Source organism: Epargyreus clarus, unplaced genomic scaffold (assembly GCF_041222505.1).
Source record: "Epargyreus clarus isolate Ecla_fem2 unplaced genomic scaffold, WU_Ecla_fem_2.2 ptg000023l, whole genome shotgun sequence".
Classification (NCBI taxonomy): Eukaryota; Metazoa; Arthropoda; class Insecta; order Lepidoptera; family Hesperiidae; genus Epargyreus; species Epargyreus clarus.
This window is the reverse complement of record NW_027332230.1, coordinates 8,320,213-8,392,301: the sequence shown is the minus strand read 5'-3', so window position 1 is coordinate 8,392,301 and position 72,089 is coordinate 8,320,213.

Below are 72,089 nucleotides of genomic sequence, written 5' to 3'. Positions count from 1 at the left end.
TAATATTATTTACAAGGACTTTCAAAATATTTTAAAACATCTCTGTTAATAAAAATTAAATATAATCCGTACTATAAAATGTATTTACTTTGAACCATAATAATAAATCATGAAAATATACATGCCAAATATATAGAAAATGTTGAGGCATAAATAAAATATGTACACGTTAATAATAAAATTCTATTGTAAGTACAACTAGCAACTTTAACAGTTCATAACCGTCCTTCGTATGGAAATAAACATTCGGACGATGGAATAAAATCGACCAATAATTCTCGCTACATTTGTGCACGCTATAAAAGTGGAGCCATTCGAACGGAGCAGTTACAGAATTACGATAAAATAAAATGTAAAGGCGGTTCATCGTTCGGCGAAGACACCTGATCTCGCAATCACTGCTGCTCTAATATTTATCGAGGGTGAACTTTCTCTACTTTCGATTATAACGTTCAAATGTACAGAGGTAGGTACGTATTACAGAAAGGGAGTGGAATTTTTTTGAGTTACGATAATATTAGTTTGTCTGTTCGCATGCGAATTTGGACTTTCAAAACATATTTGACTGAAATAAATTAAATGAATTTGTCTGTCTGTTGGTAAAAGGAATATATGGTTGTTTTATTTGCACGATACTAAGTAATACATTACAAGAGATTTTGTGTGTTTTATTTGTTTGTCTGCCCAGGCTAATCTATACTTATAATAAATCTGTAGAAAGGTCAATTCTGTACATGAAATATATTTCCAAAATAACTATCAGGGGGTGATTAGGGATCGATACTGATGCCAAAAATGCAATCAGTAAAATTTTTGTCTGTCTGTCTGTCTGTATGTATAACAGCTATAGAAAAAAAAACTACTCGACGGATTTTAACGAAACTTGTTACAATTATTTTTCATACTCCTGAGCTGGTTATAGTATACTTTTAATCACGCTACAATCAGTAGGAGCAGAGCAGTGAAGGGAAATGTTGGGAAAACCGGAGAAGTTACTCCATTTTTAAGCTTCCGTCGCGTGTGCAACCTAAATGGTTAAAGCTACACAGAAATCATGTATGACGGAAATGTTCTCCTTAAAATTATATAAAATTTATCCCACGACAGCATATGTCTATCTTTTATGGTTGACTCACAATAACACGTGTAACTCCTGATAGCTTAGCAGTTCAAAGCTTTCTGATTATATTTGTCTACTCCTACGTTTATAACACTCTCAGTCATCCCTAATTAAAAAAAGTTAACAGTATTAACTATTCCATACAAAATAATCATAGAAATCATACCCCTGAGTGATAAGGGTTGTTCACCCTTAACATTTTTTTATTTATATGGCAACACAACGTTTGCCGGGTCAGCTAGCCTTTAATATTATTGAACCGCACTCTACGTTTTTATTTAATAATTCTAGGTACTACATTTTTCTTGTATATCTTTGTAAAAAGTTCGAAAACCAGTTCGCAAGGGTGTACGCATAAACCACGCAAGCGATGAGCCGCGGCAAAAGCCGTTTTTTAAAACTAGCATAAGTCAAAAATAACTGTGGGCGCTGTGGCAATAGTCCCACTGTAGATAACCACAAATATTTCTCCTAACTTTACTTGAAATAAGTTTCAAACTTATGGTAAGTCTATAAAGTTAGGAAATATGGAATGGAATATATTGATATGTAGTTTCAATTCAATAAGTAGGTAAGTACAAACATTAAAATTACGGTGTAATAAAATTTAGCCAATAATAATTCGTACCACATTTGTGCACGCTATAAAAAGGGGCTTTTCATGCAACTTGGAGATATTTCTGAATAACGGCGAAATAAAACGTAAATGTCGTCTTACATTTCCACCAGACACCTGCTCTCGCAATCACTGCACCTGTTCTAATATTTATTGCGTGTGAATATCATATGCTGCTTATTTTTCGCACTTGATTGTTACTTGGGACTTATTAATAGATTTATCCAATTTTCTATGCACCCCACGACATCGAACTATTAAAAATCGAAAGTTATTTTATGTTAAAAGTAAATATTTTAAGCTAAAAATGTGTATTATAAAAACATGCATACTTGAAAAACATAAACATTAGTCAGGTAAAAAACTAATAACACGGTGAGTTGAGAAGTCTCAATATCAATAGTACCAATTTTAATTTATGTACGAGTACGAGTGTCTCCTACTAGGAATGTAATATCAACCTTCTGCTAATAATACCGATGACACTTTGTAATAAAAACCATATTACACACATAATTATCTCGATTTTTCTTTAATGTTGGTTAGTTATTTTCTCTATCAATACTATATTTCAACGGTAATATTTTTATAATCGGGCCAGTTATCAAACACAATGAAGTGACCACTTATGGGGCCGGTTATCTCCCAGTGTGAGCGCAACGGTGGGGCTTCAAGAACAAAAGCCTCACGTAATTAGACCGGCCACAGCAATACATAAATAATTTGCCTCACGTGCGCTTTGTTCGTACGGTTTTTATTTAACGCTCTTATATCAGTACCCTTACCATGAGTTTTCAAAACATCCCACAATTTTACGTTACGCTCACTCAATCCATTATTCTGTTCCGTTTGCTTCAGTAGACTGGGTAAACGTAACAATAAGTAAGTGCTCGAGTCTTTGTCTACGTCACATGTACGCAAAAAAGAGAGACAAAACATAAAGCGCAATTTTGTCAATTTAGACATTTAATGTTACGTTACTAACACTATAGTTCTGATACAATCCGCTAGGGGCGCTGATTGGAAATTGTATGGGCAATACGTAAACAAATACAAAAACAGTCATATTTGTCAAAACGTAAAAACTCATGGTAAGGGTACAGAAACACCACTCGGATCCCGGTTGATAGCGCCATCCGCTCGCATTCACCTTTTATCTTGCTATTCCCTATATTAGGTATGTTTTTGCTTGTATATATTGTTGTTTGAATTATGACTGTGCGTAATTAATGTCGCTACTGTTTGATTTCATGTCATGAAAATGAATGTTCATTTTACTTAAAGATTTTTATAATTTAAATTAACATAAAAGGATTGTAGGTTCCACCTATAATATAACATTTTATGTATCTTCTTACAAAAAGATAAGACACAATCTAATGGTTGTCTTTTTACACAACAGATCAACTTATAGATGCAAAAATCGAATAACAGGCATTTTTATGCCAACTTACTAAAATTGGCTCTGATTAAATTCCCTTGTACAAATTAGAAAGTTTAGACTCTATTTTTCTATCGTACTGTGCGTTATCCGTGCCAAGATTGGTTTTTGGCTTAATGCTCTATATTCCTTGTGATCTTAAACATTGTCAGTGTTAAGTTTCTGTACTGAGCATTCAACTATTTTAGTGAAAGCTGTCTGTTTATATCATATTAGACTAATATTGTCGCGAAATTTATGTAACTCAATCGCCTATAATATAATAAAACATTTAAACCCGTTTCTTAGCAAATGTTTAAAAAATCTCATTAAAAAATGAACGAAATTGAAACTCCGATTATCACATTCCTGCATAACAAAGATATAAAGATATCAGCAAATAATATATTCTCAGCTATTCTCTAATAGTCTATTATATACTTGTTACATCTATTCAATTCAATAAATTAAGCTTAAGGATATTTTTTATTGCTAAGCTGAAGGATATTTTTTATAATAACAGTAAATATCAATAAGTATCTATTATATCTCCAAAAACAGTCGCTTTTTTATCGCTGTGGCCTACCAACGTTTGAACAGGTACACTGTGCAGGAATTTAGCTTTTTGTGTAAAAGGAAAAGAAAATTTGGGTTGTTGCGCTTAATGAAACAAACTGCGCGCGGCGACATGTAAACCCTTGAGCCCTTTGTACCTTTGAGCCGCAACGGCTGACCCGCGCCTTTGTACCGAATATTGCTCATTACGATTAAAACAACCTTTAGTCGAATGACAAAGTACAGTTTTCAGAGAATTGCTGATTGCTCTTTTATAATATCGTTTTATGACTTATCAAAATGTTTCGTAATGAAGGTGGACTGAGACATCATGGAACATTTTTTTCTATTATAAAATAAAAATAATTTCACAGGCTTTTTATTTGATGTATGTATGTATAAGGTGATATCTTTTAAGTGAATTTCAAACCAATTGGACTGAAATTTTGCATAACTGTGTGATTTGGCTGTTTCCCCCAATCTAATACCTATAGTGGACCCCAAGATAGCGGTCCTATTATTTTTTATGCACCCCCATCATAGGTATCTAAAAGGTAGGTATGAAATGATTCGGTTTTCTGAGAAAAACTCAGTTGTTGCGTTTTTGAGCCCACGCATTCATTTAAATTATTTATTCAAAATAGATCATTCATAGATTTAGAATAATATAGAATTATTTTAATTCAACGTCAATGATTTACCACAATTTCGCAAAGTGTTTCGTTATGGAATAAAAAGGCGAAAAAAATCACTTTGCGACACACTTATTTTCATAATTTTCAAACAACATCATATAAAATGAATTGGAGCATTTAAGCCTTTAAAGGCTTTAGCCCTTTGTAGTGCTTCCGTATTGTGCCGAGCGCAAATATTGCTAATTACGATGAAACAACTTCCGATTTGGACGGCCTGAATATTTATAACCAATCTCAATATCTACAGAAATGATAACTTGTTACCCATACCCATTCTTAATTATTCTTTACAATGAAAAAATATATTGTAATAATTTAAAAACTTTATTCCGGATTTTACAAAAACATTTCAATTCAGTATGCCACTCATAAGTAACAGACTTGAATAATATTTTACGTTTGAATGCTAGTACCATTTTCTATTTTGTCTTAGATTTTTTAATAAATATGCATGATAAATCATGAAAGGTTTAAGAATATGGGGAAAATACGCGTAAAGTTTAGGCTAGATGTAAAAAATGCAAATCAGGTGACACTTTACTGTGCTCACTAGAGGTCATCAGTGTTAAAAGAGACGCTCAGTTTTATTTAGTCTTAGGTCGATGCGTATTACGCTCCAAATAACTTTAGACGTGACCTACAGTGTATAGCTTAACGGTATTAGGGGAAAAATCGCAAAATATGGGAAATATACGTTTAAAGATCTATTATGCTAGATCTCTGTGTCACCGTGTAAGAAAAAAATACAAATCAGAATTAACTTTACTGTGGTCCCAGGAAGTTATCAGTTTTAAAGAGACGCTCAGTTTTATTTAGTCTTAGGTCGATGCGTATTACGCTCCAAATAACTTTAGACGTGACCTACAGTGTATAGCTTAACGGTATTAGGGAAAAAATCGCAAAATATGAGAAATATACGTTTAAAGATCTATTATGCTAGATCTCTGTGTCACCGTATAAGAAAAAAATGCAAATCAGAATTAACTTTACTGTGGTCCCAGGAAGTTATCATTTTAAAGAGACGCTCAGTTTTATTTAGTCTTAGGTCGATGCGTATTACGCTCCAAATAACTTTAGACGTGACCTACAGTGTATAGCTTAACGGTATTAGGGAAAAAATCGCTACAAAATTTTATGTCGTCGTGCGACACCCCCCTAATAATGTCTGCTTAAGGGCGGCGGTAACATGGAGTACACATTTACGCTCCGTTAAATGGGGAAAGCTTTTTTCGTGTTTAGTGTCACAAAAATTGTTATTAGCTTGAATTGTGTTAGGTAAAGTCATATTCTGCTTCCGTTATGTTATATACCAACCTTTGCGATGTCTCAATGTGGTCTCGTCTCCTTAAAAGGAGATTAAGTTTTTATTATAAAGTATATAACTTTCTACGTTTGTTTTTATACAAATGATTTTTTTTAATTACTCTTTATTGACCATGTTAAAAACAGTGTGGTGCAAAAGGCGGACTTAATGCTAAATAGCATTTTCTCCCAGTCAACCTTAGGGATGTGTAGAAAAATTGAAGGCGGTACGACTATACTAAAAAATTAATAATGTTAGTATAGTAATAGATATTATTAGATATGAGAATTAATAAATGTACTGAAGATGAAAAAATACGTCGGAACGGTGGTAAATATAAAGGTGTGTGTAGCGCAATTTGCGCCTGGCGACCATGATAGATCATAGCCTAAACTACCCTTACTCTTAGAAGATACCCGTAGCTAGTAATGGGATGGTAATGGATTAATGACAACGACAACATCAGCAATCAAAATACTTGAATTAAAATATATTTAAAAATTGATAATTAAACAAATTGCATGTTTTATTTCGGGCCAACTAATAGCTTACAGTCGAACATATGACAAAAAATGAAAGAAATTATCGTAGTACAGTCCGCGTCAAACTGCTAGTCCGCTCTGAAGTTGTTTCGAGCAGGTGTAGTCATACAATTTACTATGGCGACGCGATTCGTTTCTATATTCAGATCGGACTACCAGTTTTACGCGGACTATAACTTTCTATTAAGTCCAAAAATAACTGTGATTTATGCAACGACACCTGACACTTAATGGATGTGTTCTACTGACTTGAAGAGCCATTATTTTTCCACTCGTACACGTTTGTTTCGATTGTCCTTTCCCTGTCAATAGCGGTTTCTTGACTGACACTCTTAATGTAAGGTTTGCGTGGCCGGAAACGGACATTTTGTACTCACGCCGTGAACGACTACAGTTAAAGTGTCCGATCGTCATTAATAAGTAACTGAATTATTAACGGATACGAAAATACAGGTCTGTGGATACGAACCTCCTATTTTCCATTTATAAATATAGATATCTTTGATAATGACGAAAATTCTTTATGAATAACCCATAGTTTTATTAATCACTGTCTCACCTCGTTGTTTTTTTAAGACTAATTAGTAATGTTATAAGAGCACACAAATCGTTTGACAGTGCCGTCCATGGAAATGTATAATCAATCCCAGATATAATTAATGTTCTGCCTAAGGTCGTTAAAAACACCTTATTAATTAATTTATTATTGCAACTGTCTGAACTTAAATCAAAACTTTATATTAACACATTAACCCTTACATAACACGAACAATATATTTAGGTAACCAAATTACCAAGATCTCGCAATTACCAATATGTCGTGTGACTATTGTGTTTAGATTAATTAGCGTCATTACTACATAGTGGCGAAACTTAATTACATTTGTCTCCGATTCAGTGATTCGCATTAATTAGCATTAGCACATAATTGATTTTACCACAGCCGTGCTTGCGGCCGCGCCCGCCTCGGCCGCGCCCTGCCACAAGTCAGGATGAAAATGCATGCATACGACACGACGTCGTGGCGTCGTTGAGACGTCGTATAAGATTTGTTTTTATAGTATAGGAAGAGCAGACGAGCATGCACTCCACTTGATAGTAAGCGGCTACCGCTTGGACATCTGTAATTAACCCAGATAGGATTAGATATTTCTACCAGAGGTCGGCCACAGATGCGCCGCTACTCGTGGGGACTAAGCTGGAACGCCTCACAAAAGTATGTCTCTCGTATCACTTCAAACTAGAACACAGCGGCGCTTAACGCTGCTGTTATGAGGCCACAAAGGGTTTCTACCACCATCACTCAATACCTTTTCAACTCCTTCACGTCGTGTACGGTTCGTTTACACCTATGGGCATTGAGCGCCTCAGACACATACCGTGTCTCTCTGTCGTGATACGATTGATATAAATACGTAATACACATTATACCGCTATTCATTACTCGTTTTTTGTAGGCCACGCCACGGCTTAATCATGAAAAATACCACGTGCATCGTAAAAACTAACGATGTCGTAAAAATTGGTGATGCATACCTGCGTCATATCCGCATTAATGATTTCCATCACTCAAGATGGACAAAAATGGATAGATTCAATTTATCCACGACGCGAAATCACATCGTTATACGATGTCGCAACGTCGTACGGTCGTATCGTGTGTTATCCCCGTCACTCAAACCCTAGTTGTCATTTCATGCTTGGAACTGACACGTGTATCGTATACGTTTGCATTATCTACGGGTTATCTACGTAATCTATATGTATAATTGAAAAAACAGTTAGATTAGGTTAGGATGTATTTTGATTAGGTCCGTTAACTATCTAATCAATGAAGTAAAGATAATCCTGACATGCAATACACATGATATATGATCACTATAACTTCGGTAGAATATATGCAGATATACAAAATATAGATAGATCTCAGTTATATGTAATCAATCGCAGTATATTATGCCATAATGCCATATGGTATACGTACTATATCTAGGCTATAAATATTTGATTTCTACTTCCACTTCCTAAAAATAGAAACAGGCCCATTAATGGAACACATTACAGCGGCACTACTTTTAAAACAGCAATTTATTTATACCAAAATAGAACTATAACTTTTCAGGGATCAAAGATTAATAAAACTTAGTTGAACATGTTAATGTTATCAAAGTAGATAGACCGCTAATGTGTACTCAGAAGTAGTCGTACAAGAATCAGCCGCTTAAGTACCTGCAACTGAAACTTGCCACCCATTACTGAGTTCCGTGAACACATTATAGTTCAACTTTAGTTCCTGTAGAAATAAATAACGTTCCTGCAGGTGATATCAGAATAGTTTCCTCGATTACTTAGTTACTTATTACTAAGTTAGCGATTGCATTAAATTATTAAAGATTGTCGTATTACCCGTATTAACCCTATATTTGACAGAGTGCACTTAAATGCACATTCTCATCAGATTTTTTTTTTCTGAAAAACGATACATCGAATCTTTTTAATAATAACTCAAAGCGACTTAGTAAACGTTTCTTTACGTCACAAAATGAAATGTATATGAGTCTCGTTCACACATTGTCAGTGGTAAACAAAATAGCGAGCCGTCGGTCAGCGCCTGCGCAACGCTCTCTAAGTATCTAATTTTATCTGAATGAAATTAAGTTATATGTATGAAATTTATATAATTTTACATTCTGCAAGCTTTATGCAATTTTTCCGTGATATTATTTTTGACACATAATGTTTTGAATATATAGTAATTCATGACTTTTGTTATATGTGCATTAAAATGCACACTGCCAACGACATACACTATAACTGTTTGTGAATATTGTGTCTTTAAATGCACATTGCCAACTTTGCTACTATATACTAAGGTTCTGCACCCAAGGCAGGGGTAGGGTGAATAAGGTTCAGACAGAGTTTTTTTTTATAATTCATAACTGCAATTCACATTTCCCCCCTTCCTCTAAATTCCCAGTCCCTAGCTTGCAATTTTTTTCTTTCATATGACTGGAGGTCGAAAAATTGCAGCTTTGGTGTCTAAATTGCGCAATCAAATCTGACGTAGAATCCAGCAAATCTTAGAAGGTGAATTCCAGATGTGTAGTTCTCATCAAGACGTCTCTGAACTCAAGTCCTGTCCAATCAATAGCGTCTTCTGTCAAAAATGTCAACATCTCCAATCATGATGACTCGAGAACATCTGCAATATCAATCCCAGATAAGACCAAATTCCCACTTGAGGTCGGTCATAGATGCGCCACTAGCCCTGAAAACAAAGCTGGAATGCCTCAGAAAAGTATATCTGCTTACCACAACCTTCAAACAAGTGAAATAAGGTCCAGTCATATGCTCAAATTTAATACAGCATTATAACGGAAATATAGATTAAGGTTTAAACAGACAAGTCGCTTTATACCGTACAGATTTGATAGGCCATCGTTAGTATTGTCTTCACAGATTTTGGACATCTTTGTTTGTAATTCCTGGTTGCTGTTTCGCCATGAGAATAGTAGTAAAAAAAATTATTGCCACTCACAAAGTTTCGAGTCGCTTTATTTGGGAAAGTGCGTTTTTTTTAAAGGAGGTCTTCTAATGTCTCAACTCAACTAAAATATCCCAAAACTTGTCGATATGTTATAACTTCCGAGACTTTTATCTTTAGTATTTTCAAAATATATTATATTTTTTTATGTTTTTTAATTATTTCTTAGTTTACTGAGTACTTAGCGGTGTGCATTTAAAGACACATTTTTTTTTCTTGTGAACCTGGCAGTGTGCACTAAAAGGCACATACTATATCCTGAAAACTGAATTTCAGAGATTTTTTGTTTTATTTTTCCTAATATTCTTATAACCCAATTAACGCAGGGAAGTAGCAAAAATACATTTTTTTTAGGGTAGAATTCTCTGCCAAGTATAGGGTTAAGCACTTGTGCTAAATGCTTAAGAAATTGACAAAGATTTCGTAATTTAGTTTTTATATAAGGCTTAAGTAGCGAAGGAAGGAACAATGGACATGTAGAACAGGGATTCTATCTAAAGCTCATCACAAGTGGGTGGCCATTCCTGAGATCTCAGACTGACTTTTATGTAAGTCAGCTGGCATTCACACTCCCACAACGTCTAGTAGATTGGTTCATGCTAAAAGAAGGTAGTGGTACCTCGCAGGTGAAACCATGCTGGATCTTCCAACTTCCATACATCGATTCATCCTTCACTTCCTTACAGTTACTGTCTAAGTCTTAGGAATATCGTTTTCTTTTACCAAAAAAATAAATTTCCATATATTTACTCCACCATTTTCAAAACATTTTCCAATTTCAAACTAATAGCTACTCGGATGCAAATTCAAAATAAATTACCGTTAAAAATTGCGAATATCGTCTTCTACGTTCAGGTGTGTTAGTTGAAGTATTCTTGAAGCCCTCGACAGTTCAAGCCCTGTCAACAACCAAAACGTTTCAGGGAAATAACTTTCGCAGATAGCCGCCAAGAGACCGTGCACTTTACTCGATTGGATTTGAGGTGGACTCTCATTGAGCCACACTCGGACCTGATCACGAATGCAAACGATATTGGTATTGGCAGCTATTTTAAGATTGCACGTCTAACAAATTTCTAAATGTTTGTAGAATTGTGACAAGTTTTAATTGTGTGTGTTTGATAATGATGTATCTATAGGCATGAATGGAGTATGGATACCATACTATTACTATATTCTTCTAAACAAGAGCGTTGTCACAACTGGAAGAGACCTACACTGTACGTAAGTTGGCTGCTCTAATGCGGATATTTTTATAACACAAAGGTTCCAAACAAACATCAGTGATCTAATTCTTAGACAGTAATCAACATTGGATGGTATTACCTGATGATTAATGTGCTGCTCTTGAGGACTAAGTTGGAAGTGTCTCTCCCTTATCACACCCTACAAATAAGAAAGAAGCATTACTTCATTTTAGTGATATAACGTAGAAAAGATGTAGCGTAATGGTCATAATTGTACCACGAAAGGTTCTACCACCTTAATTGGAAATCAAAACACGCTTCAATAGCAATATGGGCTAAAAAGAAAATAATAAAATCTTTGAACATAATCATTTTCTACGGGGAGGAATATTCCACGACTCGTTAAAATATAATGAAGAAGCGAATTCTTTTTACAGTATTAGCCGGATTTTCTTACAAAAAATGATCTCATACATATCTGATTTGATCCACATTCGTGTTTACGTAACATGTCCTTCGTAAGATCTTTATCTACATAATCAGAGTCAGCGAAACGTTGACAAAATGGGACGAACAGTTCGTATTCATGTAAATCAGAACGAATGTACATCAAACCTACTGTAATTGTACGGTATGTGCAGCTAACAGCTCATGTCGCGTGTCATGAAAATTATCGTCAATTTACTCCCTCGTTTATTTATGTTAACCTAACGGTATAGTGATGTTTAATTTTTAATGCGATTTGTATACGAGCATTCCTGTCAATGTGATATCATTACTTCTCTAGAAAGTCTATTTACTTTGTGTTTTACCTCGAGAACCCATGCTTAGTAGTCGTATCGGTTCTTTAAAAGACAAAGATAACATAATAAGGAGTACTTAGTATATGTAGTTATGAAAGATCTGAAAAGATTTCACCGACTGATTCTTCCTGAGCTAGCACAGAGGACTATCACTTACGCAATAGTGATCTTGGAGGAGAGTCAGCAGAAATAAATTATTCGGTGAATTTTCCCATTCGATCAAATTTAACAAGTTGATAAAAATTATAGTAATTAAAGAAACAACAAAATTATAGTTATAACATCAAAACACATAAGCAAAAGATACGTCTGCGAAAGGGATGAAGTTGTCAGAAACTAAATTCAATTTATCTCCCAATATATCAGCAGTTAACCGTGAGACTTAGGCCACAATATATTACAAGGCGAGTATTATTCCGGATGATCAGATCTCTTAATAAGTTGGATCGCACAACAGGTTCAATGTGGCGAGCGCTAATACCCTCTCGCTCCGAATAAAACGGGTGGACTTTCATAAATGTTGCTAGTAACTATACAGATAAGAGTGAAGCTCTTCAATACCCTACTTTAAAGTTACACTCATTTTTTACGAAACTAAAACGATTTTGAAAAAAAATGTTCTGCTTCTTTGAGATACAGGTTCCTTGTCATGTGAAGATTACTTAGATTATTTTTGCTATAAAAATATTCGGCATAAATATAATAATATTTATATTTATTTCACAACACATTCGGGAATCTGTTGTATATTTAATGGCCATTTTCAATTTCCCTGCGAAAGAAGTCTATCCCCAGAGTATTTTTAAAATAATTATCTTTATGGCTTTCCATGGCTTTTGTTATATACATTTAAAGTACCAAAAAATGTTCCCGCACAGATAATTAAGGCATAGTACGAGTATATTGCCAATCTATATACATATCTTTTATCATACATTTTAATTCATTTTATGGAATGTAGACATAATAGCCATATTTTTGTATATGAGATCAATTTTAAAATCAGCTCGCGTTTCCAAATTTCATATATTCGAACCATGAATTTGTTATTCACTGTGTCACGTGCTATCTGAATACATCTGTTAGCACAAAATGATATTTTACTTGATGTAATTATAGGAAGTAGGCCAGCAAATGGACCCCCATTATTGTGAATAACTCGTATTACATTTAAAGTAATATATTGCGGTAATTAGGTAATAATTTGAGATCCGAAGACATTATATTTATCGTATTAATGAAGAAGAATCTAAACCTGAATTTTCATGTAGGTGTGCTTTGTTGTTGTTATCGGCTCTACTTTTCTAAAATTAAGTACTTAATTGATTTCTAATATTCGGTTAGGTTATAACAAATAATTAAATCTACAATTTTATTATTATTTATAATTTTGTTAAACATTCTTAGGGCCGATTTTTCAATCCTCAGTTAGTGGACTTTATCTATCGAATAAAATTTTAGTCAGGTAATGAGGGTGAAGTCTTTTCATAAAATACTATTCATTTCTCGTGAAAAAGAAAAGTCAAACTATAATGTGATCCGGGAACGAACTAATGTGTGGCAAGTTTCAGACAGAAGGTACTTAAGCTGATTCTTGAGACTACTTTCTGAGTACACATTAATGGCACTTTCTTGGCTAAATCTTAACTATCTACTTAAGTCAGTGTCAGGGCGAACTCGCGGCCGAATTGAATAAGCCCCTCGTTCTTCGTTTCCCTTTATCTGCTTTCATTACATGAGCTTCACTCTGAAATTCGGTTCAATTACTCCGTAATTTGGTGAATTGACGTGGCATTTTGTCAGCTTCTTGGAATGTTTTGTATGGGGTGAAGTGGGTAATTTATCTATTGTCCTATATTAAATATATATTTGTAGCTTATACCGTACGTCGCCATATAGCGTTTATTTTTTCTATAAGCTATAAATTTATATTACAACTAAGTAATGGAATGGAATGGAATGGAATGGAATGGAAATGTGGAATATTCGAATTAATTAATCATTTACGAGCTTTTGCCCGCGGCTTCGCTCGCGTTACGAAGTAGTATTTTCATCCCCTATTTTATCCCCTTGGGGGTCGAATCGATCAAAATCCTTTCTTAGCGGATGCTTACGTCATAACATCTACCTGCATGCCAAATTTCAGCCCGATCCGTCCAGTGGTTTGGGCTGTGCGTTGATAGATTACTATGTCAGTCAGTCACCTTTGAGTTATATATATTTAGATACGGTGTGGAAACAAATATCTAGTTAAAGTTATTCGGGCTACTTTAATATAAAATTCCAGTTTATCGACCTAAATTTCTCCGGGTTGGATCTTGGAATGTTCTATTATTAATCTAACTTGAATTAACAATAGTTCAATACTATCTCGCAGATTCAGTTTCCGGAATCAATTCCAGATATTGTCCGAATCTCTACAACTGAACAATGAATCATAGTGAATTTAAGCACGGGTATGAAATTTGGCTTTCCACCTTGATGATCCGGGTTTGAAATCTAGACATGCAGCTCTGGTTTCTAGTCGATTACGTCATATGCTTCTTCATCTACAAATTATTATAAGTTTTAACTTTTCAATGTAAGGGTGAATAGGGAGCTCCTTAAGCAGGGTTATCGCTTTTTAACCCGCTTTTATTAAATCGTACGGGTTGTATGTATGTATGTATGACTGTAACGGAATCTTCGAACTCTATTTTTACCCACCTTGAACGGTCCGATTAATTTAAAATTAGAAAAAAATGAACAATTATCAAGAACCGATGACAATACACGATTTTAATAATTTTATCCCATTTTCCTCATCAGAATCATCAGGAATCAAGATTAACGATTTTCGATGTGCGATTTTAGCATTGGTTTAGTTTTTAAACTATGTATAATTATTATCCATAGAGATACCGATAGTGATCATATTTGCATGTTATTTACAAATAAAATAGTTACGCCAGGCATGTATCTCTAATTCTTCTAATGCTGAGAGGAGACCCATATCCAGTAGTGAGACAGAAATGGGCTGAAGATGCGCCAATTGTTTCAGTGATAGTTTTTGTATTATTCTATACAAACAATGTTTGTAAGCGATAAAACCACCTAACGTTGTGAGAAAGTATAGCAATCTGTACGAACGAAAGTTATGTTAATGGATAAGCAATTTCCGAAGTTGCAAAGAACTTCCCAATAAGGGTGTTTTTCCACCAGAGATGTGCGAGGTAGCGAAACTATGTATTTGTGTCAAACCATCAATAGGATTGCTTTATATTCATTAGTTTAGATTACCGTAACTCTGGTATATAGGCCACGTTTTTGTATGAAAAGATTCCTATACTTAGCTCGCAAGCTAAGGATAGGAAAGCTCCTACCCAAGCGAGTTGTGAGCTACGGGTTACGACCCCAGTAGCTAAGTATTTTTATAGCACGTCTTACTCGCTTAGCTTAGCTTTAGTGGCTTAGCTATATTTTATATATGGAGCGATGCTAGCTAAGGATTGGAGCTACAGATGCAAGCTAAATATTGCGACGTGTAGCTAAGTAAATACTTAACGAGTAATAAATAAAGTAATATTCATATCATATCTTACTCGCTAACCTAGGTAAGTATTTTTATATTTACGTGGTTAAGCTAAACGAAGACTTTGACTAGCTACATAGCACATTTTTGGTGGAAAGGCACCCTAAGTGCCTGTTTTCACCTTTCGCGTAAAACACTGACTCAATTAAGCTCCGCTCCCGCTGAGTTCCCAAGACAACCTAGATTTATAAGTTTTCGTGAAACACTATACTGCAAAACGAAAACGCAGGATAATTTTAATGGATAAGAAGAATCAAATTTCACGGCATCGCAAAATATTTTGAAAATTGTAAATAGAAGCCGATTTTTGTTTCCAGTTCATCAAACAAGCTAGTTTTATCATCTGCGTTTGGCGTTTTAGCGATTGCTTCGTTGCTGCAATGATGCATATTTTGGCGAACTGCTGCATACGGTGTCGGTATCTAAAACATGCGTTTGCTGCATATGCTGCATATCGTTTTTCGCGTTCGGTGGCTGCATCGAGCGTCTAAAAGTAGTTGCGAGCGACATTTAAACGTGTACAGAGTGTAGCGTTTGATCGCTGCATATAGCGTCTGAAATGCAGCGAAATCGTCGATTACCGACACAAATGTAACTTGTTGGCTGAAGCCCTTATTGTTGATACATTATCATGATTCCATTCGAATGCGGGCGTGTGACGTATCGCATATATAGGTATCTTTTATCGCACGCACACATTGTCAACTTGATGAAACCTTGCTTTCCCAAATAACTGACCAATGAAAAGGCATTGTGTTGCTAACTCTCCCCTCAAGTAATAATATACTACACCGCGGTGTCCTCATAAAAATATGTTTAATGACGTCATAAAGATTGGATGTGTTCGCGGCATCGCACTGAAAGTGTGCCCTGAAAGAGTACTTTATATGTATCTATAAATCCATGAGTGTTCCAGTTTATTACCTAGCCTCTATCGATGCTAACATAACAGTCGCATTAAATATTAATATAGCTATTGCGCTTTCTTTGCAATTTTATTGACACTCATAATTGGACCATTTACAATAAATTGATCAAACGCAGATGTTGCAGATTATTTCAGCAGTTAACATTTTATTGCGTAATAAAGTTCTGGAATTGAAAAATAAAATAAAAATAATACTCGATATTGTATAACGATACATTATGTTATTACGACTCGTCAAATTACGTGAAACTTTGTGATGTGATATTCATGAAATGTATCATCGTACAATGAAAGTTTCACAAAGGCCGATTTTCCTATTGAATTGTCTCGAAAATTTACCCAAGCCCAAAGCCGAACCTCCCCTCCCGGCCCTCCTCTCCGATGCTATTAACCGCAAGTTTCGTTATTAGCGACTGTGTTGGAAAGTTATAAGGGAATCACCTTCATTTAAGTTGAGATTAAATCCTTAGACGATTACAATACTCTAGCTCTATCTACGAAACTTGCAAGTGGTATCATAATTATAACTTAGGAGGCTTTGCAAATCCTTCATATTAAAAATGTTGATGTTGTTACTTGTGTCTTTGGTAAACATGCAAATAAAAATCTTTATAGTATCTAGTAATAGACGGTAAAATCATTAATTCTCGCCATCTTGAAGTGGAGAGCAACAGTTATGTAAGCAACTTCATGAAAGATTTTTCTAGAATTTTAATTTAATGGCAATTATACATTGTTAGAAGGGGGTATAACATTTTGTGGTTCGATTCTTGAGGCACCACCGTCACGCATATTTCTGCCTATTAACAGCAGTGCTAAACGTCTCTGTGTTCCGCTTTGATACATGTTATCCGAGGCGTTCTAATTTAGTACTATGGAGTAAAAATGCATCTATGCCTAACTTCAGGTAGGAAACGAACCTTTTCTATCGTTTAAACCGCATGCTAGTTTCATACCTCATTATTATATAAATAATGGTTAAAAATAATACTTTAACCCCACATAAAAAGAACAAAAACAAAAACACAAAAAACATTGACGACCGGCGTGGCGGAGCGGTCACCATACCGGTCTGACGCGCAAAGGGTCCCGGGTTCGATTCCCGGCCAGACAGATATCTAAATGATGAATTTAGCTTTCTGTTTCTGGGTCTGGGAGTTTGTGTATTTGTCTATGTGTGTGTCCATGGCACCCACGGCACAGGGAATCTTAGTGTGGGGCTGTGAGTGTAGAAAGCGTTTATTTATTTATTTACAATAATCATCTACATATCATAAAACAACAATTATTAAGAATCAAAGTGACAGTAATTAGAACATAGTGAAAATATTCCGCACGGTTAATCCCAGAAAAGTAAACGAGCGAGTGACGGTAAACAATAAATTACACACAAACTTTGTGAAAACTTGGTACAATCTTCAAAAGCCCGTAAACGAGATCAAGTAATTTAAGGCGAAATAAGCAAAATTACTCTGGCATTGTCGGCTTCTCGACAGCGTTACGAACAATCTCCCCATCTTCCCATAAGTATTTTCTGGAAAATATCGAGAATTAACTTTGCCACTGTTATATTTATTACGCGCTTTTTATTAACTTGCTATAAAGCTATGTTTGAGTCGAATATTTAAGCAACAATTTTTACTCTCTCCACTTAAAAAAATGAGCTAATATTTAGGAAAGATAACTTTGACGACAATGTGTAAGGCATTGTGAAGGTGATTTACTGACCAGCCAGGATATTGGGTAGCAATTAAATGAGTTATTCGAGTGTTTAGCTTTGTTGACTTAATGTATTTCATCCATTTATTTGTGTTTCAGTTAAATAAAAGCTTCTTAAAAATACATGTCTTATTTTTGTAATAAAACAACAATGTTCATGAACCAGTGTTTATGGGTAGGTACACATGAGGTCATATTCTTAAAGGGTAGAGAGGAATTTTACTTACCTCACGTATAATTAATATCAAATTTTAATAATTTTTCGTTAGTGGAACTAAGTACCTATAATTTTTTCTAATTATTAATCTACAAAACGAACAATTTTAGATATTTAAGCTGAATGGAATGTACTGAATTGGACACATCATACCCAAACCACGACTTCCAGCTTCATTTTTTTAATATTTATCTAGAATAAGGATACAAAAATATAATATGCAATTTAATCAAAATTATTTCAATAAAATGCCATGGTATTACAATGGGTTCTTTCAAATAATTGGTATGGAAATCTCGTTCTTAGGGTGGAGCTGATGTCCGGCCTTTCTTTGGTATTCAGGGCGCAACCCATGGAGGAAAATTAAGGTAGGCCGCTACGGACATGTGGACTTTGATTCCGTGCCGATTTTTATATGTAAAAATGGCGGTCGCCTCATATGGTATTCATAAAAGGCTTCGGTACACGCCACTTTATGTTAGCTGTCACACCGTGTTACTCAGGTGTGTCTATATCGGTATATCCTGTAAATATTAATGTATAATCTGAGTAAATCCATGTTTTAGTCATGGAATAAAAAAATACTGTATCAAAGGTTTTTTTACTGTACCCTTAGTATGAGGTTTTACGTTTTACAAAAATCACTGTTTTTGTATTTGCTTACGTATTTCCCATATATTTGCAATAGGTTCTGATACAATCCGCTAGGGGCGCTGATTAGAAATGTATGGGCAAATACGTAAAGAAAAACAAAAACAGTAATATTTGTCCAAACGTAAAAACTCATACTAAGGGTACAGGAGTGTCTATATCGGTATATACTGTAAATATTAATGTATAATCTGAGTAAATCCATGTTTTAGTCGTGGAATAAAAAAATTACTGTGTCAAAGTTTTTTTACTGTACCCTTAGTATGAGGTTTTACGTTTTTACAAAAAACACTGTTTTTGTATTTGCTTACATATTTCCCGTATATTTCCAATAGGTTCTGATACAATACGCTAGGGGCGCTGATTGGAAATGTATGGGCAAATACGTAGAGAAAAATACAAACAGTCATTTTTGTCAAAACATAAAAACTCATACTAAGGGTACAGGAGTGTCTATATCGGTATAGTTTGTAAATATTAATGTATAATCTGAGTAAATCCATGTTTTAGTCATGGAATAAAAAATTTACTGTGTCACAGTTTTTTTTACTATACCCTTAGTATGAGGTTTTACGTCTTTACAATAATGTCTGTTTTTGTTTCTATTTACGTATTTCCCGTATATTTCCAATAGGTTTTGATACAATCCGCTAGGGGCACTGATTGGAAATGTATGGGCAAATACGTAAAGAAAAACGCAAACAGTCATTTTTGTCAAAACATAAAAAGTCATACTATGGTATAGGTGTGTTTATATCGGTGTAGCCTGTAAATACTAATGTATAATCTGAGTAAATCCATGTTTTAGTCATGGAATAAATATTTTACTGTATCTGTATACTGTAGTTTTTTTACTGGTGAAGAACACGGAAAAATAATAATAAATACGACTCCTTATAACCTAAGTTCTTCACCTATATTATTGTTTGTACTTAATACCTAACTATTTTATCCCTTATTTCCCAATTCACAGATACCAAAGAATAATCAAAATCCTTTGTTAGGACTTACTTACATTAGTATTTTATTCCGTTCTATCTGTATTATTTTTTTGTAAATATTTCAACCTTTTCGCAAAAAGTACATATTTATGACACATATGGTAGATATAGCTTCATTTTTAAATGAACTTTACTAACACCGACATAAAAATGACGGTATCCGTGATGTATCAAGTGATTAATGGGGGTTGTTTGAACAATAATAAGTTAGCGGAGAACTAAATCAGTGAAGAACATTTTTGCTTTAGCCCGTCGCCGGAAGCACTTCCATTCCATCACAACTTTCCAAACTTATCTTAGTTAAGGATGATCAATTTTCATTTTGTCACGAGCAAGGACATTCTTGCAAGTAGAAATTAAAGTGTAGTTTCATATTTAACGGCAATTAAGGCTCTGTTTACATTATGTTTTACATCAGCACTTCGAAAGTTAGGGTTTACGATTATTGTAGTTGAATCATATTTTATGAGCCTTAATACAGAGGGTAAAGTACTATAAATCGATAATTTAGACAAAGAACTATATAGAATAGTGTCTATGATTTTTAAAATTATAGTATTCAAGTTGCCTTTCGTTTGCGTATTCAGTACTTAAAATAAATCATATTTATCAAATACGATAATTTAAAAATAATTATTATAAGTTTAAAACGAGTCCATTTGTACAAACTGGATTATTTCAAACGCCACTACTGGTTAATTAAAAATTATACCACGGTAAAGAATATCCTATCCTTTTGAATTTACACACGATTTTAATCAATACTGATTTGCGACTTATAAATAAACATCACATCGTTTGCAACGAAACTAAGTCCTGGCAGATTTGTTTCCATTCCTTCCTGAAGCATGTATTTACATATTACACAAGCCGGAAATTCTACGTAATACATTTGCAAGATGATAAACAAAACGGGATACGGGAAGTTATATTTTATAAAATTCGACGGGCGGTATATCAAGGGGGCCCCGTCGTCTCTCGTCACTTCCTCTCTTGTAAAACATTTGTCCAAAGTTATGACCCTAAAATAAGCCGATTCAATTTGGCTATGATTTTTTATTGTAAAGATGGTTGAATTAATTTGCAGTGCTCTGTTTTGTTAATTTAATCCACTAGTATTTAGAAACTCGATGTTAGAATGACGTTACGTAAAATTAGTTTATTTAATTATGCAAACAAACATATTTCATAAATACTATCAAATACTCATTATTATGACTTAATTGAGTTACGCTTCCATTGAGTTGATTGTTCTTTGTTTTAACCGTAACAATAATTTATTTTTCACTATTACGCTTAAGGGCAGTTTGGTTGAGGCCGAACTATGCTTGGTATGACCAAACACAAATACATTGACTTTTAACTTTATGTAATACGAGCTTTTGCCCGCGGCTTCGCTCGCGTTACGAAGTAATATTTTCATCCCCTATTTTATCCCCTTGGGGGTAGAATTGATCAAAATCCTTTCTTAGCGGATGCCTACGTCATAACATCTACCTGCATGCCAAATTTCAGCCCGTTCCGACGGTGGTTTGGGCTGTGCGTTGATAGATCTCTGTCAGTCAGTCATCTTTAAGTTATATATATTTAGATTTATACGTACAATAATTCAAACAAGGCAAACGTCGCGCATAGATGTAGACGCAAAATTGTTTTATTTGTGCAAGAAACCGACAGTTTGCCGAATACAGACGACTCTTGTAGCGAATATACCTGAGCAAGTTGTTTACACCAGTTCGCGCCTTTTCTTTTTATGTTTTAATTAAGTATGATCATGCGTTAAAATTGGGTATTGATAAAAGCCTACCCATTAGTAGTACCCAATAGTCTCAAGGTTACATTGGCAGCAAACTTGTCATCATAGTGTACATAGTCCGTCGTCGAGGCGTAGTGCCAGCGAGACGTTCGACCGAGATAAAGCATCCATCATGCTCACAGCCGCACTCCGTAGATTGATCGTAGTCACCGACCGCACGACATCACTATACACTGAGATAGAATTGAATGTCCATCTGTTTACAAGCTAATTTTCATCAGATTTTTTAGATTTAAAAACTATTGATAGTGGTTACAGTTGCCAGTTTGACGTAGGGTTTGAGGTTCGTATTTCAGGCCAAAGTATGTTTGGTGTGGATCGACTTTAATGCATTTACGTTTAACCCTATGTTATATTTGTACTCACGATAATCCGCCGAATAATTTGCCGAACAATGACAAAGTTACAAATGCCGCGCATGATTACATGCATATATTTTGAAGTTGTGTTAAAATTTGTGAAGAAATAACTCTGAAATCTGCGAAGAAATAAACCTACTCATTAATAGTTTCAAGGTTACATCAGCAAACTTGTCATCAAAGTGTACATAGTCCGTCGTCGAGGCGTAGTGCCAGCGAGACGTTCGACCGAGATAAAGCATCCATCATGCTCAGAGCCGCACTCCGTAGATTGATCGTAGTCACCGACCGCACGACATCACTATACACTGAACTGAATGTCCATCTGTTTCGAAGAGGATTTTCATCAGTAATATTTTTAGATCTAGAAAAATAGTGATACAAAATTAGCATGTTAAAAGGAGGGTTCCAGATTCCCATTCCAGAAACCTGTGATTCTTCGAATATATGTGTGTTAGAAGTTAATTATCACTTACTTAAACAGTTAAACAAAACATCGGAAAGAAATCTTCATGCTCAAAAGTGCCCAGCAGTGGGATAATTATGAACTAACTATGATGAATACTTTCAAATTGACTTATAAAAATAATTACAAAAATACTCGTATATATGTCCTTTATTGTAAAAATATTCAATGGATAAATTTAATGCTTAGTAGCACTCTACCATCAACTATTTACCATCAACTTTATTGAAATTAATTCATATTATAAGTAAAGGAACGAAAGGAATGCTTCTAATTGTAAATTAATAATTAAAATAATTCTAAACGTCAGCAGCTAAAGTATCCAAATAAATTTCTCTTAATAGACAAAGTCGTCGCCCATAACTAGTATCAAATTTGGACGAACCAAGGAAACGCTAGACAAAAATGACGAAAGCAAACAAATGTGCTGTCGATAGTGTGACAGAAGGATTGATAGTTAGCGGTCGCTGTCTTCCCTCGCCCCTGCTGCCTGAGTGATAAAAGCCTTTGTTTCCATAATAGAAATAATTGATTGTCTAGTGTATACCCTTAAAGTGTACATAATACTTTAAGATTATATACGAGATACTTATTCATGATGTTAGAGGACAGTGAGAGCTGACGGGGATTTTCTCTGCCTGACTGTTTTATTTAAAAACTTGTGATACCGCAGATTTGTGCGGTTACGCAATCGCCATGGTTACGGAGGCGCCCGCAAACTCGGCAGTACACGTTACAGTGGAAATAAAAGAATCTAGCAGCAGAAATACGAGTAGTAGTAATCACTTAACACCTCTGCAGTGACCACTAGGTAATCAATCTACCTTACCACTAGGTTTACTCATAAATAAAAAAGTAATTTGAAAGAAATTTGAAGTAATTTGAAGGTGGTTCGACTCCGGCAGCACCACCGCCACACCTATTTATACCTAATAACAGCAGTATTACGCGCTGCTGTGTTCCGGTTTGAAGGGTGCGGTAAGGGAGACAGACTTTTCCGAGGCGGTCCAGCTTAGTCCTCAGGGGTAGCGGCACATCTGTGGCCGACCTCAGGTAGGAATATCTAATCCTATCTGGGGTTGATTACACATGTCCATGGGCGGCAGTAGCCACTTGCCATCAGGTGGACTGCATGCTAGTCTGCTACTCTTATTATAAAAAAGTAACTATTATAGTTTTTTGTTTTAACGTGAGGTATCTTTTTCTTTTTAGCAAACATAAATAACTCGGGCTACGGCTCCTAGACGAATACCCAACCGCTTTTTGTACTTAAGTATTTTAAGTTATGTAGCTCAGATTTTGTCTCGCTGATTTATTAGGTTCTTAAACGTACTGCTTATGAATATATTTTGAAGAATCATGCTATTACGAGTATGTTTACTTTGCTTTCATTCTAATGTTAGCATAGATCTAACGATGACTAGAATATTTCACGTGAGACTTAAACTGCCATAACTGATATATTCCAAAACATTTTACGTGAACTCCGTAAAAAGTATGACCTGATTTCACCTTTTAGAAAAGCACATATAGTTATTTTTAAAATTCAACACATATTTCTCACCCGACTGCCAAGGAAGTTATTTGATTCCCTTTTGGTTTTTTTATTATTCATAGGTAAGGGTTAATTTATCAATTAATTTTATTTATTTTCCGACTTTCATATCATTAAACTTACTAAGTGTCGTCAAATTCTATCGCAATATTTTTTTGCATTTTATGGAAGCAAATAGATTTCGTGACTCATTTAAAAAATTGTGTAGTTCAATTTTAGAAAAACGTATCATAGAGCCGTGTTTGTATGTAAAAAAACTAAATTAGTTGTTTATTCCTTGTTACAGAATTCGTGATGTCAGAGGGTGGTCACGCGGGCGGCACGTATCCAGCGCGCTCTCCCATGTCCAGCTCCACCACTGGTCACTCGAGCTCCAGTCATCACAGGTTTTTATATCAGTTATCAACTCTCTTTCCTATTTATTTCAGGTGTTAATTGCGTGGTATTGATATAAAGTATTTCCCTGACACGAAAGATGAGTAAGGGGAAGGTGGTGAGAACTATGGTAAAGAAGTGTGTTTAGTGTAATTCTTAACTTAAATGTTTAAGACGGAAGAAAAATATTAAAACCACAAAATTATATTTTACTAATTTATTTTATTCAATAAGAGTTTTATTACCACAATTATAAAGAAATCTAAAATAATACTTCGGTACAAGAAATTAGAGTATATAACTAATAATGACCCACCCTTCCACTACTACTAATGCAAAATATCCGTGAAACCCTAAAAGAATTTAGGGTGGATGAAAACAAAATATCGGCGCGGCTAAATTTAATTTAACCGGGACTTTGTCCAATAAAATCGTCTAAAATGCACATAAAAGCTCATAAATTTAATAAAGACATTACTGGCGGCGAAAGAGTGCCTATCGGGGTATTGAGGCTTAATGAAAAAATTAATGTACTTATTCTAAAATTTCCTTTGAGCTTTTGAAACCCCCCAAATTAATCTTAACTCTCATCAAAAGGACCCGGAATGTGCCGCATTCCGGTCGGTATTGTATGGAGCTCTGAATGAGCTAAGAGGAGACAAAAATTTGACGTGTCACATTCCAAAAGGTCTCATTCACGTATGGTTTTGCATTTAGTCATTTATTTGGTATTTTCTATATGACTGTACACTGATAAATACACGAATAGGGACGTATTGTCAAAATGCTTTAACTGTTTTAGGACACAAAACAATTAAGGTCATTTCTCTTTTATTCCTCTACTAATATTATTTTATTTTGTTTGGTACCTATTGACAAGCTTTTTATTTTTACCAATATATATATATATATATGTCGGCTGATGGCCACACATCTTCTTTGCTTCCTTCAGATAATAAGATCGTACATAGGGCGATGTAAGAGATCAGCGATCCAAATGACAATCATCACTAAATATTCACCATTACACTTTTATTATACAAACACAAATTCACAAGTCTCATCAAACAATGGAAACTAGAACAGAATAATAAGATTCATCTCGATTTCGGTTTACAACGATCCGTCGGAGCTCTCCGATCATTGCCGCCATGACAAGACCGTCTGTCTTCTTCTCCAACGTTCCGTTACGCCCGGCGCCATCTCTCGCCAAGGCGTTGTAAACTCCAATACGTTCGTAATTTGAATCACTCAAATGACCTGCGCCGACACGGCCTTCCTGACCCTCGCGTGTCCTCACGCGTATAAGATCTCCGCCGACACGCCACTAACACACGCCCTCGTGTCGTAAGCATCTGGAAAACAAGTCAACTATACATACAAGCCATATCCATTGATACGAATCTACAAAAACCCACCCAAATTTTTATTCCATTCCATTAGTCCGAGAACCCATATTCAATTGCACATTTTCTCACTTATAGGTCTCACGGTCCCATTTTTACCCTTTAGTTACAGAACTCTAAAATGCCCCCACAGTTTAATTGGTAATAAAATACTTCATGCGTCGTTGCCAAAGTTTGCATATTCAGCTTTCTAGTAGTCACAGGCCGCCAATCCAGGCAGTTCCCACAGAACCGGACGCCCCCTAGTAAGTCGGACGGGCAGAGGCGTTAACGCCTTTAAATGAGGCCAATATCAGAAAATCACAGTACCAATGTCGTCATATCTTTGCGTCACTAACAGCTAAATAAACCGTGTGCAATCTTAATACCAGGGGCAAACAAGGAATACATCATATATCAACATTTTCATCTACCACGTATCAACATCTCGGTCCACCACGTATCAACATCTCGATCCACCACGTATCAACATCTCGATCCAACACGTATCAACATCTCGATCCCACTTCTGATGTCGGCTGATGGCCACACATCTTCTTTGCTTCCTTCAGATAATAAGATCGTACATAGGGCGATGTAAGAGATCAGCGATCCAAATGACAATCATCACTAAATATTCACCATTACACTTTTATTATACAAACACAAATTCACAAGTCTCATCAAACAATGGAAACTAGAACAGAATAATAAGATTCATCTCGATTTCGGTTTACAACGATCCGTCGGAGCTCTCCGATCATTGCCGCCATGACAAGACCGTCTGTCTTCTTCTCCAACGTTCCGTTACGCCCGGCGCCATCTCTCGCCAAGGCGTTGTAAACTCCAATACGTTCGTAATTTGAATCACTCAAATGACCTGCGCCGACATATATATATATATATTTTTAATTTTATGATGATTATAGACAACTTTCAATCACCACTCGAAAACCTGTACATATCTTACATGTAAAATGTTTATTTTCTTTATTAATATTTTTATATAATTCATAACAGTTTATATTGCTAAGACTAAGGATTTCATAAATTCTAATTCAAAATCTGCTGTATTCGTGAATATCATGCCGTAGTGGAAAACACAAAACTAAGATCGAATTGGTGAAGCATATGCGAATTTTGTATATATTCCTATATTATTAATACAATAGTTTCCGCATATTCGTTAAACAGGATATAATTTAATTTATTAGTCGAATCTCCGTCTATCTCAGTACGTAGAACGGAGCAATGAATTATATGCTAAATAGCAGTAAATTGAGCAACTCGTGCGTACTAAGTTCACTTGTGCGGAGCGAGCGCTCCCCGGTGACGTCACAATTTCATGGAAGTAATTACCATACGTAGCCGTGTCGTAGCACATTACTCTGAAACACGGGAATATGAAACTTGTCTAATAGTTCGTATTAATAATCACTTTATAAATTTGTTATCAGATTTTTGTAATGTTTATCGGACGTCACTACTCCTTTCTTAATGCTACTTTCTTGACATTACGACAAGATGTCTATTGGTCTGACAAGCACATTAAGTAATTTGACTAGGTATTTTTACCTTGAAATTATTTTTATAGACTCTCTAAGTCCCTCAACTAACTAACTCTGTAAGTCAATAACACGTTTTCATAAACCCAGTTTTTTCTGACTCAGGATCTTTATGGCCGAAAAAACAGTTTGTACTTTGCAGCTGTGGTATTGATTTTATTGTTTTCTCAGCTGCCTGCCACGCGGTTGATAAGGGGACATGTTACCGGAAACATCTGTTACACGAAACTTCATCAAATGAGAATACTTGTAAAATTCGATTAACACTTCCGTAATATCATGTAAAAGTAAATTTCCTTTCATTTTCATACTATATTAAATATCTCTTGTACATGTTCGTTATTTCAGAAATGTTATTACCTATGGTATTTTACCTCGTTCGCCTGTACTTCATGGTCTCATGAAATCCCAACACTACCTGTTTACTCCATACGATAGTTAGAACTTAATCTAGCAACTAAGTTGACCTGTGCACGACAAGCGTTCTCCCTTGCGATGTCACAATTTCATGTAATTACCGTACTCCGGCGGTCCCGTCGTCTTATACTGCACACGTTATGCCAATACATAATGTATGGACGTGCTTGGACTTATTACTTGGTCCTCGATGCCCCAACGGCTTAGGAAATGTGGTAGAAATCTCAGTAAAAGAACAGATCCATAGAAACTAAAGATTCTGGTGTAGTACATTCGCCAGAATTTCTGAATACTTTGAAATACACACTTGAGTTGATTAGGAATATGCGCTGCTGTAAGCATTAATCATTTTTAACTCTACATCCCGTAGAACCCTGAACACTTGCATTTCAATCCATTCAAAAAATACTTATGCCTACTGAAATAAAGGAAATTACATCAATATTATTTACAAATGTTTATTTGTAAATAATATTGATGTAATTTCATCATTGTTCAGGCATTGTGTCAGGAAATTACATCAATATTATTTACAAATAAACATTTGTAAATAATATTAATGTAATTTCCTTTATTTCAGTAGGCATAAGTATTTTTTATGCATATTCAGTAGGTCTGAGAATTAGCTACTATGTTTATTTATTTATTGTTTAATGTTAAGAAGAACGGTTATGCACCAATTACACTTATTAACTCACTTATTAAGTAAGGTTATCAAGTCTGAAAATTAGCTTATTAGCTCTTAATCTTGGCTCTGTACTTTGCCGCGGGTATACTCTAAAATTCGACTAAGAGTAGTTACTTGTTTATTGTTAACACTTGTTACCAACAATACAAATAAGTGTACATAATAACATCTACAAAATTGTCTCTTGTAAAACACTTGAGAATAAATTCGTTAGACACTTAAATTGACGCCCGAAAGTCACATTATAATGATGTAACAAATTTTAGGGAAAGCCCAAAAATGTTCGCAGAAAAGCACTTTCGAAGCTTAACAAAGTTATGTTAATGTGGTATTAACGAAATAATTATAATGAGCTTTAACGAATTAGGTTATATTTCAGGCACATAACTTTTTTAATTAGTGTTATATCCAAAAATAATTCTGTTGCGTTTAAAATTTTATACTATAAGGAATTTTGAATTCATTACTAAATATTATGACTATCTCTAAATTAATAATCAAATCATTGGCTTAGAGATTATACTGAATATTAAATTAATGAGTAAGTAAGAAGATTAGAACTTTTTATTTTTCACGTCATATTACTTTTATAATTTAGGACGTTGAGAAGTGTAGAGATTTAGACAGGTTTTATTATAGGATTTTAGGTGTTTTCAGTATCATTAATAAGTAATTCGGAGGGACTGCAGTTGCCTGCCAGGCATGGTCGTGCCGCACACCACGAGACACGGAAATGCTTTACTGAATCTATTTCCCGCGAACCACTTTACTACTTTTTGCGCACTGAAATTCCTATTTTAAAATTAGGCGATTTTTAAATATAAATTAGGAAATATTCCGCAAAATTGTAATTAGGGTTAATTGTTGTCGTCAGTCCATTACAGTCCCATTGCTGGGCACGGCTTTCCTTTCAGAGGTTAGGCTAATACATTGGCCAAGTGCGAATTTATAAACTTCACACAATTAGAAGGCTTTTAGGAACTTCCAGACATGTAGAAATTCTCGCGATTTTTTTAGTCACGGTTGATGACTATGGCAAAAAAATTTTGGACTACACATACCTATATCTTCGAAAAATTATACTCGTAGGTCCATGCCTGAGATTCAAATATCGAACACTCAAATTATAAGACCAAATTTCAACCCTTTATTATCATTATATTTAGAGTAAACACATTAAGAATGTACATTAGATTTATTTTTACCATTTTTTACCAATTCTCTTACACCACATAAGATCTACTCATTTCTCCTCATTTCTCCTCATAAATTAAGTAAAGAATACATTATACTTGTGCATTGGGTATAGATATAGGTATTCTACGTTCATTTTCCGACACGTAAGCGATTCCCGGTGAGAGAAGGAAGTGAAGCCACTGAAAGGAAGTAGTAATTTCGCCTTCCTGTTTCCACCGCGCTCTTCTGTGCTCGGAAACGCATTGACTTACCTACTTATTTACGGTGTTGATACGAATACTTAGTGAAAATGTCTCAATGTCGAAAATGGTAATGGGGAAATTTCATTGGTATGTTCAATTTGTTTGGGTAGATTAACAAAGTTGCGGTGTCTGTCTGTGGTATTAAGTAATGATACTTAACAGCCAGATTTTTAAATTTCATTTCATTTTTTACATATAACTATACAAATATAATATCATACAAAGTAGATATTCATAAATTACCCGCAATAGATATGCGGTAGACTTTATTAACATCAAGGGCAATCCTGAATTCTAATCTTAAATTTATTAAACTAATTTTAAGATTAGTCATCTTAACGATTCCGTATACCTACGTGTGAACCCACAAATAGTAATAAAATTAATAAGGTGTGCTAAAACGAGATTGTAATCGTGAAACAGCCGAAATATTAACGAGTATTTCATATCGCGTCTTGAGTTGCCTGTAGGACATGGAACCGTATGCCATTAATATGTTATAGGGTACCACTAGTGTTACCATGCTTTCGCGGAAACGAGGGATATAAAATAATTTCGTACTAGAGGTGCGCATTATATATCACTGAAGTGAAAAGAGAGATATATATCTTTTCAACTCAGTGATATATATCACTCTTTTAGCTCAGTAACTCACTTTAGCTCAGTAGCTCTGTAAAGATATAAGCGACATTTTATATCAGTATATCAGAGAATCAGATCAAAATGTTTTGACAACATTTTTGATTCCTATAATTAATACAAAACTGGCAAGAAATTATATATATATTTCACAGCCAACACTATTTGTATATCCCTATTTTCATATTCTTAGCAAAGAAAAAAGATTTTAATAAGTGTTTAAGACGTAATGCATTTGACTCGAATCAGACTCTCTCAGTCAGTCGCTCATTTGACTCATAACTCACTCGCGAGCGAGTATAAAACTGTTGAGTTGAAGAAGATCTTATATCCGGAATCGTATGGACCTATGAACTCAACCATGTGACGCGGATATAAAGATATAATTCAAATTCGTCGGAGTTGATGAGTGATTAGCTCTTTGGTGAAGATATATATCTTTTATATCACTCACTCGCGAGCTACTCAAGTCTATTTCGTACGTTTTGGGAGAAAAAATCCTACTACTAAATAACATTTGACTATAAAAATGAAAATTCGATTATAATCAATGGAAATAAAAATTGATAAAATGGAAAAAAAATCTAAACTACTGAGATATTAAGCTTACGGTGATGCAGCAATTAATAATTTTCAGATTTTTGATACCTGTAATTAATTTACAACTAAAATAATTAATAGCCTACTATTTCTACTGCGATATGTAAATAATGTAATGTAAATCAGTAGATAGCAATAAAATATTTCCTATACAATAGTTGTTTCGTCTATAACACAATTTTGCATATTATTATTAATCTTAGTATCGTAGAAATTCAAACAGATAGAAAGTTAATTCGAATAATATATATAAAAATTATTTTATATTTTATTAATTATTTTATATTTGTATTCTATTAAAATCCACATATAAATAGTACGTATGGCCGCCATGCCCGACCCTGTCCTGTCCGCTTATAATTTTGCTTGCTCACGATTCCAAATCGCCCTGGCCGGCGTTTGCGTTTAAATTGAACCTAAATAATACATGATGTGCCCTTAAAATGTTATTTCGTTATAATCTAATATGTACTGGATAAGGCGCTTACTAAAAATATCCTAGTAAGAGGATTACGCTCTGCCAAATGGCATTTTTGAGTTTTATGATTATAGTGTCTTAGGGGAAACATTTTCTTAAGATCAGCTTAGAAATATTTAAGCATAAGTAACTGAATTAAATATAAAGTTATATTACGTTAATTTTATATTTTGTTTACTTTTTATATTCTTGTGAGATTTATTAAGCATAATGGTTTGAAATTAGAACACTCCATCTGGAGTCCGAGGTTGAAACTCTGATTGGTTTTTCGAAGTTATGTACGTATTAAATTATTAAGTAAATTAAATTATTAAGTGAAGGAAAATGTCGTGAGGAAACTTGCACGTCTGAGAGTTTTTATAGGTATGTTAAGTCTAGCAATTCACCCTTGGACAACGCAGTGGACTAGTTTCAAAACCCTCTTAATCTGAAATCAGACCCGTGTCCAGGAATGGGATATTAATGAGTTGGCCATAACGACAATAATAGACTTATTGGTAATTGTAATATCGGGGTATAATTAAAATTTAATTAAACTTACATCAGAATTGAATAACATAAATTGATAGACCTTGATTAATTATTCCTGTAAAACATGATACGTTACAATTGATAAGGTCATGATAAATAATAAAACAACTACTTTAAAATAGATGACTCATGGTATTCATTAGTCAATGACCTCATAGAAACAGGAGTCGAGGGTTAACCCCTTTACATTGTGTTAAGTGGAAACGAATCGTATCCCATCATCAATCATAATTGGTCCCTCTTTATTCTCACCTAAATATAAATGGAGTACCGCCATCCTTGTTTACTTACCACCTTTTATTTCCGGGACATGATTAAATTAATGAATCGATAATGTTTTAGTGGGCAGTTCTATGTAATTGTCTGTCAAGTCATAATTCTGACAGAACATTAATAATGTTTACTTATGTTTGCTTGGTATTTAATTATTGTTGATATTGAGTTCTTAGGATCTAAACTCACTGAGCGTTTTACATCACATATCTGTTTCATCCAAATCCGCATTTAAATTTTCCTATATTTTCTAAATGTTAAAAAAAACAATGCACAACAACGGTGGAAAAAAATCGCACCTGACGTGAGTTTCTTACTCCTAATACGACGACTAAGTGCTGGCTGGTAACTAGAATATTTAATAAATAGTTAGTAGAATATTTAAAGAAATATTATTAAATGAGATCGCGATTGGTAAAAATAATTTGGTTGAATTTATGGATTCAAATGTCTTTTTTAAAAGTATTAGTTAAAAAGTAATATCCAATATCTATCTCTATCTACAAGTAAAACAGCGAACACTCATGCGAAACGTTCATACGTTTGCCGTCCACCCGTCACTTACTGTAAAGCAGAAAAAAGGCTCATGGAGGCTGACCACACCACCGGCCAAGGGCCCGCGCCCCCAAGTGAGTGACGTTTCGGACTCAAAGAAGCTCCATTAACCACCAACTTTAAGGGCTCAACGAAGATGCGAACGCGTCGTAATAAATAAAGCGGTTGAGACAGATAAATTATCTTTGACTCGCGCACAGCTACCCTGACAAATTATCTGTCATAAGAGCTAAAAACAAATTTGTTTAGAACTCGAAAACTTCGTAAATAGGTACGACTCCAACTGCTTTGCAGCCGTAAGTATGAATAATCGATGTTTTTACACGAAATTGTCTTCCTAATGCCACTCTATCGGATTTACAATTTATGAATTTCGGTTTTAGAACACAAATGAACGCAAAAATCAAGGTGGAACATGCCTAAATTGGAACGAACAGGGGGGTTGATGCTGTTAAAGTTTTAATTGCTTTTATCGCGGGCTTTTGCTTTTAACGCTGAAATTTTGTATGACTGTATACTGTTATCGAATTAATCTTTTAACGGAATGTGGTTTTACTCGCCATTAATTCTTGTGGTCAATTTTGCAAGCCCATGTTTACGTACTGCATTAATTTATTAATAAATGATTTTAATATTATGAACACTTTAATCTTTCTTTTAATAACAGATTTTAACCAAAATACAAAACATGTTCATAGTTAATTTATTTAGATATTTAAACTTCTATGTACCCTATTTTATATTCTAGATGAACGAATAAAATGCGGATTTAATGTTTGAACCAATCATCCTTTGGGTTATGTTATTATATATTTTGCAAAATAAAGCATACATATGGGTATATCATTTTTACTACGGTCGAGAATCAAACCTGTTAAATACTTGATGAAACTGCAGGCAGTATTGGCGGTATCACTAGGCTAGCGGTCGGTCAAATTTAGGTGCACCAAATTTTTGTCAAAGATAAAAATCAAAGTTTTATTTTGGTAAAATTCAGCTCACAACAAAACCCTCCCTAGCGTCCGCAGCCGCACATAGCAATCTAGCTTTTATTAAGATTTATTCACCGCGCGAGTTTTAGAGCGTCCGTTCAGACACATACAGTTAAAATCGTTTGTTTCAATCGGGAACAATATGTCATAATAACGGCGGCCGGCCAGGTTGCATCCAGTGTCCATTGTCCCCGTCCAATTAACATGAAACACGTCAAGCACATTGATGCGGAGTGATGTTACGCTGTTTTATTAATTATCCCCCTTTTGTGTTGTAAATATTATTCCGCGCAGTGACCAACGCAAATAGACGACGTAATGAACAATAGTATCGGTGATTGGGGTGTGTAGAATCAGGTATGAATAATCTAGGTATGGATGTGTGCATATTCCTGTATGTGTGCATTTATGTCAGTTTGTTGTATGGTAATATTTGCCTCACTAAGGTTTATTTCTATACCAGAATATATAGGTCAGTTAGAAGGATTTTCAGAAAGCTATTTTCTATGGCCTAATGAAGGTTGAAAAACTTGGCGTAAGAAAAAAGATTTAGACGTATAGTTCGTCTCAGAATTTTCTTTAACGTTCTTAACGATGTGTACAAACTGGAGCTTCGTGTTATAGACGATACCCAAAAACCCTATTATGAGACATGTATCCATCAATACTGTAATAAAGAGGATGTTCGACATGATGTTATGTTGGTTTATGAAACTGAAGCAACAAACGAGCATGCAGTCCATTAGATGTGTAGTGGTGGGCGTAGCGAAGTCTATGGGTGGTGGTAAGTACTCTTGCCACCCATTGATACATATAGTCAACCCTAAATATTATTAAGTCCTATTTGAAGCCTTGACGATTAGTTGGAACGTCTAAGTCGTTACGAGAGATTCTACAGACCTTAAAATAATACGATTTCATAAAATTAATTAAGCCCCAGTTTGTTGTCTGTACAATCTTTTGTATAGTACTTTAATTACATTTTCTCTCTTATATACTCGTAGATTAAAATGATGGAGAGTTAATATTACATACCAATGATGTTATAGATAATACGTATCATAAACGTCAATCAAATAATTAACATTTTTTGGGGACTCGACTGAAACGCCAACTCTTGTCTAGATGAAGAAAATACCTAAATATGTCTTTACAAATATGTACAAATTGAATATGACTATGACGTTATATAACACCAAAAGTACTCCAAACTCCGCTGATACTAATCAGTATTTGTCATAAAATTCAAACGCTGTAACAAAATAGGTATTATAACCAATTTGCGATAAACCCGGATAAAATCTGAATTCGCTCATCAAAAGGAAGTAGCGAATAAAAATCGCTCGTTAACGACCCCCGGCGCAAATCATGCGTGCACAAGCAATCCTCTTACGCTAAGCTCCGCACGTAAGCAATGGAGATATGATAGACGTTATTAATTAGATGTCGTTACGTCTTATGCCGTTTCATTGTGGATACGGAAAAACCGGTCCCTCGCTTGGTAACCCCTGCCGGGAAACGTGGGGCGATCAAAAATCAATAGTAAAGCAGCTCTTTATTGTTCATTTATCATTTTGTTCGACTACTTACCTCTTTGACTAAACTATTTGGAGGGTATAAGCATTGAAGGTGCTGCAATCCATTGTTTAAGAAAATAAAAAATGCAATATTGTAAATCTTGTAAATGAATTCATAATTGTTTTTTAATCGCCATGTTACTTATTTATTTAGATACATTAGTAAAATGCTGTATAAAATATATCTTAATGAACACTATTTATAAAATATAAAATATATAAACAAATGAAATAAATGAATAATAAAAACAGCGAAAACGTTCGAATCTTAAAATATTAATAAAGAAAACCATACTCAAATAATATAACTACTTCAAGTGATATTATAACAATAAGATTTTTACACTTTTAATATTACCACAGCACTTAACTGCAGTTCACTGTATAGAGGGTGCAATAAACACATAAAGGGGTAAATACCCCAGCTGAGGCCACAATTCTAAATTTATCATTGACGTCTGTTCGAACCCAAAAGTATTTGCGGGGTATACATCATCTATTGCAATAATCTAGTATAAATCACAGATATAGGATGTCATAGCAAAAGATAAGTCTATGAAAAAATTGTAACATTGTAATTTTGCAAAAAAGGAACCTGATTTACTTTACATTATCAATAACGCCTAAAAATATATTTTAAATGAAATAGCTCTTAAATTCATAAATAACAAAAAAAAAAAATACGTGTGGCACTCGGAGACTGCCGCGGTAAAGCTATTGCATAGCATTTTTTATGCTATGAAAACGCTCAGAAGGAATTCCAGAAATACAATATATTCTTCCATAATCATCAACATTTACATTAATACATCTTTATCCACTATTTTATCATATCTCCATTATATAAGACATTGCAAATATCAGCTGACATTTCATAACTCCAAGCAAGACTGAACATTCTAAAATATAAAATAGAAAAGTATTTAATAAGTGACATAAAGTATTAACAACCAGCAATATAAATGGATCAATGCGATGTGCCTGTGACATTTGGCCGAATGTTACAGGTACTGTCAGGTACAATCGCATTTTTCATTAATAAATGCACTTTGTTTATTCATATTTAAAACACTTTGTACACAAATTATTTGTACCATAAATCATAATGGCGTTTTGATTTTGTGCTGTCAAGTCTGTCAGTTGTAATTGTACGTTTAAAAATAACAAACACTCTTTTACGTTATTTTATCAATCCAGAATTCAACATAGCTTATGTTATAATTTTGAATTTTATAATGGGAATATAAAATATACTTCACGCAATTTTAAGATTTCTGCACGGATTATAAAAAAATGTGTATTACTGCCATCTGTGTTCAAGTTGACGAATTAAGGTTATCAAATAAAATAATAAGGAATGTAAAATAATACTTTATTCAATTATATCCATATTTTTATATTGACAGTCAACAACTCGGTTGCCTGGAGACTTGATATCCAACAGTCCTCCACCGCTATTTTCACTTACACCACCAGGGGCGCCGGCAGCATTTGGTCAAGGTGACGGCGCACCAGTTTGCCATTTTCAGTTTTGACTTCATAATGGAGTCTACCTAATCTTCGGATGACGACTCCGAACTCCCATTTAACTCTTGGGTTGGTGTAACTGCGGACTTGTACCTTATCACCTTGTCCGAACTTCTGCGTTGGCGGTGCATTGTAATGTAATCTGGATAGTGGGGCGGATTTCTTAAATAAGGCATGCATATAGGTTCTTACCTCTCTGCCGAACATTAACTGATAAGGTGATAACTCTTTTGTATTAGGTGTACGTCTCAAGCGTGCCTTGACAGTTAACAGTTTATCAAATAAACTTCCGCTCTTGCTGATATAAAATAACATTCAGGTATTAGCCGATTATTTTCTTTTTGTACATTGAAAAATTTAAATTTTAGCTTTGTATATATTTCTTCAAATTCGTACCTGTATTTTATTTCCTCTTCTAAATTTTCTTCTTCTGTAAGCCACTCAATTTTTTCTTGAATCGCGTTGTTCAAATTTTCTTGTAAAGAATTCACTCGTATATTTATTTCTTCAATGTAAATTTTTTCTATTCCCGAAATGTAATTTTCGGTTCGTTTCATTAACCCACGTAATGAGGCTCGTATTTCCTTATTGTTTTATAGTTCATTCGACATCTCGTCGCCAATATCAAATAAAATAATAAGGAATGTAAAATAATACTTTATTCAATTATATCCATATTTTTCTATTGACAGTCAACAACTCGGTTGCCTGGAGACTTGATAGTTGGATATCAAGTCTCCAGGCAACCGAGTTGTTGAAAGGTGTTACTTATTTTCGTTACGGAATTTCTCGATTCGGTCGCCGCGCTCAAAGCCCGCGATAAAAGCTATGCAATAGCTTAAAAATTACAAGTCCCCTTGCAGTCAAAGAAAACTCATATGCTTTTGATATTTAAAATAATTTGCCTAAAACCCGACCCGCCCAAAAATAAAAACAATGTTTAATGATCATCATCAACAACCCTTTATTGTCCCACTGCTGGGCACGGGTATCCTCATAATAAGAAGGATTAGGCCATAGTCCAACGCGCTGGCCAAGTGCGTATTGGTAGACTTCACATACCTTTGAGAATCTCTCAGGTATGCAGGTTTCCTCACGATGTTTTATTTATGTTTATGTAGCAAGTGATAATTAATTTCTTATACGCACATAACTTTGAAAAATCGGAGCGTGCCTGGGATTTGAACCTCGGACCCCTCGATCGAGAGGCCGAGTTTCTTAACCACTAGACTGCTAATTTTATATTTAAATCAATGACATAAAAATATAAGCTTTTCTATCAACTAGAATAAACCTACACAGGTCTGTTATACCTACTTACATATCCTACCTATTAATAAGTACTAGAATAACAAGTCTCTTAATTCCCAACATCAGACCAATAGATGACTAACCAATTATCCAGTTATTCCCTCTATCATGACGTACAGAAATAATTACACGACCGAGTAAAATTTACTTACCAATTATGTTCGAGCATAGTTGTCAGCAAACGGTAGGTGCAATTACGTTACAGCGACCAGACAGCGAATTGAATTTTGTTTTAAAACCGTGATACCGGAGACCTCCCTCTACTGTTACGCGCCATTTCATGCGTAATTTGATATTCGGATGACAAATTAGTTGGCGCTCTGTGCGAGCGCTTCGAAATTACAGGGAGCGACGCGTTAATGGTGCTGCCCGCTCCCGCTCTCGCTTCCTCTCCGCGCTCCGCTAAACGTGTGCTCGCTGCCGCTTGTGCAGATATCTGAAGAACGGGGTAGGGTTGTCTCAATATTAGAAACTTGTCCGTTTAGTACCAATAGTTTAGGACTAATGTATAACAAAATTCAAGCATTTGGTTGAAACAAAAAGGTTTTGACGTTGCATAAAAATTGTCTCGATTTATATACGTACTATGTAAATTAAGATGAATAAAATCAGCGATAGCTTACCGGAATAAAATTATAAGAACTCAACATGCCTATGGAATAAAAACTAAATTATCTAAGTTTGCACAACCTAAGTAATGTTTATTTTAGCGCAATTTAAACGAGATTACCCAGGAGACGGCCCTACACTAACTCCGATACCGGCAAGTTGTCGCCTCTAATTACGGTTTCCTTTTATACAACTCTTTGATTGTAGCTTTGTAAACATTAGAAAAACAAGCTAATTTCCTTATTTATAGCAAGACTTTGCCGCTTCGCTCAAGCGCCACACTAATTCTATTCATTGCATCCTCCATGTAATAAGTTTTACAAGCAAATTGCTTTATGTTCAAAGGTGAAAGTTGCGCATTTTAAGAGGGTTATTTTTGATTTACTTTCTGAACATGTTACAGAATTATAAACATTATATATTTTGTAAGGTAGTATTAAAAATAATGTTGAAATAGTAAAGGTTTTAACTTCGAAGGTGGTAGAACTCTTTGTGGTTCGATTCCGGCGGCACCACCGCTACACGTATTTCTCCCTAATTACAGCAGTGTTAAGCCCTGCTGTGTTTGAAGCGTGTGGTAAGGGAGACATACTTTTCCGTGGCGTTCCAGCTTATTCCTCGGGGGTATCGGCACATTTATGGCCGACCTCAAGTAGGAATATCTAATCCTGTCTGGGGGTGATTACAGATGTCCATGGGCGGTAGTAGCCACTTGCAGGTGGATTGCATGCTCGTCTACTACTTCTTTATTATAAAAAAGCTTGTATTTCCCTACCTAACTAACACACTATTATTCTATTGTAGTATTGATTTGAAACATTGCAGGTGTAGTGAATTCGCATGACAATGGATTAATTTGGTACCGTTGAGCTAATCTGATCATAGAACTAGGGCAGGTCGTTAGTGGTATTTTTCAATGGCTACCAGTACACCTTTCGAATATTATTTGGTCATTCACTTTGTTTTGACGAGTACATTCTTCTTGATGAGAACTGACAAAATGTTTATCTTTATCTTAAGGATTTATTGTCATCAAGAATCATAAAACAAATATTATATTCCTAGATGTAAGCGAATTTTTTAAATAGTATAAATTCTCATTCAAGTTACAATTCTCTCAGTACTTAGCAGTAGTCTTAGATAGATAAACATTTTGTAAAGAGTTCCAGCTTAGTCCTTAAGCGTGGAAATGCATTTTTGATGGAGTTCAGAAAAAAAACATATTCCTTTTTCAGTTGGTTACAGAATATACGAGTACGACACTTAATAACTGGTAGACTACAAACCCATTTGCTACTGCAAATACAAGACACTACAAGTATTTAATTGCACACAAATAACTAATCCAGTCTTAGTCCACTTATATTCTCACATCACGTATAGTTTCTCTACAAGCAATCTACAAAATTAGCATAGTTTTGTTTCATGCACAAAGTTTGTAAAGTAAACTAGAAATTATGATATGCCCACTCGTGTACGTGTTTCTGCGATAATGAACCTCTAATGGGAATGTTTTATGGGAGTGAAATAAGTAAATGTATACGAGTGTACAAATATCCTTTACGAATGTGTTAGTTTAAACTGTATGTTATATGTGGCTCTACTGGCCATGGGCTTATACTCGCTATACGGCGCTGCATCGTGACTCGTTGCAACGTCGTCATGTCGCGTCGTGGAAATCGACGATGTGCATCGTAAGAAATCGTTACATCGTGAAAATTTGTGATACAGTCTTACGTTACTGAGGTGAATACTTCTTTGGGCGTGTTGAATAATTTGTGGAGGAGAAAAAGAGTTTGCGTCATCGACATGATTGAACTGTTTTTGTTCGTAATTTTGATGAATTTGAAAACCAAAGTAGTTTTAATTGATAAATTATGAAATTTCCATTCTTGATACTTGCATAAATAATTTCATAATCATGTTATTGTAGTAAAACTAATTATTTAAAGTTTCCACTTATGTCGGCAGCCCTAGGTTTTTTTCTTAAATTGGCTTATTCATTCATGACGGAAAGCAATAAATGGACTCGGTGTTTGAATTAGACTAAAAAAAATCAACTAAAAATCCTCCGACAAAGACATTCCGCACTATACTAAACTAAACCTTGATATAGTCTTAAGTCAACCCATACATTAGTAAAGATACTTCGCCACCTTAAAATTGAATAAAGCCGAAAACGGCTTATTAGTAAGTTCTTTTTTTGAATTCTTGACAAATAAAAACATTTTTACAGAAATTTAATAACTAATACTGCGTAATTTACATAATAAATAAATAATTACTTGAAATATTTTAGGGACATTTTAGCACGGAGACGTGGCAAAACTTTTTTACGCAACAATTTCAATTGTCAAAACTGGGTACATTTTCTTGTTAGGAGTGAGTAATCTTTACTAATCTATGAGTCAACCCACATAGTTTAAAAAGCATTTTTAGAAACTAAATGCAATAGCAATATCAAAAATTATAATATCAGTGTTTTTCAAGAAAACTGTACTCTGTTGCAATTAGATTATCGTTCAAGAGGATCTGGCACAGAAAAATCGTGTAGGTAATCCGATTTGTACCTTGGCGCAACAGGAACCAGTTTATTTTCTCGAAATGAAAGTTTACTGTACTTCAGTAAAAGAAAATTTAGAAAGGTAAATGGGGATGTATTTAGATGAACATGTTTTTCGATGCTAAGTTCATTTAGTCCTTAAAACATTTCCCTTGAACTTTACAGTAACTATTAAGTTACAGTAACTTTGTAAGAATCACATTACTTAGTTATGCTCTTAAATGAATTAATTTCAACATTCATATTATTTTACAATTGATTAAAATCCATTAGTTGAGTAGTTGAAAAGCACTAATTATTGAAAATTCGAAGGTGCTACATCTGTATGTTTAATTAAATGTTGTAAATGAAAATTTTGAATTACGTAGTTATTGCGAGATCATTATGATTTTATTATCATGTCTACAGGAAAAGTAGAGGATAAGAGTAGTTTTTGTCTATACAAAACATAAATAGGGTTATCATCAGGTGAACTGCAATCTCGTCTGCTACTCCTATATTATAAAAAATAAATGAAATGTATTTTCTATGTTTTAAGTGGTTAACTATTGTCTAAGTCATTTTTATAATAGAAATCTTATATATCCTTATTATCCCAAATAGGTTATCCTACAACGTCTACGTATCCTTGTTCCCTTTCAGTTTCGGCCTACATAAAATTAGAAATAATCTATTATTTAAAACTACCTCACCTATCTTATAAGACAAAATCATAGATGCGGTAGTTATTTATCAATCAAATTTCAGAAATACTAATTCTGTACACAAAAGGGGGTACAATGACCCGCTTCCCCTGGCTTGACGAGCGGTAATTGGACGGGCGTAATTACTGCTTGCTTGTAAAGCCATCATCTTATCGTCTCCGAAAGGGTATTAGCGAAAAACACGACCTGGTGGGGAAAGATGCCACGCAACCAGGATGCGGGGTACGACGACAGACGACTTAGGATGGTTATTAATATCTTTAGAGGAAGGGAAATAGCGACGCTCTTCAAAGGGTTGACGTCAAAACAAGGCAATTACGAGATAAGGTAATTAGGTTGCTGTATTACTCTTTATGTTTTCACAGCCATTTTACAAAAATAGCCCCCAGCTATTGTTCCGGAGAACTAAGGGTACCTTAAAATTGTTTTAGCATCCACGGGATAAAGTGACCCACAAACAACTTAATTCTCGTAATTAATTTTTTTGAGGAATCAAAACAATTATTTTTGAAGTTTATTTTTCTTGGATTTGTTTTGACTGGTACTATTGTAATTATAAATATGCATTAGTTAATTTCTTCTCTATTCAATGAAGTGTTTAATTATTCCCAAGAAAACAACAAAGGTAGGAATTCAATTCTTATTCTTAGTTTTCAATATCAAGTGTAATTAATTAAAATTCAAAGTGATATCTGGGATTAAATCTTATATAACTTGGTTCTCTAATTTATCATTCCACATAAAATTCCATAACATGAAGGATGTTAAAATATAAATTATTTCATCGACATAATTTTATTAATCGCGCGTGACGCGTGACGACCCGCGTGGCGGAGCGGCCACTATACCGGTCTGACGACGACGAAAGGGTCCTGGGTTCGATCCCCAGCCAGACAGATATCTAAATGATGAATTTAGATTTCTGTTTCTAGGTCTGGGTGTTTGTGTATTTGTCTATGTGTGTGTCCATGGCACACACGAGACAGGGAATCCTAGTGTGGGGGCTGTAAGTGTAGAAAGCGTTATTAATCGGATTTAATTAAATAGATTATGAAGTAAAACGGCTGGTATGAAGTGAAATTCATGTAAATTTTCGCATTTTAGAAAATTACGGATCTCTAATACAAGTACTGAACATGCTCTTGGCCGGTTCTTTTGCTGTGCCTTAAGAGGTCTACGCAAAATCTCACTACCAGACTAGTACTCTTGTTGAGTACTTTAACTTGAAGGAGTCTGCTAACAATTACTCGAAATCCCGTGAACTGAATTAGGAGCAAACAGTCCTAAAGAACTTTCTTTTTTGGCGTTAGTTACTTTTTCATATTTTATTTAATACGTTATACGTTTCAAAATTAGGTTTCATTAATAGATGAAAACACATTCTTAGTAAAAATTGTTGCTATCTAAAGTTAAATAATCAAATTAATCAACTACTATTAGGTATATCACATTATTTGCCTCACCATCCCAATTACTAACTTAACAAAACAAAATCAAACACATAACAGAATAAAGTAAAGTGCTACCAAGCAATCTCAATATAACAATATTAGCATCCCCGTACACGCTGAGTAGTCTGTGAGATCGAATAACAAAATAAATTATGAGAGGCCCCTTCCATTTCGAGCCTGCCACGGAAAGGTAACCGTGCTCGCTTTGTCACGCTTTTGCTCTCACATACAGTAAAAAAGTCAGGTGCAAAGAACGGACACATTTATGAAGAGTAAAAGAACAATTCCGTTAGGTGCCCGTTGGAAATTCGCTGACTTCAAAGAGCATTTTACCAGCCCCTTTCCCTGTGTTGACTTTCAGCGACGTTTAAGGCAAAAATAATTTTCAACGGCATTACAATTACAGAAACGCTCCTGGAAGATACTGTTACGCATTTAAATTACATATTGCTGTGAAATAAAATTTGATGTTCTTTACACATGTATGAAAAATTATCTGGTGTATGGCTGACGTGATAAATAGCTATCTATTATGCTTTTTATCTAAAATTGTTGTGGTCTACCGTTTAGTAGCATTAATATATTCTATTACATCTAATAACGAAATTGTCAATAAATATTTTTGTATATTATAAAATATACTGGATAAAACCTAAACCATTTTAATCGAGCTATCCTCGCAGCCCAACGCACTCCCGTGGAGTGTATTTTAATTAACTTCGTTAATCTTTTCTATCGTTTACTGTTAAAACTAACATTGATTATTAAAACGGGTGTTTCAATTAAGTACCTACTATTTTAATAAATCCATGCGAACGGTGATAAAAAAGATTTTAGTTGTACAAAAAGATAAAAACCTAACCTAACCTGTACCTCTAAATTCATAAATATATTCTACCTATTTCTTACTACCTCTGACAGCGCTCTCTTTTAGAACTTCACCTAGATTACAGCATCAGTCTTACGCTACCTAGTTGAATAGTATTCAACAAGTACAACAACCGTGACCCAATTCGTTACATACTTGCGTCTGTCCTCCGGATGTGTGACGTAACGGAGTTGTTTTGCCACGAACCGCGCCATAGGGCTCTCGTAACCGGCATTTCAATGACGAACCCTGCGCTTGAAATGTCACTTTAACTTTTTAATTTTGCTATAAATGAAAAACCGACGCAAGGGCTGAGTGACGTTCACAATGAGGGGACTGTGAACAGGTTTTTAAACTGAATCATTTGAATGCTTTTCAGTTTTAATCAAATTGTTATTAAATCTTTGTTAACATGTGAAAAGGTTTAACATATTTACGTTTTTTGTTGCTATTATTATTGTATCGCGATATAATTATACCTATTTGTGGATTTACATTTATAATTTCTTATCCTCTAAATATTTATTGTAACATCGTTTCTGTACTTTTGGAAATGAATTTGTTTAAATTTATATCTTTGTCAGAAAAACCTTACACGTATGCTTTTTGACAATTGGCGTAAACAAATCTTTCTATATCTACACCACACTATACTAATTACAAATGTACTGTACAACCTCAAAACACAGGTCGATGCCTTCAAACTTTCAGACTTACATGGAACTTACCTCTTGTGCGTGCAATTATACTTGCAACCTAAGTACTCCTTGCAGGAACAAAGCAACAATATGTAGGTATTACTGCACGACCACCACACTTATTTCTGTCTTAATGTGCCTGCAGCATTGCTGTGTTTTGGTTTGCAAATGTAATACCTACACATTTAGTAATTATGACATGAGGCGTTCCGACTTAGTCAAGGTAGATAATTGAAATAACTGTTGGTTTAGTACATATTTCTGAAGTCGGTGCTCAATATAGTTCGTTGGATAACGGCGTAAACTACATATGTAATATGATATATTAATATAATATAAAATAAATAAAAATACTTAATGAAAAAACTTACAAACGCACAAATCGCCCTACAATTTTTGAAAGTTCCCCTCGATTTCTCTGGTTTGCCATCATCAAACCCTGATTTCCTTTTAATGGGGCCACCTTCGACATATCTTTTTTCTAAGAAAAAAAACCATCAAAATCGGTTAATATCGGAAATTATCCCTGAACAAACATTCATACGGTCGAATTGAGAAACCTCCTCCTTTTTTTGAAGTCGGTTAAAAAGTCACTGTGATCAACTTTAGATAGAATTTATGCTACATTAGCTTCCCTTTATAGATATTGCCATAGGTAATAATGTTCAGCTGTGGGCTTCTAAACTGATACCAGAAAAGTATTCATCCTAATCATTTTTATTGACGCTTGCAGAGCGGGAACGTAACATATAATACTTAGTACTTAGTGTACTATATAGTTTTAAGACATGTATCATTATTATATAAATAAATATTACTTTAATTTTGCCAAAGACTCGATAGAAATAATATTTGATATTGTAGTCAAAACGCCTGCGACTTATAAGCGAGCAACGCTGGCAACAAACATACGACATTTACTCTAGTATAGGAGTATAGGATCTAAGGTACTCCGAGAGCATAAAAATAACCTTTATTTCAGTATCATTTATAGTAAATAAAGCAAACAATAATAAAATAATAATATTTCATTGTATTCAAGATAATTGTAGAATAAGTAGATCAAAAAATAAAATATATTTTAAATACAACTAACGTAGAAAAAAATATGAAGCTCATTTCAAACATCATTACTAACTTGTTTTCACGGGAAATTATAATGAACCCATTTTTTTATGTTAATTTATTATTATGGTAATAGGTCGGCAAAAGAGTCGGGAATTCGTATTTGGAGGAGTAAAATTCGGTATCTAAGTATTTTTTTTCATTCATTGTCTTCCCATTACTGCTGGGCACTGGTCTCCTCTCAGAGCGAGACGGGCATAAGTCTTAGGCCACAGTGCTGGCCTAGTGCATTTTTTTTGTAAATACCTCACTATAGAAATATCTAATCGCAGTATACATACCCATACACTGGAGTTATTTGTTTACCAATATGTAACTTATTTTTAACAATTACATAACTCCCATAACGAATTTTTGGCAAAGGTTGCTTTGGGCAGCTTTCAAGAACTACACGGATATGCAATTAAAGTCATATCAGTATTTTGTTTATGTAATCCAACATTGGTGATCAATAACCTGCCCTGAAGCGAGGGGTTCGTAATGAGAGCGGCTGCAAGGCGTTCGCGCGTGGCGCCAAGCCAGCCGTGACAATTTCGCGGGCTTAAATGTGCGCACCAACTGAATATCATCGCTATGGATTTTTCTTAAAACATGTTATAATGCGAGTATATCATGATAAGTACAAAGAAGCAAAGGTCTTACAGACGGTATAACCCGGATATGTTCATTAACATTGACCATTTAAAGTAATTATTATAATAATTGAGACGTCTTTTTTAAGAATTACACTACTAAAATGCGCCAGTAGGTACCTACTGATTTCAGAAAAATAAATCGCTATTTTAAGACTTTGGGCTCGATGTGCATGAAAGTGTATGTGAAACTATGTGTTAATAATTGAAGCTTGATTTGAAGATTATTTGGGCACCTATACATACAAATCAGCGAATATACCTTCAAATTTTTACTTAGTTATAATATTTCACTATAGGTAAGTTTTAAGAGTGGCTATATCATGCACCTACAAATGTTATTTACGCATATACGGATTTCATTTGGAATTTCTATTCACCCCTTAAAACCCCTTGAATGAGGGTCAGAATAAAATTAATCACGTTTATTGGTCTCAAATTTATATGCTAAAAATCTGAAATTGAAGTGGTCTAGACTAAGGCTTGATTTAATTAATCCGACAATATCCAGTGGTGGCGTTGGGGTTATCATAATTACTAGTAGGTATTTAACACCGTAATATTGCACAAGCGTGTAATATACAATTTTTAAGATGGTAGAACCCTTTGTGGTTCGACTCCAGCGGCACCACCGCCACACCTATTTCTACCTAATAACAGCAGTGTTAAGCGCTGCTGTTTTCCGGTTTGAAGGGTGTGGTAAGGGAGACAGACTTTTCCAGCTTAGTCCTCAAGGGTAGCGGCGCATCTGTGGCCGAGCTCAGGTAGGAATACGTAATCCTATCTGGGGTTGATTACAGATGTCCATAGGCGGCAGTAGCCACTTACCATCAGGTAGACTGCATGCTCGTCTGCTACTCCTATATTATAAAAAAAAATGTAGTCTGGAATATTTTTGCGTTATTTTATACGCTTTTATATCGGAATGAGCGTTATTTTCTACAGAAGATAGCCTTTAGGTATACGCATGTAGTGTAGCGTGTACGAAGCGTAGCCCGACAGATAGCAACCACTAACGTGCGGCTGCCGTACCTCGCTGTACTTATATTAAACGAGTATCTACATTCTACACGCGGCTTTATTTCAGAGAGTACATAAGAGTAAGTACACTTATGTACTTTTATGTACTCGTTCCTGTAAAAAAAATGGGTACAATCGACGTTAATATTATAGCCTAAAAAGTCCCATATCATTGCATGAATGACTTGTTCAAATCGGTTTTGTAGTTTCTAAAGTAAGTGGATAGAGTCGGAGACAGTCTTTTGTTTTAATTTCAAGCAAATAAACACACCTCAAATTTATTAGTTTGCATTGTCTCGTTGCCATATTGGTGCCATGTCGTAGCCGATATAGATTGTGTTATTTGCTACGTACCTACACCGTTATACTAATGCGTTATTAGATATCAACCACCAATATGTATAATCGAAGCTATTATTTAAATTAAGTTTAGGAGATTAATTAAACCGGCCGAACGGACGTTGCGCCACGCTCTGTCAGAACCGTCAGTGGCAGCCGTCACACTGTTTTATTCTCGCACTAACGCCATCAATGGGAGACGCAATCGAATTTGCCAAATGACGCTCACTAAATTGGTGAAGAGTGATTGATTGAAACGCTCCGCGGCTAAAGTATTTTACACCGGGAATAATTGAATCTGAATATTTAGCGCAAATCGCCCGGAGGTTTCACATATTCGTCGTTCGTTGGCCTAATTTGATTATTATATTGCATAGATTGTGTGCAATTGTGGGTAGCTTATAGTTTTCGCTATAAGATCGGTGCAGTTCTCAGGAATTCAAAGCATCCAAGGATTTACCCGCAAATCTATCGATTTTGGATTGACGATGGTATTAGCAATATTAATTCGTCGAAATAGATTGGACTTAACATCTAATGAGTATTGTTTGTTAATGAAAATGTGTTTTATCGACATATAGCTAACAGTGAAAGAAAATCCAAAAAAACGGTATTAAAAAAACTGACATCTGTTGGTATATCTATTAATACACTTAAAATTAACATTTATCTTTACAAAATCTATCATTTATATAATTTTACCCAGGATGATAACTCATGTCCTATTTGCAATTGATTACAAATATCCATGGACTGCACGTCTGGTACTCTACGTAGTGAGGTTCCGGTAACCACACGCAGTATTAGCTTGATTAGCAGTGAAGCGCGCTCTGCAAAAAGCCTTAAAAACGTCCAGTAATTTAGTTAGGTCGGTGTGTGGCAGCCAACCATGCCACAAATTGTCTCTTCACTGGTCGCCGTTTTGAATTTCCTTGAATACTTGTGGAGCGAAACAGTATAATTATGATGTTAACGTGGAAAAGTAATGAAAAGAGTGATGAACACGTGCCTACTTCGCATATTTATGACAGGTTAGCTTTTGGCTCCGTCCATGTGTCAATGTTGGAGCTACGCAACACACAACATATTGATAAGGAGACTGTATACAGTCTAATATCATTTCTAAATAAATCTTTATTTAAAGTTAAAATGAAAGGTTAATTTAATTTATGCCTTTAATAAAGGTGCATTTCATTTAAGTCCTACTACTACTACTACTGTTGAGCTAAGATTTCAGCTCACATTGAACATCCTCTTGATCCATAAGGAATTAATACTGTATCCAAAAAATAGACTTTCAATATTTACATTTAAAGTATTTGAAAGGATGCCTATAGTACGATATATAATCACTTAGATACATATTATATGATACATTCTATAAATATACAATTAGATATAAGACGCGCTGTTCCAGCTCTGAATGCCGACTAAATTGCCATCCTTTCAATCTTATTTGCGCGTGATTTGATCTTCACTTCGTTTGACGATCATTTTGTATCTTAACTCCGACATTCCTGTCTATAAGTCTCCCTTTCCTATAATCCCTTCTTTAATTCCTTGAAAATCCCAATTTATATAATTCAAAAGTTTGTTCAGTTTTATTTTTTGATATCTATATTCCTTGATCTCGATTCTCGATATAGTATAACAAATAAATAGGGAATTCAGCTCAATGTTATTTATCTGTCTAGATATAGGCTAAATTCCACTGTAAGGTAGATGTTATCCAATGATATTAGTTACAGCACGTTTTAACGACGACTCTGAATGTCCGCCAAATAGCCGCCCTTCCTACCCTGTTTGCGCTGCGAAGCGTAGCTCAGCTTCGTTTCAGAGCTTCACATTTTATTTTACACATTTTATCTTAACTTTAATGATGCAAAAATGCCGAAAACAACGAGCATATTAACAACTGGCCGCTTATGATTTAGTCCCTATAAAGTAGATCCCTATAAAGTCCCTATAATACAGATATTTCGAGTCATTACTGATAGTGTAACAGAATGATAATTTTGTGAAGAAAAGAACAATTTTGAAGCGGTTGCAAAATTTACGCCAAATTTCCGCTCTTTGTAAGTTTTGTTTACGCTGCAATATCCGCCATTACTCGTAAATTGAGCTGCCTTGGGGTGGCTTGATTGTATTTTTTAATTATCGTAAGTTAAATTAAGCTTACTTTAAACAAGTGAAAATAAAGTATTTAGACGTAAATTCACCTCAGGGGACAACGAAAAATAAATAAAACTGTGAATAATAGAGCCAAACTTTTATTCCATTTATATGCCAAATCATTATTGAAATACGGCAAATGAAACATGACATTATATACCTACCAATGCTGATGAAGATCGCTATCATATTGTGAGGCATAGGCTCATTGGCATTAGATTATTGGATTTCCATCATGAATATGTAAGTTCATCCGACATGCATTACTGTAATTCCGAACATGCATACATACATATTATTACAGCCATTCAAATAAATGTTGCTAAAGCCAAAACGCCAGCGTTATCTGTCGTGTCACGGAATAAAGCGAAAAGCACCTCGGAAAGAGATATTTAGTGAAATGTCCATGGTAGGGCAGTATGGCCGACGATAATTAGATACGGCGCGCTTTTACAGCGGCCCTGAATGCCCGCCAAATTGCGGCCCTTCCGATCCTGTTTGCGACGCGATACCGCTCTGGAGTTTTGTTTGCTACCGTTTTATATTTTTCAGCCAAAATATTGGCACGTTGCACTCAGTATCAAGGTTTAGACATAATGATAGGTACGTATACGTATACCGATCGGATTTTCGTATGAATCTATTACTGTATCAATATAACCACACCTTTTAGAAGAGTGGAGAGCGTAGTCGACAATGCTGGTCAAGTGCAGATTCATGAGACTTACGAACCTTTAAGGTTAAAAAGAAATTATAGTAAGTATATCTGCTATAAAATACTCAAGTATATTTTTCGTCGTCGTTGAAGCAAGTGATATTTATTCCTTATCATACTTCCGAAACCGATTCTAGTTTTAGGAGTCTCAACCGGGGATCCGATGTCATAAGGAATGTTGAATTCCATTCCATTATATTATAATCACTCTCCGTATGTTATCAGAAATAAATTGCTATATTTCAATATTTATGCATATTCATCATCATCATCAACATCAACCCATTATTATCCCACTGCTGGGCACGAGTCTCCTCTCAGAATGAGAAGGATTAGGCCATAGTCCACCGCGCTGGCCAAGTGAATATTGGTGGACTTCATATACCTTTGAGAATTTGTTTTATAAATCTCTCAGGTATGAAGGGTTCCTCACGATGTTTTCCTTCACCGTTTTAGGAAGTGTAAATTAATTTCTAATACGCACATAATTTCACAAAATCAGAGATGCGTGCTTGCCGGACCCTTCGATCAAGAGGCCGAGTTTCTTAACCACTAGGCTATCACTTTATGCATATTACATTAATAATATTATAGCTTTTACCTAAGACAGGAATACTTCACCTAAATAAACGCGATGAAATCTACCACAACTTACGAGTATATCATTTCAAATTTTGAAATGAACCATCAAATGCACAGTGAAGATTCACATTCAGCATTTGCAGTTACAGTGAAGCAATTCATACTAAAATGGCTATGAAGCTCTTTGTCGAAATGCAGCCAAAAGACCTAAATACACCTTTGCTAAATTTGCGCTCGACGGCTGTAACTAGAAAGCACAATTCGCATTGCGAATAGTTGATTAGGCTTAGTGAAGCAAGTAGTGACTTGCAGCTAAAATAAGCCATATGAATAAATACTGTATGAGGCGCGAAGAATAATCAAGAGTGACGTCAAAATTCAGATCTGTGAAAAATTCTGTACGATTTTTTTTATTTGTAGTTTTTATGGAAACGTATTGTTTAATGAGATGAGATAAAAATAAACTACAGTGAAAAACGTACTGATTCCTTTTTGTATCATCAAAGCATATTTTAATAACTACAGAATTTCTCATCATCTGCTGCTAGCTGACATATCGTGACATAATACAAATAATCAACTAATTATCCTGTCCGTTCGCTTTGAATAAAAATAGGTTAATGCAATATCCATCGTACTGAACAAATCTGATACTTATATATCGATCTTGGAACTCCCCAGCATCTACCGGACTGCATGCTTGTCTGCTACTCCTATATTATAAAAAATGTACATTATAGGTATTTTTGCAGTTCAACTGATGGTAAGTCGCTACTGTCGGCCATGGACATCTGTAATCAAACCCAGATAGGATTAAATATTTCCATCTGAAGCCGGACACAGATGCGCCGCTATTGAGGACTAAGTTAGATCGCCTGGGAAAAGTATGTCTCCCTTACCACACCATTCAAACAAAAACACAGCTGCGCTTAACACTTCTATTAATAGATAAAAATAGGTGGTGCCGCCGTTGTCGAACCATAAAGGGTTCTACCACCTTCTAATCACATATCGTATCATCGCGCTGTTTTCTTTCAATCTTAAATTAAATGGTTATAACCAGTGTTGGCAACCGTACGATAATTATCGTACATGTACGATAATTTGATACCACCGTACGATGTACGATAGCGAGTCATTATCGTACGCAAATGTACGATAATTGGCTACTTGAAATTTTTTGGGAAACTGTTTTAATGAATTCATAAACGTGTTATATATATGCCTTTAATTGATAATTTTTTCGAAAAAAGGGCGATTTATTAATAAAAAATATATTTTTATTACCGTATTGATGTGCCGAGTCGGCCATTTTTAGTATTCGAGTCCAAAGTACTCGAGTACAACAATAAACAAACAACAATAGCACGGAAGAGCAAAAAAAAAAAAAAAATAAAAAAAAAAAAAAAAAAAAAAAAAAATAATTATTCGGCAGATAATTTTTCGGCAGATACGATAATTTTACGCCCCTGGTACGATCAACGCCATCTCCCAGGTTGCCAACACTGGTTATAACTTTTCAGGCATTAAAACTCAGCCTTCATATCAAATCGACTTGTACATTTGTACAACAAACTCGTGTACAATTATGAAAAAAACAATTCAACTAAACTCTAAAAATCGCGCATTCTTCATCGTCTTATAAACGAAACAATAGGCATCCTGAGTTTATTTAACCGCCATTGTTCTTCAAGTTAATAAAAGTGTGGTTGGAAGTGACTCGTCGGGGAAGGCTTGTCACGGAGCGGCTGTATCAGATAAGCCCAGTAGTTTGTTCTGGGGACGCTGTGTCATTTGTCCTGCGTACAGGCGTGAGTGTGTGGGCGTCACATTCAGTTACGAAGATCGGAATAATAACTACTTTACAAGCTTTTGACTGTTCGAAAATAAATTCGCACTAAAAGACAATTTTATGAAGATGACATTTCTATCGCGTCTTATATGTCCTAATCCTTCTCATTCTGAGAGAAGACCCGTGATAATGATGGGTGGATGATGATAATAATGATTATAATACTATATTTATTGATCTAACACACTAAAGCTAAGTTTATATTGATATTAAATATGAAAATAAAATATTTTCTAAAAAGGTTTTACTTTAATTGTGTCTTAGCAATCTGAAACGTAGACTGTATATTCAGGATGAAAATAAGATATTATTATTCAACTAAAACATACTCATGTCATATAAATAATATTAACTAGCCATTTCTTGTATGAATTATTGAGAGCATAACCCACTAACACATAAGTAAGAAAGGGGCTAATCTTTATGAAAGGATTTACTAGCGAGCATTACTGTGGGTTCGCAGGTAATACCTGCTACATTTTAATTTATGGTTTGTTTAAATATACAGGTATTACCTAAATCTATCTACGTGATCTTATTTATACAACGAGTAATCTAAAACCTAGAGTTCGTTCAATTGTGATATCTTACACATTTTCAGTTTCAGTCGTACTGTTGGATAAAAGTACCTTCCAGGTCCATATCCCAAACAATCTAATATGCAGGTTACAAAACTATAGAAAAATTATAAATTTACCGGAGATCACATATATAATTTAACAATTATTACTATAAACAACAACAAATATAATAACAAATAAACCAATACTTAACTTAGTATTGGTTAATTTGTTATATAGATTCTAATAAGTAAGTCGATGTGTGAACTACTTTAGTAGTAATTATTATAAAAACGAAAAGCCTAGCTTACCTGCTTAAAACTGAAATAATGTACATATTAGATGTACATTATTTCATGTAGCCCACATATTAGAAGAATCCAATAACTTCTAATTTTATAATATCCGCCAAACCGTTTGGGCTGTAAAGAGTGCTAAAGAATAAGACTACACACATGCGCTTGAAAAACTTTATCCACACTCGAGTATATAAACATCCGTTCCCATTTTAAAATTGAAGAAATAATTTAAACCGTTACGAAGTTTAGAACACAAACAAATATTATCTGCTAAGATTAGCAGTCTATTTATACAAAGATTTTCCTTCTCCATGTCTATAACAAGATTCACGTTGACCCCGGCCCACGTTCTGTCTCTTTATCCAAGAAAGGCGCAAAACTGCGTCGGCGCATACATTTACTTTAAAATCCAATAGTATTTGACTTCATGGGTAAAATAATGTGAAATTGATTCACCGTATATTCATTTCCGTAGATATATGCAATATATTTTAGTATACAGGTACAGGCATATTATGCAGCAAGGAGTAGTTAGGTAATGTTACAATTATCTTTATTGTCTAGCTTATAAAAGTAACCGCCCCTTGATATAATAGGTAAATTATATAGTATAGTATACTCCGGCGACACCAACAGCAGTCTTAGGCGCTGCTGTGTTCCGTTTTGAAGGGTGTGGTAAGGGAGACAGACTTTTCCGAGGCGTTCTAGCTTTGTCCTCAGGGGTAGCGGCGCATCTGTGGCCGACCTCAGGTAGGAATATTTAATTCTATCTGGGGTTGATTACAGATGTCCATGGGCGGCAACCACTTACCATCAGGTGGACTGCATGCTCGTCTACTACCCCTATATTATAAAAAAAAGTAAATACCTTCTTAAAATAGGTAAACCTCAATAAAAGCCAGCACATATTCAAAAAACCCTACAAATTGTTCCAGCAAAGTGACAATACAGAAACTGTGCGTCATTTTCGGAGGGTGAAACTTAGCTATAAAACAGTGTTGGAAGGCTGTGGGTTCCGCAGTAAACTGTGAGTCACGGTTGTGACATAGCAAGTAACGCCTGGTTATTTAGAGGCGGTGACCCTCTTGCCGTTTAAGCTTTATTTTATGTCACAGATATTTTGTATATATCTAAATATATATAATTCAAAGGTGACTGACTGACATAGTGATCTATCAACGCACAGCCCAAACCACTGGACGGATCGGGCTGAAATTTGGCATGCAGGTAGATGTTATAACGTAGGCATCCGCTAAGAAAGGATTTTGATCAATTCTACGCCCAAAGGGATAAAATAGGGGGTGAAAATATTACTTCGAAACGCGAGCGAAGCCGCGGGCAAAAGCTCGTATATATATATATATATATAAGCAGTGGTAGCCTAGTGGTTAAGAAACTGGGCCTCTTGATCGAAGGGCCCTAGGTTCAAATCCCAGGCACCACTGATTTTTCAAAGTTATGTGCGTATTACTAATTAATTATGACTTGCTCAAACGGTAAAGGAAAACATCGTGAAAAACCCTGCATACCTGAGAAATAAAAATGTTTTCAAAGGTATGTCAAGTCTACCAATGCACTCTTGGCCTAATCCTTCTCATTCAGATAGGACACCCGTGCCCAGCAGTAGGACAGTAATGGGTTGAGGATGACTGCTACGATGTATTTACTATAATTGCATGTAGAAAAAAGCTCAGTATTTAATGATATTATTGTAATGGATACGAATAATCTTAATAAATCAATGATAATATGTTCCGCTAGCATTAGTACCACATGTTTTGTTTGGAGTAATCATTACACGAACTATTTTATTGAAATGGATCCTAGGATTCCTTCTAGATATTTAGTTTATACTCTGATATAATCACACAAAAAATCTAGATATTTTTATGTGTAACTGAATAGGTTTTAAAAATGTAAATACTACAAGGTATACATGTTACACTTATAATACATACCTTATATTGGAACTCATTATAGTATTCAACAGTCTTTGAAATATTACACTCATTATATTCAACTCTTACCACATGAGTTACAGTAATGAAGCCTACTCACTGCGCTTTGAAAGTTTTAGTTAAAATATTCAAGCCCTTAACTAACAAAATTTACACAGAGAAACTTGGAAACTAGATCCTAATGAACTTGCATATGAATTGTGTGGTCGTTCATATTACGAAACTTATTAGGGTACGGCATAGATTACTAAAGATTACTCACTCCTAACAAGAAAATGTACCCAGTTTTGAGAATTGAAATAGTTGCGTAAATAAGTTTTGCCACGTCTCGTGCTAAAATGTCCCTAAAAATATTCAGATTTATTATTAAATATTTGAAATAATTATTTATTTATTATGTAAATTACGCAGTATTAGTTATTTATTCGTAAATTTTCTCTAAAAATGGTTTTATTTGTCAAGAATTCAAAAAAAGAACTTATTAATAAGCCGTTTGTGGCTTCATTCTACTTCAAGGCGGTGAAGTATCTTTACTAATCTATCGGGTACGGATTAGATAAGTTCCGATATAGCATGCTGTAACTAAAAACCGTTTTATTGATATGTCATCCCACACGCATAGATAAAAACTCATACTAAGGATACTGTATCCTTAGTATGAGTTTTTACGGTTTACAAAAATGACTGTTTTTGTATTTGTTTACGTATTTGCCCATACAATTCCAGCGCCCCTAGCAGACTATCAGAGCTGATAGAAAATGTATGGGAAATATGTTAACAAATACAAAGACAGTTATTTTTGTAAAAACGTAATAACTCATATTAAAGGTACAGATACCCATTTAAGATAAAAAAAGACGAAATGTTGATTGTTGTTCTTAAAAATTAAAATGGCGGTATTTTATTCTCTGAATTCATTATTTTAGGTTTTTAGGATTATTTTAGGTATTTTTACCTACTACCTTTAAAAGTAAATGGAATATGTTAATCGAACTACATTCTAGGTACCTACTGTCAGTTAAAACCGACCATCAATCTATCGTCGGATATTTTCGATTTTGAGGTTATGTAACATTTCGGTAAATAACTTCAGAACCCGGGTGCTGATCTAAAAAAGAATTATTGGTGGTAGTATTTGGTTAATTATACATTGTCCACAACAAGTTTCAATTTGATGCAACCCTGGACGGCGGTCCATACTTTCGTGGGCATTGTCCTTTACTAATCGACGAAATAACGAAAGCAAATAACTGAATACAAAGGGTTGTCTTTGATTTGTAATGTAAGGACATTCACTACGCCTCTGTACGCTTTTCAACACTTGATAATTTGATAAAGAGATGAAGTTAATAAAATTGAAAACGTGTTACAATATCTGGTTTTATTCACCGTTTTCAATCGATACTATTTTTATATTGATAACGCACTCGATATCAAAGTAACTACGAGTATCACATGCATATTCATTTGAAAACCAAATATTAACCGATATCATAACCGTTATTATAACTGCTTTCAAATAAAGCTGAAAACGACCATGACTAGTACAGTTGGAACAGGACCCTTACCATGAGTTTTTACGTTTTGACAAACATGACTGTTTTGGTATTTGTTTACGTATTTGCCCATACAATTTCCAATCAGCGCCCCTAGCGGATTGTATCAGAACTATAGTGTCAGTAACGTAACATTAAATGTCTAAATTGACAAATGGCGCTTTTTGTTTTGTCTCTCTTTTTTGCGAACATGTGAGGTAGACAAAAAGACTTGAGCACTTACTTATTGTTACGTTAACTCAGTCCACTAAGTCTACTAAGCAAACGGAACAGAATAATGGATTGAGTAAACGTAACGTTAATTTATGGGATGTTTTGAAAACTCATGGTACTGGTCGCGGTGCTCGCAACGTTATCATTACCAAACTTACACGCTTCGCCACTAACTTTAGATTTAATACGGTTCGGACCTCAATTTAATTTGCGTTACTTGTTTAACTATTGTTTTATTATTTAGATGACAGTTTGTGATATTAACCTTTTATGTGTTAGAAATATAGAAGTCACTTTCAGAAGGTAGAGTCGAAACTGTTATTGATTTGCCAGCTTTAAGAAAGTTTCAACTAAGTATTTTTTTTGTTATTTTGAGAAGAAATTATAGTACAATACGAGTACGACTTTTTGGAGTAACATAAAATGGTAATCATGAAAATACCATAAATATTCAAATCGTTTTAAAAACAATGTTGTCCAACATTTGAAGTGAATTACAACAATCAATCACATAGAATTTACAAATCTAAGTAAATTATAGTTCTAATCAGTACATCGAAGTTTATGTAGAATTGTAGACAGATTTTGGTAGACATTTTCGAGTACATGCTAACGAAAACGCGCCGGCCACATTCTGCTCGTAACCGCGCTAGTGACCGTTCACAAACAAATATAGATATTATCTAACATTAATTTGGTCTATTTTAGTCCCACAAAAGACAAATATATGTATTCTTGTTATATATAAAATTCTCGTGTCACAATGTTAGTTACCGTACTCCTCCGAAACGGCTTTACCGATTTTAACCAAATTTTATACGTACTCAGTAGGTCTGAGAATCAACTACTATCTATTTTGCATACCCCTAAGTGATAAGGATCGTTCACCCTTAACATTTTTTTTATATGGCAACACAACGTTTGCCGTGTCAGCTACTGTTTATATATTATACCAAATATAATTGTTGTCCTTAGTTTTAATTAAATATGAAATAAAAAAATTGTAAGATACCCACTTTTTATAATATAGGAGTAGCAGTTAGGTCGGCCACAGATGTGCCGCTATCCCTGAGGACTAAGCTGGAACGCTTCGGAAAAGTATGTCTCCCTTACCACAAATTAAATGTTACGAACGTCAAATAGGGAAAATCTTGTTTCATATTCTCTTGACCACGAAGAAGCTAACATCGCACCAAAACATATTTTAACAGTAGACAAAAACTTTATACAAGACGAGAATAGATTTGGGTATACCCCATCTATAATTAATTGCATATTACGTAAGTTTACAGTAAGCAGTTAAGTTTGCTTAAAGAGCGATGCGGTTGTAAACTGCATGCGGTTGGCATAACTTTGCCCTCAATGTGTTACGTATTACTTATCGATTGACTATTGGGTGTATGCAAAACAATCATTTATGTATCTATACTACTACGAATACATGTAACAATTTAGATATGATTTTAAAATTTTGTAGCGTGTATTTGTGTCTATGTACTTCTAAAAAAAATAACGTCGTCATAGTGGATTTAAATTCGTTTTTGTCACTCAAACATAAACCAACTTGTATAATAAAGGATTTCCAATCAGAGGCGACGGCGCGAAAGAGCTTCTAATAACATTCAAAACTCGTCCCCTGGGACGGTGTCAGTTTAATTACGGGCACGGGACACGCCGCGTCTCGACCGGCATCACAACGGATTTATTTTTTTCACTAGGACAAAGAGCGATTAAAAAACTTCGTAATGAGAATCCCGTTGAACGTAAAGCGAAAGTGCGATGCTATTTGAATTATCTGCGTTATGATTTGTCTAGGCTTTCGTATTTAACCCATTATTGTCTCATTGTGCACGGGTCTCCCTCTGAGTAGGGGCTTACTGTCACTTTAAATAGTTTAATTTACGAGAAGATAAGGAATATCCTTACCAAAAGAGAAAAATATTTTTTTATAAATACTCATAAATTTTACATAGAACTTTAATCGACTTAAAAAATAAAATTCGATATCAAGAGACTTTTATAAACAATACTTTTTGAGTTATAGTTACTTGAGTTATAAAATACACAGACATAATTATATAAACACAAGCATAAGTGATATTGTTAACCGCTTCCCGCTTCTGATTGAATATCAAAAGTTTATATTAATTGTTTATAGTGCAAGGAAGCTTACAAACTGCATGCGGTTAACGCTGCTTTTATGTCGAATTCTTGCTTAAACACACAATACCAGCAAACACATGCATTATTTCAGTTACCGTTGTTGCCTTATAAGTGGTAGGAAATTGTTTTATTAAGGACTCGTAGTGGCCAATGTTTTGGTTGTACCTAACTGGGAATATTTTCAGACTCAGACGTAAAACAGCATTACATCAATAACTTTTCATTTTTTGTAATAAGTATATCCCCTAAAGATCAAGACACTTAATTTATTAGCATGAGCCCTAAGATCTTTTAATTTCGAAACTGCTAGTTAATAATATAATTTTACGCTACAATGAACGATCGAAATACCAAATAAATATCAATCGTAGATCACTTAATAGGTATCTAATAAATTCTTATTATAAACTTCTTGACGACATTATTTTTTTTTATAATATAGGAGTAGCAGACGAGCATGCAGTCCACCTGATGGTAAGTGGTTACTACCGCCCATGGACATCTGTAATCCCCCCCAGATAGGATTAGATATTCCTACCTGAGGTCGGCCACAGATACGCCGCTACCCCTGAGGACTAAGCTGGAACGCCTCGGAAAATAATATCTCTCTTACCACACTCTTAAAAACGGAACACACCAGCGCCTAACACTGCTGTTATTAGGTAGAAATAGGTGTGGCGATGGTGCCGCCGGAGTCGAACCACAAAGGGTTCTACCACCTTCAACATACATACCATATACACACAGTTAAGACGAGAGAACCTTTGCGAAATTAATTCTCTCTGCGTTCCGTGTACAGAAACGTGCATTATGATATGAGATTCTACAGAATGGAGAAAAAATGCACAATCACTGTTTACAGTTGAACGGGCGTGTCGACATTCGAACTACACACGCCTGATGGATCACGGATTCTCAAACAAACAGATGTCGTTTAAACAGCGACGCACCGATGTGTGTGCTTTGAATTCAAATCAGGGCAATAATGAAAACCGTAATCGGCGCTCCGGACCGTGTCTGTCCATTTTTAGAGGCAAAATGTATTTGTAATTCTGTTTCTCATTTCGCTAGTTATCCCTTTATTTCTAACTTAGGTGAATACAAACGGTCCAACTTTCGCTAAATACCTAACTTCAGGCTTTAAATAATAGAGTATTTGTTTTGCATTCAAATGATAAATTAGTTAAAATCTCTTTAGTGAAGACTCGTTTAAACGAAAGTTTGATTTAATGCTAAGGATGAATAAATATATTTTTGAAACATTTGATTTTTGTTTTCAGTCAATTAAATAACATAATAATCAAATGTATCAACTGATCATAAATAGGTATTAATGTGAGCTATATACCTATCATTGGCCGACGTGTAGAGCACAAAGTTAATTGGTCAAGCTCTAATTCTTTCGATGACGAAAATGTTAATTATCACTAAATTTCCTTTCACAAATTAGGAGGAATTAATAAATTTAGAACCGATTTGATGGGCGACGTGCGCTTGGCGCTCTGCCAGCTCGCCAACCACTTTCTCTGCTTGAAGCTCTCTTTCACTCTTATCCTGTGTTGTGAGGAACACATTGCCTCGTTTCCGAGAAATAGTCGATTTCCAGTGACGTACACAGAACGGGCATCGGAAACATTTTATGAGTGATAAATCGCTACACAATTGATAGTTCAAGGGAAATTCTATTCGATTCAATAAAACCTATATTTTATTGATAGAACATATTGTGGGGGAACATTAAAAACGTGTCTTGTTTACGGAATGACATTAAAGGTGGCTATGAATTCAATTAACATTCTGATGCCATGAGCTCTACATATGAATTAATGTAATATTTATTAAAATATTGACGTATCTATTGTTTTAAAATAAAATAAAAATATATATAAGTGCCCGCAATTGTGAATGTATTGTTCCCTGGGATTTCAGGATTTGCTTAATCAAAACTACACTACATAGTCGAACAATAAAAAGCCTTGAATGAAAAAAATAGTCTTGTACAACTACATTTTATGATTAGTTCTTAAAAATAACTCTTCAATATTAGTATTTACGTTTGTGTGATAAAGGAGACTTACTTATCAGACGTTCCAACTTAGTCATCAAGAGTTGCAACACGTTTGTGGCCTACCTCAAATAAGACTGTAATCTTATACATAAAATTCTTGTGTCACATGTTAGTTACCACGGCACGAAACGGCTTTACCGATTTTCACCAAATTTTATATGCATATTTAGTACGTCTGAGAATCGGCTACCATCTATTTTTTATACCCCTAAGTGACCCGTTTGCCGGGTCAGCTAGTCTTATATAAGATTACAGAGAACCATTGGCGACAATCGCCACTTACCATTAGGTGGGCTGTATGCTTATTTCCAAATTCTACGTTTAAAAAATAACAGCCCAAAACGGCTCAGATTAAACACGTTTCATATTTTATGTTTTTGCGCCCTCCTCAAATAAATACGGCGCACCAAAATCATTGTAGGTACGAATAATCGAATTAAACGTATGTTGAATGATGTATGATCTCAATTTGTGAAATGGCGTGCATTTACACGATCGTTCTGGCTCGCCAGCCGCCATTACGTATGAAACAATATCGACCGCCCGCCCGCTCTTATTTTAAATGACATATTATTTTGAATAATTTAATCAATAGAACAAAAGCGGAGGTCAAAATGGTGGAAGAGAATGTACGGACATTTACTTTATTGAACAAAAAACAGGTAAACGACAACAACCAAACCGCCATTATGGCGTGTAATGAGTTTTCGCACACGGGCTACCCTTAATTCGTTTTAAAATATTTCGTTTTACAATCACAGCATTTTTATGCGTAAATCAAGAGTATTTGTCAGCATATGTATAGCATACAGACCCAATAAAATTTATGGATATAATACGAGAGTACAAACCAAAATAAAAACCAATTAACGGTTATTTTAAAATGGATCTCATGAGTGAGATCCATTATAAAATCTTTATATATATATTTCTTATGTGCGTGTATGTCACTGAACTCCTCCTAAACGACTGGACTGATTTTGATGAAATTTGTTGTGTGTGTTCAAGGTGACTTGAGAATGGTTTAGATTCACAATTTAGTCCGTGGGAAAAGGTTTTTTTAATTAATTTTTAATTCCTAAGTATTTATAGAATCGGAAACTATGCATTTGATCAAGTGATGATCTTTAGCAAAATTGTTGTCCAAGAGCCCACGAGGGTTTGGGGGTTGGCAAGACTAATTTTCGACAGATGGCACCACTGTCATTCCAATGCAGGTACAAATTTTCCGTTTTATGTATGTCATATTATTTCTTTAAAATGCGGGCGAAGCCGCGGGCACCACTAGTATTAATATTAAGATGTAATCTCATAAATGTATTTTTTTTTTTTATTTCTAGAAGTAAAGCGTCGTTGTCGCTGCGAAATAATGTCGTGTTGTGGAAATCTACGATGTGCGTCGCAAAAGTTGCCGACACGACATTGTATCGTGATAATTGATGCAATTCTGCGATATTAGTCGTGGTGGCGCATCATTCGAAACACATTGTTACTACCTTCAAAATGATTAGCTAAGTAAAAAAATAAACGCAGTGTTGCTTAGACGTATAACAAAATATAATATATACCAATTGTCGTCTTATTTTCGGTGCCTCTTTCAGTAGTCAATCCTCGTTTTAATAACGTATTCGTTGTATATAAGTACAGTTCTAAATTTATTGAAAACTGATCATCTTAACAGATTTATTTTTAACCTTTAAAAGTAAACTTATTCCTTAAGATTTCTTTTATAAAGAATACAAAATAAACAAACTTTTACTTGCACGACGCCGGAAAGCTGTGCTTTCGGGAAACTGCGTAGTTCCAAATTCAATTTCCACGACCGGATACCTAATAAATCGTCTATTGAAACTGATATTCAGATATACTCTCCTCACTACGTAATAAAATCCTCTAAGACGCGTATTAAGATAACAATTTTATTGTTCCCACTCCGGGTTTGCGATGCAGGCTGATAATAAAAGCAGAGGAAATTTCCAGCTACGTAAATATTATAGTGATGACTTTAGATGTATCTCTTCTGGATTTTACTTTTTTCCGTAAATTTCCAAATGGTAAAAACTGAACCCTATTACTAAACTTCCGCTGTATGTCCGTCCGTCACAAAGATCAATCTCTTGAATTTAATTTTTTTCGAAGTGTGTATTTCCACAAAATAAATTATCTTTTATTTTGTGGTATTGCTATGGCCGACATAACAACAACAACTTAAGATGGAGGGTTAAAATTAAGATTATTAACTATTTACTTTTATCTCTAAGACGCGTATAAACTCTAATAGGTACATACTTTAATTTTTTACAATGCTTGTACCTACTTTTATATGATCCAAATACTAGAAATAAAAATAACAGAAAAAAATAGTAATACGAAACGCTCCGTGTGCAAGTTCAATTCGTACTTGGATTACACTTACATTATTGTATAGATTTTGAGCTTAGTGTAATGCCCGCAAAGCGCCAGCTACAAAAACGAATTTGCAATCTAAAAAACAGCGTTGTTTACAAGCACTGTAATATAAAAGCAACGAAACGCACCTCATTGTGTTCTTCGCCGAGAAATTAATTACAAGTTTGGCGCTAGTTATTATTACATTATGAGGGAGGGTCTCGGAGCTCAGCTCGCGGCTCGCACAAAAGAAATATCACGTGCAAGTATCCAACAAAGCGCCCAGTACGCTGTGAAATTCGATATTCTCGGGTTGAATGATCCCATATCAACGCGGAGAGCCTTAATTCACCTCTCGTCGCGACAGAGCCGGAGTGCACTTGGGCGTAAATAAAAAGTTGAACGTCGCTGTAACAAGAGCGCAGACAATGACGCTAGACAATGTGTTAGCGGTATGACACTCAGCCTCAGGAGCGCCCTCGCAACCTTGCTCGCACCTTAAACCCTTCGTTCCGGGAGCGCAGTGCAAGAAAGCAACGGCACAGATCACTAATAAAACTTTGGTGTCTATTTTAGTAATTAATCAATGGGTCGCTCTTTATAATATAGAAGTAGCAAACGAGCATGCAGTTCATCTGATGGTAAGTGGGTGCTGTTGTCGATGGACATCTATAATGAACCTCAGATAAGAGGTAGGCCATAGATGCGTCACTACCCTGACTACCTGAGGACTAAGGACGCCTGGTATATGTATGACCCTCCAAACAGGAACACGGCAGCGTTTAACTCTACTGTTGTCAGGCAAAAATAGGTATTCAGATTCTGATATATTATCTGTATCAAAATCTGAATACTACATTACATCGGTTTGGTCGTCGTTAGGTATTTCCATATCCTTTAAACCACCACAGAAAAATATGTAACAAAATATTAATACCCGTTTCCATTGAACAAAATATAAAAGTACTACCAAAATAGAGGTCTATAATTACAAGCTACGCACACTGTAGACTGTACAGGTGTACGCTTTTTAAACATCCTGAATGTACTTTTTTTCCACCATGCTCTCTGCCAACATTTCACATTTCAGCGTAATTAAAAATAGGTAAATAGGTGACGCGGGTGAATGTGGTATGAGAGTGCAATTCATGACAAATGTGACGCAACCTTGCTGAGGATTACAGGCATTCGTGCATTTTTCAAGATTGAAGTAGTTTGCTACTTACATACTGGCACACAGTCCACGGGCATACAATCCGCCTCTAAATAGGACAGGTGTTATATTTGACGCTGACCACAGATGTTTTGCCACTTCTAAAGAATAAGATGGTCGCTTTATATGTAAATAACGAGCTATTTCCCGCGGCTTCGCTCGCGTTACGAAGTAATATTTTCATCCCCTATTTTATCCCCTAGGGGGTAGAATTGATCAAAATCCTTTCTGCATGCCAAATTTCAGCCCGATCCAGTGGTTTGGGCTGTGCGTTGATAGATCACTATGTCAGTCAGTCACTTTTGAGTTGTATATATTTAGATATCATAGACGACATACATACTCTTCCATCGAACTGTGCATCATCCATCCATCAGCATTTAAGTTCCACTGCTGGAAATATACCTTCATTAATTGGCGCCACTCCTACCGGCCCCGTGCCCTATGAATCCAGCGGTTTCCCACGGTACTCTTCAAGTCCCGTCTACCTGGTCAGGCTCCTTTTGGCTAAACGTGGTCGCACCTCAAGGAACTTTCTTCCCCATCGGTTATCGGCCTTTCGACCGATACGGCCGGCCTATTGCCACTTCAGCCTGCTTATTTTGTAGTTTCACTGAACTACTTCACACTAATAGGTATGGTGGTAGAACTTTCCCGATCAAATCATTGTTTCTACCACCTTTCTTACGTATCAAACTTCACGCGATGTTAAATTTAAACTCCAAATAGATTATTTTAAAACTTTTATCCCTATACTTCAAACGGTAAAAGGGGAGCTATCCCAAAAACTTCGTAATTTCTAAAATGAGTTTTCGACGCCTCAATACTACCCCAATTGTGATACTCGGCTAAACCAACAGTAGAATGAAGTAATTGTGAATATAATTAGCATTTCTCATTTGAATAGAAAACAGAGTTGTTATTATATGTTCTCAGCACTTTATTATTCCATATTCACATATTCCAAAAGCATAGATTATTCCGACCTTTAGTCAGAATTTAACTGGTATCTGAATCGGGCTATCATCAACATTTCTAGTTATGCTGAGTTCTTAAATTAAATTTATTGGAATCAGAATCTATAACCAATTATTTTAGGTGTTGATTTTTTACTGAAATTAATGATTTTATCGATGACTTCTTACAACACGCTGCAAATATTACACAGGCGCACAGTGCAGATAATGTCAAGTGTAAAACATGAATATATTTAATTAAGCCAATAGGATGCCATTTCCAATTCAGTTACAGATTTCCTGTTATTTTTAAGGGCTATATTGGCACATGAGAGAATTTAGTTACCAACATGCTAAATAACATGTAACATGCAAACATTGTTGCATGTTACATATTATTTAGCTAATTTCCCTAAACTTTATGTACGTGGTATACCACGTAGGTACATAAAGTTTAGGAAAATATGGAAGTGTTGTCATCGTAGTAGCATCATTTTTTTCAACCACATTTGAAAGTTACACAAACATTTCTTGCGTACAGCATATTATTCACTCAATTAGGAAACTCTTTAACACGTCGTTAAAATAAATAATTTAACCAAATAAAAGCTCAAAGTAAATTATTTACGATAAAAACCGAGCACTTTCGGGCGCGATCCAAATAAATAAAAGTGCAAGCAAATAAACGCGCGATCAATTATTCCGCTCAATTTATGTTGAATAGTGAGCGGTTTAGTCGCGGATGAACCGAACTGCGTTCATTCCAGCCTTCATACTTATCGTAGAGCGTATGTCGGTCCTAGCAGACATGCTTTTAGTATCGGGAATTTTTGTTTTTGCGACTTGCTGCTTATGTCGCCAATATCAAAAACGCGCGTTTAAGCGGTTGCATTACTGTTGATTTTACATTTTAATAAATATAAAATGTCAAGGGGGTAAAAACGGAACCCTAAGGTACAACTAAGCCACAGCTGTCTGTCCGTCTATCCGTCTATCACAAGGCTCTATCTCTTAACTTTATTTTTATAATGTGTGTATTGCTATAGCCGATGTAACGGTTAATATTAAAAAAGTCAAAAATAAAAGGGGGTAAAATACAAGAAACCGTTATTTTTCGACGTTCTGAACGATTGAAGAATGATTGAAGCGAGAATCGTTCGGGCGCGATCCAAATAAATAAAAGTGCAAGCAAATAAACGCGCGATCAATTATTCCGCTCAATTTATGTTGAATAGTGAGCGGTTTAGTCGCGGATGAATCGAACTGCGTTCATTCCTACCTTCATACTTATTGTGGAGCGTATGTCGGTCCTAGCAGGCATGCTTCTAGCGGCAATTCGCGTTTTTGCGACTTGCTGTGTTTAGTCGCAATATCAAAAACGCTGACAAATTTGGCCTCTAAAATGACAGTCATCATCTCACCTTCCTACGCTTCTTACCTTTGTGTTCCCTTAAGAGCTCAGAAGGATAATGTTCCTTTATTTTGAAGAAGTAAGGAAAAAGCAAGAATACCGCGCTTTGTTTTAACGGCTCTTTTAATGACTTAACGATTTTATGTATACATTTCTACATTTATTCGCTTTTTCGTCTATAAACATAGAGCGCGTCAGGCACGTGCCGTGACAGACAAAAAATATTCCACTATATAATGTGTATTGACGTTTTTTTTATCTAAAATAACGCAGCCGCGCAGACACGGGCAGTGTCTGACGCATTCAATGTCTCTTAATTAAACAGTACCTTTAAAGTCTTAATTCAATATTCATAACCAATAATTATGATACTTTCATCGCTTATAAAGGTTCAAGTTTAATAAATTGAAAGAATATTCTAACTAGATATTTATGACTGATAAATTTAACTGGACAATAATAACGTACTTGCTGTCTTTGTTATTGTATCTGTAATATACATCATTATTTCACACGTAGCCATGCGTTACTGACAGGTTGTAGCGGGATGGAGCTAATGGTCAGTGATATATTATGAATTAAGACAGGTTCGACACGATCATTGGCGAGAATCAATAACCAATCCGTTATACATGTTAGTGTGGATGCAATCGCACCTATGTTACGAACTGTGCCCTTACCATGAGTGTTTCCGTTTTGACAAATATGACTGTTTCGGTATTTGTTTGCCCATACAATTTCCAAACAGCGACCCTAGCGGATTGTATCAGGACTATAGTATCAGTAACGTAACATTAAATGTGTAAATTGACAGAATGGTGCTATATGTTTTGACTCTCTTTTTTGCGACATGTGAGGCAGACAAAAAGACTTGAGCACTTACTTATTGTTCCGTTTACTCAGTCTACTGAAGCAAACGGAACAGAATAATGGATTGAGTAAACGTAACGTAAAATTATGGGATGTTTTGAAAACTCATGGTAAGGGTACATTAAAGGTATTGTCGTGATTGACATTTTACAATGAGACCAATGAATGTAACAGCCTAGTTGCTCTAAATAATAACGCTTTTTTATTTTTGTACTCTAAATTATTTGCTTTTATATCTCTAATATGGGAATACTGGAGACACCCGAAACCAAGTAAAAACAATCAAACACTAAACAAGAATCTAAATACAGTATTTAAATGTTTCTATAACCAGACGGTTGACCTTAGACCCTTCTGCGTGGACCTGTGTAGCGGACTGAGCCACATTTATCGGGTTTCCAAATTTCTAAAGTTGTAATTTTATAAATAATAAGATTATGACTTTCCATAAAAGAAATAACTTTTTCATTTTTTTAAATATTTCAAGTCACACTTGTTATAACCTTAGATCTACTCTAATCTTATAAGACTAATGGGCCCTTGACTTATCAGAACCTAACAAGCGTAAAAAATCACCTCATGTCATATTAATATCAAACTAACATTTATTGCAAAAATCTTGCCTTTTTATTTTTGCTCATGTATATTTTACTGTCTTCATAAAACACATTTTCGGTTTTTCAGCGCACTCAAAACAAGTGCTCTCAATCTTAGATTAAGAGATAAAAGGGCGAAGGTTTGTTGAATCGTCGCAAATATAAAAATCATTTTAATATAAACACGTTTCATTCAAAATTTTCATTTTCAATGTATTAAATTTTAATGAAAGTCATCGACTGCGGCTATTGTTATAAACACCGCTGTTATAATTTACACGCCGGCTATCGCATTAACGATGACTGAGCGGTTTCTCTTAATTATCATTTTGCACGGTTCGTCAGGCATATGCCCGTCCTATTTGACATTTCCAATAGAAATTCTAATGCATTTTTAAATGACCTCGTAGTTTTTTGATTCCATTTTACATAAAGTCTTATTTCAGATCAATGAACAGTGTGAACTGTCTTCGAATAATTAAATAGTTATGATAGACGGACGCACGTCGATAGAGATAGTATGGGTTTTGTTTTTAGACATTTTGCTAAGGAGTTTAAGAAACTTATAATTTGTAAAAAGTGACAAGTGACGCTGTAAGTCTCTGTAAAAATAGATCCAGGTCATTATCGCCTGTTATTGATATATGATTTAAAAATTTCTACATACTAAAAATTCCGGTAGGCATAAGTTAGACAGATTGATCGAATAACGGACGTAAGATTAAACAGCTTTATAATCCGAAAACATATCGGAAACCTTACTTGCCAAATCATTCCTATGCCACGATCTCAAAACAAATGTGTATGCTATAGCTAACATTTGTTCTTCTAATCCAAGAAGTGTGTCCCTGTTTGTAAACACAATACATAAACGCCATAACTTCCGAACAGGTTCAGAACGATGTTTTAGTTTTCCCTCGGAATGAGGTATGTAACAGTTATTTGGGGTTTAGTTTAGGAGTGTGACGTTGTGTGTACTTTGTACGTGTTATATGTTTTCTCCGACCTTAAACTTGGGGGCAAACAGTACATTGTTTGGCCTGATTTCAATCATTTATAAAGTGGGTAGCGAGGGCAACAATTGCCTTCCAGGCCTGTCCGCGCTGAAGCGGGACACTTTAGTTTAATTGTTTATTCAAATACGGGAAACTTCCCGAATTAGGTAAGCCGGACTAGCTGAATTAATTTATGTTTGCATTTCAACCGGATCCATGGCCCTCGGTGATTAAATACAGTTGCAAAGTAAACGCAATCAAAAGTTCAAAAGTTACAGTTGTTCAGATTTTTTTCTTTTGTAAAAATATTGTATCTAATGATTTTTAACACAACATACCTAGAGCACGTGAATTGAAGTCATGGTAAGCATTCTTTACAATATTTGCTTTATTAATTATATAATATCGTACCATTACCTACTTATAAAATATCGTAATAGTGAGCCGTGATCGTAATAACTAATAATCATCAATTAATGTTAAAAAATAACACATTATTTTGTTAATAGAAGACCATGTCACTTCCAGGAAAGTCTACAGAAAACACATTATAATAAATATTACAATTTTGTCTGTAGAATTAGAAAATATTTTTATAAATGACTAGAAAACATTTAGCTTTACTAATCTCGACAAGCTCATTATCAGTACAGTGCATATTTACTTACATGAGTACAATACAATAATCACACTTTGTATATTGTACTCTAGCTTATACGATAGCAAAAATAATAGTCCCTACAAACGCCGCGCCGGCTGCCCTTGGAGCAATTTCTGAATTATTCTCCCAACAATAGTAATACGAGACAATATTGGATATATCGTCATTCGATCTTATCTCCCGCTAAAGAGGCGAAACGAATCGTAAATAATACACGTGAATTAACGAGATGAGTTTCTCAGATAAAGCCGGTATACCTACCTCTTGTAAAGGAACGCGAATGAATTTTATACATATTTAGAAACAAAATCAGCATTTTTTTTGGTAGGGATGTATTTCCTAACAATGGGCAGATTACTTTTTATTGCACGGAACATGTGTACGTATATTAGCAAGGTCTGTACTTTAAACAATGACAGACCCTTACTTATG